Source organism: Anastrepha ludens, chromosome X (assembly GCF_028408465.1).
Source record: "Anastrepha ludens isolate Willacy chromosome X, idAnaLude1.1, whole genome shotgun sequence".
Lineage (NCBI taxonomy): Eukaryota > Metazoa > Arthropoda > Insecta > Diptera > Tephritidae > Anastrepha > Anastrepha ludens.
In genome coordinates, this window is record NC_071503.1 from 95,648,881 (window position 1) to 95,720,969 (window position 72,089).

Sequence of the window (72,089 nt, forward strand, 5' to 3'; positions counted from 1 at the left end):
TATTTCATCAAATCCAAATTATATTGATGGGAAAATATCATTCTAATATCCGTCCAGAAAGCCAAACGCGCAAACACACATACATATGCATATAATTACGCATACAAACTTTCAACTAACGCAGAATATGTGCATATAAAACTGCGAATCGAATAAATGAGTGATTTAGAAAAGTTCGTTAGTGATTATAGATTAGCACAATCGTGAAAGACGTGTTGTGAGTGCGGTACATCGTCTCAAGATTGACTCAGGTTCAAATCCTGTACGCGGTTTTTTGTTCGATATTTCATTTTTTATATTTGGTTTAATTAGAATTGATTTAAAATAGTGTATTCAGGTTTTTCTAATACCTGTTATTTAGAAATTTATTTTCTATAAAACATTATTCATACTTCTTTTGAATTAATTTATATGTAAAACAGCCATAAAGGCAATCATATGAATATGCATTCCTATATTTAATCTCTTCAGTCAAATCTGAACTACTTACATACACATATAGATGAGAAAATATTCTAATATCCATGGATGCATCCAGAAAGCCAAACGCGCATACACGCATATGTATACAAATATATACAAACCTTCAACGAACGCAAAATGTATGCATATAAAAAACAGCAACTGCGACCGTCTTCTTGTCCGTCAGTGAAAAGATGGGATATGTATACCGTATGAGCAAAAAGAACCGGGAAGGTGATGTTGACTGTTTCCTTCGATTGCCAAGGCATAGTCCACCTTGAGTACTTTCCATCGGGCCAGACAGTCAATATAGAATATTATTTATCCGTTTTGAAACCTTAGAGAGATGCTGTGTGTTGGAAACCCCCTTAAATGTGAGCAAACAATTCTCAGATTTTGCATGATGATAACGCGCCATCGCACTGATCAAAGAGAATACAAATCGGCCTGCCGGGGGTGTTTGGAGGACTGGGTTAAACGTTGGCACATGTGTGTTGCTTCAGACGGGTCAAATTTTGAAGGAGATAATATAAATTTGCCTTAAATTTAACTCTGTTTTGTTTAATTTAAACATTCCCGGTACTTTCTGATCATAAGGTACATATATGCGGCTTTGCGGGCAGAAATGTGTGATTCGCTGGAAGTCGCATTAACTCGCGACTGTCGCACAGTTAGAAGACATATTTACATACATATAAGGGTGCATACATACATACGGAGGAGCGGCCACTCGACATGACAAAAATTTAAGATTTATCAAATATTGGCAAATAATTCCACGCGAAATATTCCAATATTGACTATTTTCGAATGGTCGCGAAAATTGGCATATGGCGGGTCGTTTTATGAATGAAATTGAAATATGAGCTCGAACTTATGAATGAACTTTTTGTTTTTGTTCTAAATTGTTCAGCGCCGTCGCTGATAGAATCATGGCCGCTGCGACTGCGTCTACGAATGTATTTTGTTTTTGTAGTCGCTAGGCTTAGATTTTAGCTTTGGGCGACATGCGCATGTGAGGTATGTGTTTTTGTTGTGTTCTAGAACATTTTAGAATGTGTGGTGGCAAAGCGGCCATCGCGTTGTGCTTGCTGTTGCTTTTGCGTCTATCAAAGTATTGTGTTTTTGTAAGTACAATATTAGGAATATCGACTGGTGAAAGACAAAAGTACACGGAAGCAAGAAGGGAGCACTGTGCTCGCGCATATGCATATGTATGCTTGAATGTATGAACGTGCATGGATGTAGTAACATATGAATACAATTATTTTGTAGGAAGTTTAGAAGGCAAGTAGGTATATATGTATGTATGTATATATGCTAGGACATAAAGTCGGTATATATGCATACATAGAGCAGAATTGTTTTTGCACTTGTTAGGAAGAAACTCGTTCACTAGTGCGCATGTGTATTTGATTTCTTGTAAGAATGTGATGTGGTATGACATGTGTACATACATAAGTCAAGGTTATTTGGGCATACTTGCATATGTGATATGATGTTCTTGCGCTTGTGCATTATTGTTTTTCATATACAAATGTACATACATACATATGTATGTAAATGCTGTCGAATACATAAACTATGAATTGACATACAATATAAAATAAGTGTTGATTTATCTTAAACCGTTCTTTTTTTCTGAATGCAAATACCTCCTATTGACATGTACATACATATTATGTACTTATGTATATTTCATATACCATCATTTATTTACATATAAAGTATACGTTCATTTATGTACATATGTGTGTAATGAAAAACTCCATGAATTACTTTCAGAACTTTATTAAAATTTATTCGCGTCGCGCGCATGCACAAAACCTTTTGTTCACAACGCATGCGCAGAAATAAACGCTCTGCGTATTTATCCTCCCCACGTGACTCGCCATCAATTCTCGGCACAAATTTTTTTTTTCGTTTTAAAATTTTTTTTTTTTTAATGTAATCGTAAAAAAATTTGTAATACATTTTATGTATCCGCTTATCATTTCAAAAGTAACAAAATGGTCAAAAAATGAGCAGTCGAAGAAATAAACGCACCGCCTATTTTTCCTCGCCACATGTTAGACTCGAGTTCAATTCCCGGCGCAAACTTTTTTTTATAAATTTTTTTTTTAAATCGTTTTTTTTTTAATGTAATTGAAAAAAAAAAAAATTATGTAATAAATTTTACGTATTCGCTTATTATTTCAAAAATACGAAAAGAGTAAAAATTTGATTGGTTTAATGTCGAGGTGAGAAATGTGTTGTGTGTTGAGGTGAAAGATGTGTGGTGTTTCTAATTTTTGTGTGGGCAAAAGTCAGTGAGGTGTCTATAAACTCGGTGTGCTAAATGACCTTATTACAAATCTTTCAAATCTCAATTGTACTAAAAAAAGCTCACAGTAACATTTGCACCTTCTCATTGCATTAACATTCTCTGGTACTACTACGATAAAGGCAAAAAGGCATCTCATGCTGCCAATAAAATTTGTGCAGTTTATGGACCCGATACAGTTTCCATTTCCACCGCACAACGATGGTTTCAACGTTTTCGTTCTGGTGCAGAGGTGATCGAAGATGCGCCACGGTCCGGAAGGCCTGTCGTCGAAAATTGCGATAAAATCGCTGAATTGATCGAAAGAGACCGGCATAGTAGCAGCCGTAAAATCGGCCAAGAGCTGGGCATGAGTCATCAAACCGTTATAAACCATTTGAAGAAGCTTGGATTCAAAAAGAAGCTCGATGTATGGGTGCCACACGACTTGACACAAAAAAACATTTTTGCCCGTATGGATGCATGCGAATCGCTTCTGAATCGCAACAAAATCGACCCGTTTTTGAAGCGGATGGTGACTGGCGATGAAAAGTGGGTCACTTACGACAACGTGAAGCGCAAACGGTCGTGGTCGAAAAGCGGTGAAGCTGCCCAGACGGTGGCCAAGCCTGGCTTGACGGCCAGGAAGGTTCTTCTGTGTGTTTGGTGGGATTGACAGGGAATCATCCACTATGAGCTGCTCCCCTATGGCCAAACGCTCAATTCGGACCTGTACTGCCAACAACTGGACCGCTTGAATGCAGCACTCATGCAGAAGAGGCCATCTTTGATCAACAGAGGCCGAATTGTCTTCCATCAGGACAACGCCATGCCATACACATCTTTGGTGACGCGCTAGAAGCTCCGGGAGCTCGGAGGTTCTTTTGCATCCACCGTATAGTCCGGATCTTACACCAAGTGATCACCACCTATTTCTGTCCATGCCGAACGAGCTTGGTAGTCGGAAGTTGTCCATAAGAGAGTCCTGTGAAAATTGGCTCTCCGAGTTTTTTGACAATAGGGAAGCGAGCTTCTATAAGAGGGGCATTATGAAGTTGGCGTCTCGTTGGGAACTCGTCATTGAACAAAACGGCGCATATTTGACTTAAATCGCATTATTATAACCAATTTTATGAACAATTGAAAATTCAGTGAAAATACCGCAAGACTTTTTGGCCAACCTTATATAAAAAAGAAATTATTTTTTTTTACTTCTTTTTTTTTTTTTTTTAGTATTTTCATTGCAACTAGTATAACATTACATATATATACTAACGAGCAATTTTTGTGGACTTTTGTTGCAACAAATAATTTGAGTGAATGCTCAGCAAAATACAATTCATACTTTTAACTGATTTTTATTTATTTATTAGTTTAAATCTAGAGGTTTTTTACGTTTGAGCCTTCGTTTCCATTTTGTAAATATTATCGTTAAGAATCAAGGCTTCATTGTTCACATGCTTGCTTAGTCGCTCTACGTGCGACTTTGCAAATTTCTTTATGGTTGCCGTAACCGAATCAATATTGAGGTCACGTTCTAGATCTTGCGTCCTAATATACCATGGAGCACAAACTGCATGCTTGAGTGCCTTAGTCTGAAATCTTTGTATATGCGCAGTGTTACTATAGCTGGTGCATCCCCATAGCTGGATCCCATAGGTCCAGATAGGTTTGAGAATTTGTTTGTAAAGCAGTATCTTGTTGTGTGCGAATAACGCTGATTGCTTACCCATTAGCCAATGCATATTTTGGCATTTTAGGTCCAGTTCTTCTCTTTTCTTTTTTACGTGCGCACTCCACCTAAATTTCGTGTCGAGCGTCATACCTATGTAGATACTTTGCTGTATTAGAGTATGGTACTTTAATGCTGTTTATGTATATTGGCAGGTAGTTGGTCTTTTTGTTTGTAAAGTTGATGTGTACAGACTTTGTTTCGTTCAGTTTAATGTGCCATTTATCTGTCCAATTGTATATTTTATTGATAGCAAGCTGCAGTTGTGTAGTAGACTCTATTTCTGTCTTTCCGACGGTTAGTATTGCAGTGTCATCAGCAAATGTTGCTATAAAGCAATTTCTGCTGTTTGGCAGGTCGTGAGTAAAAAGTAGATAGAGAAGGGGACCAAGCACACTTCCTTGTGGCACACCAACTTTTATCTATTTCAGTTCAGAGAACTCATCTTCGTATCTGACGCGAAAATAGCGCTCAGACAGGTAGGTTTTTAAGATATTAAAATATTTTGTTGGCAGTACATTCTTTATTTTCCACAGCAGGCCAGCACGACATACTTTATCGAAAGCTTTAGAGACATCGATAAATACAGCCGAACAGACATTTTTTTCTTCAAAGGTGTTCTCGATGATACGAGTTAATCTGTGAATTTGGTCAATAGTTGAGTGGCGCGCGCGAAATCCAAATTGGTGTGTTGGTATTATTTGTTTATTTTCTATGATATTGCTCAGGCGCTTTATCAAAAATTTTTCCAACAGTTTTGATAAGATGGGCAACAGTGAAATTGGTCGATATGATGCTACATCGTTTGGAGGCTTTCCTGGTTTTCGAATCATAATGACATCAGCTATTTTCCAATAGATTGGAAAGTATTGCAGCTTAAAGCAAGCATTCATTATGTTTGTTAGCTTAATAATGATGTTTCGTGGAACTTGTTTGAGGACTTCGGCAGTTATTAAATCAAACCCTGGAGACTTCTTCGACTTCAACTTTTGTATCTCGGCGCACACCTCATCTTCAGTAATGGGTACTATATCGCCATAATTATCATTGGCTATGCCATCAATATTTAGTATTGGTGATGTGTCGCTATTGGGTGTAAAGATTTTTGCTAGATAATCTGAAAATATGTTTGCTTTTTCTATGTTGGTTTTCGCCCATCCATTATTGTCTACTTTGATTGGTGGATTATGGTTAGCTGGCTGTTTAAGCTTTTTGGTGCATTTCCATAGTGAGTAGTTTGTGTCTCTTTTATTATTTAATTGCTGTGCGTAGTTTGTAAATGATTGATTTTTGTATTCTTTAATTTTATGACTGAGATCTTTCGCTGCTTTGGTCAAAGCTGCTTTATCAACAGGTGATCTTGTTTGATGCCACCTACGTCGCATTTTTCGCTTCTTTATATCTTTTGTGTATTTGTGGCCAGGTGAAATTTTCATTTTCATGCTCGACCAAACAGAGAGTTGTATTTTTCTCGTCAGTTTTAAAACTTTGTCATCTATCTTTGTTGTTGATTCCATTGGAAACGCATTGTCTTCAGATTCTTCTAACATTTTGCGGAAATAATCTCAGTCGGTAAATTGACTAGTTAATTTGAGAACTGGATCACGTAACACTACCATTTCGCTGAGAGTTAGATAGATTGGCGAGTGATCTGAATTCATGTCAAGCCCATTTTCAATATTAAGATATGCACTGGAGACTTTTCTGGTGATGAAGAAATCGATAAGATCCGAATTTTTTTGTGGATCAGATGGCCAATACGTTGGCATCCATGAAGATGCAGTGTTACAGTTTGTTTGTTGAAGCGCTTTGAAGAGCTCCCTTCCTTTAGTGGTTGTTAGCCTAGATCCCCAATGAATATGTTTAGCATTAAAATCACCGCCCATAATGAATTTTGTTTTATGACGCTCAGTAAAATGGACATATTGATCGTATTTGATTTGGTGCCTTGGAGGACTATAAACAGCTGTCAATGCTAGATCACCTCCAGCATTAATTGTAATGGTGGTGGCTTGGAATTCATTGATGAAGACTTTTTCTTGTTCGTAGTGCTTAATATTGCTTCTAATAATTACGGCACTTCCGCCTTGTGCATTGTTGCTTGGCTGAATAGTGTGGTAAGTTTCAAAGTTTTTGATCTTGAAAAACGTTTGATTAGTGAAATGCGTCTCAGCAATTAAACAAATGTCGATTTTTTCTGAATTGAGAATCATTTCCAATTATTGCTGGTGCTTTGGGAGACCGTTGGCGTTCCATAACATTATTTTTAAAAAATTAGGCATGTGTAATTGACTGATAAGTTTTAAATTCAAGATTTTGCAACCTTTGCTCGAGTGATTTGTTAAATTCTTGTTGTTCTGTTAGTTTTTGCAATATTTTTGAAAGTATATTTTCTTCATGTGTAGTGACATTTTCGTTAGTTTTTGCCACTTGTGAGTAGGTTGGTAGATTGCTTGGTGCTGGAATTGGTATTGGTTTATGCGATATTGATTTTGTACTAGCTTCATCTTTATTTTTCTCTCTTCCTTTAGTTTGGCTTGCAGTCTCAGTGTTATTTTTCCGCTGTCCGATTTTTTTGTAGTTCTTTGGCTACTATGCAGCCTCTATAGCTAGCAGGGTGTGCTTCTCCACAGTTGCAGTATTTTGGCAGCTGCTCCTTTGATTTTGTGCAGTCGATTGTTTTGTGCTTCTGCGCACATTTGACACAGCGTGGCTGCTTGCCGCAATAATTTTGAGTGTGTCCGTAGCACTGACATGACTAACATTGAGGAAGTAATGTTGTTTGTTTAATCGCTTCAATTTTGACAACCGCATGCAAGATTGTTTTTATTTCAAATATCTTTTAAATATCTTCAATTGATTCGAATGTGAGTAGAAACATATCTAGTGGCTCCTTTGTTTTCCATTTTAGCTTTTTAACTGCATTAGTGATTTTTAGGCCTTGTTTTTTAAGATCTTGTATGATATCGCACGAATGATGAAGATTTTTTGACAGTGCTTTCGCTCACAACAACGATAGAAGCTGAATTTGAAAATTTAAATTTGAAAAGGTTGAGCCAAGGAGCACCAGGAGATTTGGTGGCTCCTTAAACACTCAGGCTAAAGAGCCCATTGTATTTAAAGCTCTGGAAAGGGGGTAGATAGTCAAGGAGGGAAGGGATCGGAAAGAATAGAGACAGAGATAGAGATAGTTAGTCGTGTGAGAATTTTCCAGATTCTTTGGCAAATCTGTAAATATCCTCCAGTTTTAGAGAACGAATATTACTCATTCTCATGACATCGGAACCCAATACTCGTAACCTTGCTCTAGCAAAGGCAGGACACTTACAGGCTATCCGCCTCCTCCAAGCATGACAGGCATACCGGGTTCTCGATGATTCCAATGGTGGTCATATGCTGACCCCATGGGTTGTGTCCTGTAATGATGCCGACCATCAACCGAATATCTTTCCTTCCAAGTTTTAGTAGAAAGTTTGACAGTTTTCTGTTCGGACTTGTAACAAAACACTTTGCAATTCTGCAGCGCTCCAGACCGGACCATCGCTCTTTATGTAGATTGCCTACATAATTGCTGATCCAATTCTTGATTCCTGCGGGACTGATTCCGATTATTGGCTCTGGCCCCTGTGGGGGCACCGGTGATCGACGGTTGGCCAATTCGTCGGGAATTTCGTTTCCTTGAACACCGGAGTGTCCCGGAATCCATATAAGTACAAGCCTGTTTTGTCTTGCAAAAGAATTAAGCTTCTTCTTACACTCTAGATCAATCTTTGAGGTTTGATTCGCGTTCTTCAGGCCTTCAATGCAGCCAGACTGCCAATGAAAACTCCAATCTGTCCCGCTCCATCTCCTCTCGATTATCAATTCGGCTACTTTTAGGATGGCAAAAACTTCTGTTTGGAAAACAGTTGCCATTCCCCCATAGCATAGTGATACATATTACTATCGTTTAAGTACCAACCGGCTCCAGACCCTAATTCATTCTTGGGCCTATCGGCAAAGAAAATATCCGTCAAACCTCCCTGCATGCATTCTGGATTGCTCCATTGCTCAAATCAAATTTCCTTCCAAATGAAACTGTGAGTATCGGGTCATCTTTAGGTGCCAAAAACAGTGGATACTGCTCCGACAGCAACTTAAAGATTTCTCTGTGTTCCATAGTTCCATCTTCGTGCCAGAAACCATATTTATGGAGTCTACACATTGCTTTTATTGCTTCCTGTTGTATCTTAATATCCAGGGGGAGCAAATCAAGCATAGCAGTTAGGGCATCACCAGAGGTTGTACTCATGGCACCCGTGATGCATAAACATACACTTCTTTGCAGCCTGTATAGTTCCCGGATTCTGGGCTAAACCACAAAAGACTACAGAGGCGTAAGTGATGATTGGTCTGATAAGTGCTGTGTATATCCATAGGACCGCAGCAGGTTTCAGACCCAAGGTTTTGCGAAAGGCTCTACGGCATTGCTGAAAAATATTCAATGCACGATTCACCCTCAGTGAAACGTGTGTCTCCCAAGTCAGCTCTTATCCAAGATTACTCTTAGATATTTAACTTCGTTGGGAAAACCTAGTGTCACACCTTTCAGTGTTGGAAGACTGAGTCCATCCATGCACTTTCGTGCAAAACCTCCTTAAGGATTTATCCGAGTTCCTGCATCTCCACTAATAGAGAGTCTACGACGATGCACCACAGCAGCGGAGAAAGAACACCCCCTTGGGGACATCCTTGCTTGGCCCTGACTGTGATTTGTTCGTCACTGCTCCCACCAGCGGTTAACAGCCTCTCAGAGAGCATGGAATATATCCATTTTATAATGGCTTGATTAACTCCGTGTCGTTCGGCGGAAGAACATATCGAGCTGAAGGAGGCATTATCAAAAGCCCGCTCAATGTCCGCCCATTGTGTATTCGTCAGCTTCCAGCCCAGCTTTAATCTTGCTAACAAGATCGTGTTAGGCTGTTTTACATGATTTTCCACTCTGATAAGCGTGTTGATTTCTACTAAGTGGACTTCTCGGCAATACCCCCACTCGAATATATTTCTCCACCACTCGTTCCAGACTTTTCAACATGAACGATTTCAAACTGATTGGTCTAAAACTTTTTGCTAGGGAATAGTCATCTTTTCCTGGTTTCGGAATAAATACTACTCTTACGCGTCGCCATTGGGATGGTATATAACCAAATGCAAGACAGGCTGTGAAGATCCTTTTCAGGGCCTCAATCAGCCGGTCTCCTTCTTTTTTAAGCATTGCTGGATATATTCCGTCAGGTCCAGGGCGCTTAAAGTTCTCAAAGGAAGACAAGGAAAACCGTATCGATTCCCTTGTCACTATCCTACTAGCAATATACCAGCTGTACCAAGAGGTTCCACCATTGCTACCGTTATTGTTCGTGCCACTCGCTACTTCAGAGAGAGTTCTTCTACCCGGAAAATGGGTTTCGAGTAGAGCATTAAACGTTTCCGATTTGGAAATGGTGTATGAACCATCAGGTTTTCGAACGGAATCCAGCCTTACTGAGCGGTCTAAATGAAGGACCTTACAAAGTCTCGCTGTTTCCCTCATTTCTTCGACGTTACTGCAGAAATTTCTATTGGATTCAAGTTTGGCTTTCCGTACTTTTTTCTTATATTCTCTCTGTGTAAGTCGATGATTAGCCCAGTCCTCTTCTGTTTGGGTCTTCAAGGGCTTATTAAGAAGTTTCCTGGACCGTAAACGAAGCTTCGACAGTTCAGGGTTCCACCAAGGAACCGCTTTCCCCTGTCTGCTTTGCCTGAGTGGGCACAGTTCCTCAAAGCAATTGATAAAAGTACCTTCTAATTTCTTAGTAGCATCTTCAATCATATCTGCTGATTTGAGTTTTTTCTGGTTTGGTAATCGCTCTGTTACAAGCTCACCATACCTGTTCCAGTCCACATTTCGATGATTCCTACCGGAAGGTATTGATATTGTGTCAATTCCCAGTCGGAATTCCATAAGACGATGATCAGAAAGAGAGTCCTCTTCCAGAACTCGCCATCGGTTGACTTGATTTCCAACTGACCTATTGGTAAGTGTTAAATCAATCACCTCTTGTCTCCTTCTGGTCACAAAAGTTGGTTTGTTAGCAGTGTTTTGAGTGACCAAATCGGATGACAGTAACTTGAGACCTCTGGGGTTGCATTTGGTGCTTCCCCTCACAATGTTCTGTGGACTTGCATCACAGCCCACTATTAGCCCCATATTATTGGATTCTGCATACTTGACCACTTCTCTTAGCTCCTTCGAGGAGGTGGCTGTAAAGAGTCGTAGGGTAGGTAGGCCGAAACTATGATAGCTTCGACACTGTTCCCACTTTTCAAGTACCTTTTTTTTGCAGCAACGATATTTCCGGAGCATAGCTCTTTTAACATCGTGTGTTCGATCAACCTCGGCATGATAATACATGCTCGCGGTCTCACATTCCCTTCACAATGAAGTATTTGTCCCCACGACATAGCACCTAGACCACAGATACGCTTGTGACATACCCATGGTTCTTGTATAGTATTATGTGTGGGTTTGTTTACAGTTTTGCATGCCTACGGCACAAAAGAGCCGTAGACGCTTTGCTATGCTGCATATTTATCTGTGTAAATATTACTTCAGTCATGAGACTGAGTATATTTACGCTTTGTCCTCCACCTTATCCTGGACAAGGAAATGGATTCGCCCCAGATGTAGGGGAGGACGGCATCCGTACTTCGACTTAAGGATGTTTAGGGATCCAAGATCGATACCTAGTAACAGGTGGGAACCCGCCTGCGAAGTGGTAGCGGATTTCTGCCTGGTGCACGAGTATACTCTCCAGGGAGTCGAGTCAGGATGTTTGTTCTGAACACGGATGGGTGTAAGGAGTTCTGCTGAACTATAGGAAGGACCCGGAAGCCAGACACTCGCTCGTACCAGCCTTTCTTTGCTACTCTCAACTAGAATTAACTTGCTGTTTTCGCAGGCTGGAATTTTTGCTATCGCTTTTTCCAGCCATTCTCGGGAAAAAGCATTGGAACAGCGCACCTTTACGATGCCGTCCACCACGCTTTTACCCTCGAAAGTCGGCGCGTCTTTCGACTCACCGACAGCTTTCCAAAGATAGCTGTGAAGATAGTCTTGTTGCCCTTTGGACAGTAGACCGTCGTGTTTGTCGATATGTATCTCCACCGTCATTGTTTTTGCTGCCATTCTCGCGAATGATTCGCCAGACGTTGACGGAAGAGTGTCATTCGACATTTGAGGTCCCTTAGCCTTTGCCTTGTCAGACAAAGGTTTGTCTGCCTTGGATTGGGTCGAGGGTTCAGGCATTTCCGAGTTCCGTCTCTCGACTTTTCTCTTCTTTGCCTTTCTCCTCTTCCCGGTCGTTGGCACAGACCCCGTTTCGTTTCCGGAAGAGCGCAGCGCTACAGAGGAATCGTGTGTTCTGCCACGCTTTCCCGTTTCCATTACAGGTGTCGAAGTTGACGGAGCTTGAGTACTTGCCTTAGCTAGTGCTTCGGCTTGCCTCGCCTTCTGTCTTTTTCGTTTGATCTACCTTGCGGTAGGACCAACACCTGCGTTCGACTCTCCAATAACTTCAGTCTTTTTACCGGTACTTACCTGATTCGCACCAGGTTTAACCGTGTTCAAAGACTTACTCGGTACTCAGTTCTGGTCATAGGAGAGTGTGGGGTTCGGGCCTGCACATCCGATGCCCGAGCCGTCGATTGCTCGACGGGAGGATTTCCCGAAAGTGGGTTACCTCGTGCAGAGAGATCCTTTGTTAGCCTCCACATTGTGGTAAAACGCATTTTATACCTCCTGCCAGGTTGTCGGTACTGTACTCTCCACATAGTACTTGGGTGGCCACCAATTCCGCCGTTCCGCGGATGAGTGGATACCCAATTCCTATATGGAGGTGCCCCCTTAGTTCATGGTAAGTTAATCTCCATAGCATGGGGTTAACTCACCACTTAAGCCTCATCCCCGCGGCAATTAGACCGACATGACAAGGACGATATAAGCTACAATTAGGACAAAGACAGAAGATCCTATTTGGACTAAACAGTATCCATATCCATATGCAGATAATGATTTTATAAATAAAGAGATTGATAAAATGTTGAAAGCAAGAATTATGTAACCGAGTAGGAGTCCTTATAGCTCACCCACATGGACGATACCCAAAAAAGGACAAGATGAATTACGCAAACCGAAAAGAAAAATGGTAATAGATTTTCAAAAATTAAATAACGAAACCATAAGAGATCGATATCCAATTCCTGATGTAAACATGACAATTCAAAATTCAGGGAAAGCAAAAGTATTTACTACATTATATTTAGGATTACATCAGATTAAAATAAAGCAATTGAAACAATAAAAGAAGCCTTACAAGAACAAGTAGAATTATTCCAACCAGATTTTAATAAACCCTTTGATTTGACTACTGATGCAAGTAACTTTGCAGTAGAAGCTGTACTTTCACAAAATAAAAAACCAATATGCTTTATATCACGAATATTAAGTAAAACTGAATAGAAAAAGAATTATTAGCCATAGCTTGTGCTTTATAGAAATTAAGAAATTACTTGTATATTTGCTATACAAGTATTCAAACTTAAATGCTATTAGAAAGACTACAAATAACGCATATCACCACACCACCATATCATTCGACAACCAACGGTCAAGTAGAACGGTTGCATTGCACCATCGCGGAAATAACAAATTCACTAGCTAAACAACATAAATTAAAAAAAGAGGATATAATATTCGAGGCGATTATCACATTCCATAGAAGTTAAGTAGTAGAAAGAGATAACAATGAGGCGATAAGTTAATCCTTGATAAAGTATCACATTCATTTTTACGAAGTCACTATAAATAGATCTATTCTTTTAGAAATCGACAGTCGGCGTACAGCCGCTGTGTAGAATACCTATAACTCAATGTACACTTTTGATACGAATAAAAAATATATTTTTGTTAATGCATTAAAGGTACATATTTAATTGGGGGCTCAACCGGGATGCCTTTCAAAAAATTAAGCATCCTGAGTAAAAATAAGTCTTAAGTGTTTTAATCCTGATACAAAGGATAGTGCAAAAAATCCTAGATAAAAAGGATATAATTTAAAGGAATAAAAAACTCTATAAAAATTATTCCACGGGTTTTGAAAAAGTGAACCCTAGAGGAACAAATTCCAATCTAGACAAGAACAGGAACAAGAGAAATTCGGTTTCCGATCTCCAGAGGTTATTGAAACCAAATATGCAGCAACAAATTGATACACTTACTCAGACCCTAAGACAACTAGCCGCTGAAATCCGGCAGTCAAGTTATCCTAGGGGAGTACACATTGAACAATATCAACCAGTACCTTTTGTAAATTCCAAAGAATATTATAATATGCTTTTTTTAATATAATATACAAAAATAAAACGATCTGCGCTATGTTTATTAAAAAATCATAACACTCCATTAAATCTCAACGCAATATTAAAACGACTCGAATACACTTATGCAGATTCCAAGAGTTACATTAGCATAATGGAAGAAATGAAAAAATTTGGACAAGGAAAAACATCCTTATCCGAATTTCACAGCAGAATTCGTCAACTAATGAATTAAGCTTTAACTAAGTGTGAGATTAATTATCCAAATAGCTATGAAGGAAAATACTAAAGAAATTGCGAGAACATGCTTCAAAAACGGATTACGAGACAAATTGACCCAACATACCCTCTACCAATACAGATCTACAGACCTAGAAACAGCATATGCTATTGCCGCAGACATCGACATCAAATATCAAAATAAAAATAATGAAGAAGAAACACCAATGTATAACCAACGTGTAGAAAGAAGAGAATATAATATCATACATATAAATCAGCAGTCCAATACGCCAGAAAAAATGTAGGAGGCAGTCCACCAGAACCTATGGATGTGGACAGATCTTATAGGCATTACAGTTATGAAAATACTAATCACAGCAACTACAATAATCACCAGAAAAATACCGGTAATCAACAACGAAATTATAGAAATAATTTTGATCTACAAAGAGCAGGACTACAACCAATGAACGTCCAGAGAGGAGAACCAACCAAGAGGGATCATCAACCCTCATCGAGGAACTTCAATCCTAATAAAATTCATAGAATAAATCAGGTGACGGACAATAATGACCAGGACTCATTAGAGGTAAACTTAGATGGTAAACAAGATGAATTACAGGGAACTTTTTTAGAAGAATAAATAGCTTACCGTGTCTTCAAGTTATTTTGAATAAAATTACATACAGTGTTTTAATAGACACAGGTGCAACACAAAATTATATAAATATAGAAATTAGAGAAGGAAAAAGATTTTTTGTTAAACCGTTTGAAAGTAGAACTCTGAATGGTTTGAATCAAATAAAAAATGCAAACAAGATTTTATTGCTAGGATATGAATTATTATTCTATGAAATATTGTATTAAAAGAGTTTGATATGATTTTAGGAGAGGAGTCCTTAAGAACAATGAAAGCTATAATAGATTTCTCTGAATATAAATTAACATATGTTGATAAATCAAGGAATACAAAGAACCAATTTAATTATACAATCAACAACTTAAAATATAAAATAGAAATTGAAGAAGTAATGAAAATCAACGAAGAAACTAATCCAGTACTTCCATTCACTGCAATGACTGAAGCTACAATTAGGAGAAGAACAGAAGATCCTATTTGCACTAAACAAAAAACTTATACAACCAAGTAAGAGTCCTTATAATTCACGCATATGGACGGTACCCAAGAAAGGACATGAAGAAGAATGGTAGTAGATTTTCAAAAATCAAATAATGAAACGATAATTGATAGATATCCAATTCCTGATGTAAGTATGACAATTCAAAATTTAGGAAAGGCTAAAGTATTCACTACGTTAGCTTTAGAATCGGGTTTCCACCAGATTAAGATAAAGGAAGGTGATTGAGAAAAAACAGCATTCAGTATAAATGGTGGAAAATATGAATTTTTAAGAATGCCATTCGGATTAAAAAATGCACCTTCAATATTCCAACGATGCGTTGACGATATCCTTCGTCCCTATATAGAAAAATTCGCATATGTTTATATTGATGATGTACTCATATTTTCCCTCATACCCGAGCAGCATATAGAGCATATCCGCATTATAATCACTGCACTCAGAAACTCTAATATGAAAATATCAAATAAAAAGTCTCATTTCTTTAAGGAAAGTATAGAATATTTAGGACATATAATAACACATGAAAGACGAAGAACACATGAAAGAATTGGAACCTTCAAAAAACGGAACTATAAAGAATTGCCCTAATCCTACAAATTTGAAAAAACTTCGATCTTTTCTAGGATTACCAGGTTATTATACGAAATTTATTGGAAATTACCCTCAAATCACAAAGCCCCTAAGTTTTTCTTAGAGGAGAAAACGGAACTGTTAATAAATAAAAAACAGCCATCAAATTAGAAGAAAACGCTCTTAACCCTAGAGCACACACCCGGGTACAAATGCATCCACTTCAACTTTGAAGTGTTGTAACTTTTGAACCGCTATACCCCTATACCGCTAACTTCGGATCTAGGAAGATTATTTAGTTTTGAGTTCAAATTCGAAATTTGAACCAGATCGGACCATTGGTTCAGGAGCTACAGCCTTCCAAACACATTATATACGTAAACACACACCCGGGATACGTTTGTACCCCAATAGTAAAAATCCTCATAATAATCAAAAAAAAACATTTTTTATATTATTTTTTTATTTGAAAAATTAAATATATTCATTTCACACATTATATTATTGACTTTTATTATAAAAATTATAAAAATGCATCTTATATCTAAGGAAAATCATGGCAAATAGAGCAATTTGTTGATGTGTTCGAATGTTCAAGACACATTGGCTTCTTACATTTGGCGCACAGCTTTCTGGTTTTTCTACGGCGTTTTTCCTCTTGTGCGTAACATAAATAGCAAGATCCGGACACAGGTTTTGGCGTGCGCGCTGCGGCAGATGTTGATGCTGCTGTTGACACCATTGATTCCAGCGGTCGGTTGAAATATGCTTCAATAGCAATTTTAGTCGAAAAATTTCGCGTCACTTGACGATTTATGGCTCTGGCTTCAATAATGGGCATACACAATGCTTCAGCCAAGCTGCGCAGGATCTGCTTACGCTTGTTGTTTGTTCTCCAAGGCAACATAGGGTTATTCAAATCGTAGACAATGTAGGCTGCAAGAGCTGTAATGTCCAACATGTTGAAGAACATCGCTAGTGGCCATCGTTTTGATTGTCTTTGTGTTGGATATTCCGCAAACATTTGGTCCATTCGATCAACACCACCTTTGGTACGATTACCATATAATATTTAATTATTTCAGGTTTCCCACTGTCAGCTATTTCAGCATCATTATGCATGGTCGAAAGCAAAATTACTGCTTTATTTTTTTGGGAACATAAGAGCACATTGTCACATTATTTTCGAAGCCAAATGTCGTTGAACCAATTGTCCTGTTTTTGTTCTGCTTCATTTCTTGAGAAATATATGATTGGTTTTTGCGCAAAGTTCCAACGATCGTGAGTTTCCAGGTGCGAAGCAGTTCTGCAACTGGCAAGGTCGTAAAAAAATGGTCCATTGTAATGTTTCGGCCACTTCCTTGGTATTTGGCAGACAAATCCTTCACCACTCGTTCGCCTTGGTTCGTTTCCCTACCAGTTTCTGCTTGGCCAGTATATATTTGTCCATGCAGTGGATATGCATTTGTGGCATCGCAAATCCACCAAACCTTGACACCATATTTAGCAGGTTTTGACGGTATGTACTGCGTAAACCGTGTGCGTCCACGGTAAGGAAATAATTGTTCATCAATCGTCAAGCATGAGCTGGGCTTGTATGTGCAGCAAGATTATTGTTCATCATCGTCCACAACTCACTGATCGGTGCTGCTTTATCACTTAGTAAGCGTGTTGCACGAGTGTTTTTATCGTCAAATCTTAGGAACCGCAATATCGAACAGAAACGGTTGACTCCCATTGTGGCGCGATATAAAGGATAGTTTTTGACGCTCCATAAATCTCGAACATGTTCTCCATTGCTATGGTTCGCACCAGTCATAATAACTATGCCAAAAAATGCATACAGCTCTGTTATTGACACAGGCGTCCATGACTTAGGAGTTGTGTTTGAATGCGCATTGTTGTAAGCATTATAAGTTTCTTTTGCTAACTTATTTGTGTGGCGCATAATTATATCAGCCATTTCAACGTTCATGAAACATTTGAATGTTTGCTCTATTGACAACATTTCAGTGCATCTAGCTGGTCCAGAACGTTCTCTTATAATATTTTGTCTGAGTACCTGACGACTTACATTTGGTTCTTTCATCCACTCAGTACCATCACGTGCAACAAATTTTTCGCCACTAGCAGGTAATTCATTATTTTCTTCTACTTCTTCTTCTTCATCGTCTTCTTCATCATCCTCATAGTCCGCATAATCAGGTAATACTTCTGCGGCACTTTGCGAAACTTCAGCATCGTCATCAGCAATTTCAATGTCATTGAATTGAATTTCTTCTTCATCTTCTGAGTCAAAGTCATAGGGAGCGTCATCGTCACAAATTTCATCAAATAAAGATTATATATATGATTCTCGCTGTTCCTCAGTTAGCCTGCATAATAAAAAAAATTTGCATATGTTTACATTGTTGCTTATTTTACATTTTTTACCTTCTATATGCTGCACTTGATAAATATTCGTTTCTTCTTGAAGTCATTTCGTATCCAGTTATTTATAGTTTCAGTTATATTTATTTTCACTTCTTACACTTTTGAGCACCAAAACAATAATGAAAATATCAACAGGCAGCATTTATAACAACACCTCGTGTGAAAACAACCCTTGCAGCTGCATATAAAATACAAAAACCAGTTATACCAGTGTATTTGCTACCTACGTACCCATACCTTGCGCGACCTTTTTGCACATATCTTTTGAACCAGGTAGAATATTTCAATGAAATAAAAACCAAAATGTGTATTCGTTGTTACTCTACAAGTATATTATTATAAATTATATTATTTTGGTTTGCATTTATCAGGACAACAACGAAAACAAAAATCCACTGTTGCATGTCCTGACTTTATTTGCCCATATCGCTGGAACCAGTAGGAATATTCGAATGAAACAAAAGACAAAATACTTGTTGTATATTAAAATATACATTTAAAAAAAAATCATAGAAATCGGTTGAATAAGCATTAAAAAAACCGCAAAATAAGGTCCCGGGTACAAACCTATCCCGGGTGTGTGTTTACGTGGTGTTTTCTGGGAGTGTGTTCTAGGGTTAAAGCGATATAATTAGTAAAAGAAACTCTACAAGAACAAGTAGAATTATTTCTATCAGATTTTTATAAACCATTCGACTTAACTACGGATGCAAGCAATTTTGCAATAGGAGCTGTCCTGTCGCAAAATAAAAAAACAACATATTTTATATCACGAACATTAAGCGAAACAGAGCAAAAATACTCTACGAATGAAAAATAATTTTTAGCCATTTAGTATGGGCAGTAAAAAAACTAGGAAATTATTTATATGGAATGGCTGATTTAACAATACGTACTGATCACCAATCTCTAATATTTTCTATATCAGAGAAAAACCCAAATAATATACTCTAAAGATAGAAAAATTTAATAGAAGAATATGGAGCCTAAGATAATTTAGGTTAGGTTAGGTAGTGATGGTTGCCCAGAGAGTAGGGCCCACTTGGACGAAATAGTTTGGTTTATCCTTTGTGATACCATTGCAAGAGGGTGAAGGAAAAAGGAGAGAAAGGGAAGGGATGGGGAGTGGTGAGTGTTTGTGGACTACGAACGGTGACTAATCTGCGGTTGTGTTAATCTCATTATACTGCTGATGAAGTTCATCAGATTTTTGTTATCAACACCTGCTATATCAGCAGGCGCAGAAAAGAAGTGAGAACCAAGATACTTGAATCTTAGTCCCGCGAGAGCTGGGCAGCTGAGATGATTCCACCTCATCCTCCATACAGCTGACGCAAAAAGGACTCGAAGTAGTTCCGAGTCTCACGGCATGTGTACCTCGCGGACAGTGCCCCGTGAGGATGCCCACGAAATTTGAGAGATGACATTTTGTCATCCCCAGAATATCCCTCGAGGCGGCGTTCAAAACGTGGACAGAAGGACTTCGCGACCCTACACGTTCGTGTACTTGCCCAGCGTTCGCTGAGTTGGTGCAGAGCCCATCCTTCCAGGAGTAGAGCGCAGGTTGTCAAGGGGATCCCAACCCTCTCTTTTCGCGGGCACATTGCCTCACAGGTCCCTTGTCTGGCCAGCTCGTCTAAGATAATTTACAAATCGGGTACCCAAAATGTGGTAGCTGACGCTCTAAGTCGTCGTTAAATTAATCAATTATCCACTGAAAATGATTCGATATATTCACAAAACAGTTCTCCACATGAGCAAATAAAAAGAATAAATAAATCAGTAAGCCATTTTAGTAATGAAATAATAATCAAACCAGGAGGAAATAATCCGATACAGATACATACTAAACAAATATTTGATAATTTACGGCACACCACATAATCTAAAAGAGGTCTTCACGGCAGCGGAAATATTATTCTTAATAGAAAAACCGATATTAAAAGAATATCCCGCCGGAAAATTCATTATAACGAACTCACTAGTCGAAGATATATCAGATACTAATAGACGTACTATGTAGTATTGTAGTAATACTATGTAGTATTGTGTAATACATAACCGAGCGCATAGAAACTTTAAAAATAATACAAGAGAAATAAATGATAAATATTATTGGCCTAATTTAGTAGAAATGGCTAAAGCTCAAGCAAAAATATGCGAGATATGTAAAACCTGTAAATACGACAGACATCCAAATAAAATACCTTTTGGAAAAGCACCAATACCAAATAAAGAAGGAACTCATGTACACATAGATATATTCTACATGAATAGATTAATGTATATATGTACAATTTATAAATACTCAAAATACTGTTTCCGGAGACAAATACAAACAAAAAAAGATATATATAGACAACTAGACGAAATACTGACAAATTCTTCCAAACGCTAAAACATTAGTCAGCGATAACCAAGCTTGCTATACTACATAGTATTAAACGAAAATGCTATCAGAAAGACTACAAATAACACATATCCTACACCACCATATCACTCGACAACTAACGGTCAAGTAGAATGGTTTCATAGCACCATTGCAGATATAAAAAATTCATTAGCAAAACAACACAAATTAAAACAAGAGAATATAATATTTGAAGCTGTAAAACAATATAATACAACTATACATTCAACCACAGGCTATAAACCCGAGGACTTGTTTTTAATCAACAGGGGTATCCTGATATACATAGAAGAAAAATTAAAAATTAAAAAGGACAAAATTTTCAATTCACAACAAGGAAACTTTAAAGACATTACTTATCAAGAAAGAGACGTCATATACACTAATACCCACTGTAAGGATAAATCAAAGAATAAGTTTCATAAAACTATTGTGAAAAGTGACAACGGAAGAACTATTTCGACAATTAGGAATAAAATAGTACATAAAGATAATATACGAATAACTTAAAAATGAAAACCTTTACAATCATGTTTTTAATAATAAAAATATATGCATCAATTACATATAACATAATTAATTTAGAAAACAAGGATTATGTATTTATTGAATCATTGGATTCAACATATATACATATTTACTAAATGCGATTATTTACACCACATATCAAATAAAACTCGAATACCAGAACCATATGAGAACATAATAAAGAATGGATACAATTTAGAACAGAATCTTCAAATAATGATATTAATGAACAAAATTGAAACCCTTGAAAGCCAAATTATAACTAGAATTATTTAATAAAAGATTATTCGATTTTTGAGGCACAGGAGTAAAATGGATGATAGGAACGCCAGACCATGACGATATGATAGAAGTACAAACTCGAATTAATCAACTATTGGAAAACAATAACAAACAGAGAATAATAAATAATCAATTAGAGAAAACATTAGAGGAACTTAATATAAAAGAACTATCTGAAATTACAGTAATAACAGAAGTTTATAATGAACTAAATAATATAATTACCTCAATTAATTTGGCAAAACATAACAATTTTTTATCTAACTCACTAAACCTAAAGATGAAAGAAGTATTATACAGCACGAAAAAACAGATGTAACTCCAATAAATATTTTAAAATATTCAGATATACATGTCATTCAATATGAAAATAACATAATTCTCACGTATAAATACCCAATAAGAGATAAGAAATGTACAGAATATGAAATAGCTACTCTATCTTCATATAAAAGAAAAATATTAATGGACAAAAGAATCGCAAAATGTAAAACTAAGTTTATTAGAATAAAAAATTGAAAAAAATTAATCTCTCAAATAATATGTGAACAAAGTTCAGAAGATTCTTGCACTACTCAAATATTGGATAAAAGAAATGCTGAATGTAAATTTATAAAGGAAAATTATGTACCGATACAGATATTTGAAAACGGAAATATTCTAGTAACGGCAAAACATATAGCAGAAGGCAATGAAATAAAAGGTATACAACTTTTCAGTTTAACGAAAATATAACAATAGATAATATAATTTACAAAAATCAAGCCCAAATCCTGTCTAGAATTATACATGAACGACATGAAGAAAAACTAACTGTATTAGAATTGTTAGAATCAGAATCAATATACAAATTTAATAATATAGAAGAATTATCTACAACATTTATACCTATTGAACAGCATCCTGTAAAATATACATTAATAATTACTATAATAACTATCACTTGTATAGGATTAGTATTCCTAACACTAAAAGTAATCAAGATCAGGAACGAAATGGAAAGAACAAGAGTAACCGAAAGAAAACAAATAAGTTATGAAGCAGAACTTTTAAGATTACAAAAATTGTGAATCGAGGGTGATACATTTTCAAGAAGGTGGGGAGTTAATAGTAAACACTGTCTTTATCCATGATAACGCATCGCATTCCATGGAAATTAAGTAGTAAACAGAAATAACAATGAGGCGGTAAGTTAATGCTTGATAAAGTATCATATTCATTGTTACGAAGCCATCACAAAGAAACCAAACCTGAAGCGATAACAATAATTTAAGTAGTAAACTCCGTGTGGAGTTGCCTGATCTCCCATCGGGCGCGTCCCAGGTGGTGGATAGGGAGCCATGGCATCACAAGAGTGGCCTTCCCTGATGGGGTGGGTTCAACACTCGTGTGATGACTCAAAGTTGGCATAGAATCAGGGTGCCATCCGCGAACCAAACTGGCTAGGGAGGAGTCCCGAAAAAAACCAAAAGGTAATGGAAAACAATGGTTCTATTACTCCAGGTGGAATCCACACAAGTGGCAATCCACCCGCTTCGGCGGCAGGGGCATGGATTCTGGAGGCCCCAACCATTACCCAAGTCTCTCAGCTCTACGAGCGAGAGCGCATCCTGGAGGAGACGGGGGTTGCTATCGCAATCTCCTCTCCTTCAGAGTCTGAAAAACGTTTCCCTGCTTCTGAGGGCCTGAGTTGTGAGGTCTCTTCGGTGGCTGCACGACCTCCCAAAGAAGCAGGGAAATCGAAGAGCGCGGCAAGGAGGAAGAGAAGAAAGCGGCGGGCAAGGCTCATGCGGGAGAAATCCTCATGTGGCTCTGCCGGCCCTTCTGCGTCTGTGTCTTCCAAACGACCTCGGTCAGCGGAAGTGACACCCACGGAAGCTACCGAATCTACGGTGGGCACAGGCACTCCCAAGTTGTCTCGCTCTCGAGGCAAGCGGAGAAAGACGGTGGCTGAAAGCAGCACACCTCCCTGCCCTGCGGTTGCCGCCAATGGCCGAGCCACGACCCCCGAAGGTACGAGCGCGGTCTTGGCGCCAGTCAATGTGACGGGAAAAGGTTCTGCTGAGCCACGTCTCTATCGGCGCCTCGACAAAATGTCCAGCACAGCTGTCTGCCCGGCGACATCTTCGTCAGTGGAGGATCGGGAGCTGGACCTTCGCCCAAGCACATCCAAGGGTGCGGCCAAGCCATCCTATAGCGAGAAGGCTGCTGGCCCACGACCTGTGGCTGTGATTGGAAAACTGGGGCCTGACCATCAGCTGACGGATGCAGAAATCAAATACTGCAAAAGCCAACTGATGCGTCGGGTTATTGCCTCCGGTCCGGAAGCCAACGCGAAGGGCTATGAGACAAAGGACGGCACCATAAAGGTGACGTGCGCGTCTCTGGCCAACTTCGAGTGGATCAGGACCGTGGTCAATAACGTGCCCCCCATGGGGACCACTCGCTTCGCAGTATACAGCGAGGAGAGTGTACCCCTCAGGAAGGCCATCTGATGGATTCCGGATCCAGACCTGTCTACGGCGGATGTCTTATCCTGCCTACGTGCCCAGAATCCGGGCATCAACACGAGGCTTTGGCGAGTCGTCTCGTACACCAAGAGTAAAAACCGGGACGGGAAGGAAGGGGCTAGTCCTGTGGTGCGAGTGGACGAGGCCAGTGTTGATGTCATGGGCTCACGGTACGGGAACCGTCTGAGTCTCTTCTTTGGGACGGCCAGCTTCCATGTCTTTCCCAAATGATTGACTCGGACGATTCCTGTAGCTACCGTCCCTTGACGGTGACGCAAATCAACTTGCAGCATTCCAAAGCCGCTCCTGCACTACTAAGTAGAAGGCTTTCCCAGCTGCACACATTACCCCACATAACAGCAGTGCAAGAGCCCTGGGTCTTTAGGGGCCGTCTCTGTGGCTTAAGTGCGCTGAAAGGGGCCACGTTATTATATGACAGGAGTTCTAGCAGACCTAGGACCGGTCTTATAGTATCATCCCATCTCACTGTGACGGGTCTTGAGCAATTCTGTTGCCAAGACCTGGTAGCGGCTGAGGTGTGTTATAGAGGTAGACGCGGATGGTCGAAGTTTGTGATTGCATCTGCTTAATTTCCTTATGATGCTCTGGAAGGGCCACCACCCGGGAAGGCCACTAGTCTCGTGAGGTTACGTGAGCGGCGCAGTCTGGGCCTCATCCTATGTTGCGATGCTAATGCCCAGCATACAATCTGGGGCAGCAGCAAGTGCAATGGACGGGGCTCTCGACTATTCGAATTTATCGCGGCCTCCTGCCTAGACATACAAAACAAGGGCTCACAGCCAACGTTTGTAACGGCTAGAAGACAGGAGGTGATTGATCTAACCCTATCAAACTCAAAACATGGGTGGTCAATCAAGAACTGGAGAGTCCTTGCCGAAGATTCGTGCTCGGACCACAGGTACATTGAGTTTCAGTGTGGCGAGGAGGCACAAATGCCATTGCCCTCTAGAAACCCAATAAAAACAGACTGGCAGAAGTTTAGGGAGGCGTTGCGGGACCTTGACGTTGCGCCACCAAGACTTCGAAAAGAACAGGCCATTGAGGCGGCTGTTGAGAAACTCAACGCTGCCCTAACCGACTGTTTTGAGTCAGCCTGTCCAATTCGACCTCTCCCGAGCCGGACTCCCGTTCCGTGGTGGAATCGAGAGCTCCAGATGTTGAGGGAATTCTGCAGCGGTATTGAATCTCTGAGTGACACGGCGAAATTGGTTAGGGTCCTGAAAAGGGACCCAACGACAAGCTGGGGAAATCTGATGGCTCCTTCACGGAGCGGAAAAGTGAGACACTCAGCTTGCTGATGGAGTCTCACTTTCCTGGTAATCAGATAAGCATCAGCCGGCAACAGCCCTTATTGATAGAGGCAGTTGTCAGAGCTGCTACACCTTCTCGGCATGATTGGTTCGTTGCCAGATCTGTGGTGAATGAGGCCGCCATTCGATTTGCCATCAAATTTTTTGGCGACAACAAGTCGCCCGGACCAGATGGCATATTTCCTGCCATGCTGAAGGAGGGTGCAGAGTTCGTGACAACAGCCCTGAAGAAAATCTTCTCGGCATGCCTGGCACTGGCTTACATACCACGCTCTTGGAGGATGGTGAGGGTCGCTTTCATCCCAAAGGTTGGAAAAGACGACTACACCAGCCCCAAAAGCTTTCGACCAATCAGCATGACCTCTTTCTTGCTGAAAAGTCTCGAACGACTGGTGGAACTGCGCATACGTCAGAAGTCGCTGAAGGCTCACCCTCTGTCTCTATTTCAGCATGCCTATCAGAGTGGAAAATCCTGCTAGTCGGCACTGCAAAACCTTGTTGCTAGGGTAGAGCTGGCCATCGACAGGAGGGACTACGCTATGGGTATCTTTTTAGACATAGAGGGGGCGTTTGATAATGCCACTTTTGATAGTATGTGTAACTCTGCTAGTAGGCACGGCGTAGACCGGGTGCTAGTAAATTGGATTCGTTCGATGCTGGCCCAAAGAATCGTTTCGGTGCGAGCAGAGGAAGATCTGCTGGTGTCATCTGGGGTTAACAGAGGCTGCCCCCAAGGCGGTGTGCTGTCTCCATTACTCTGGTGCATGGTAATCGATCCTCTACTCACCACCTCAAACGATTCGGGAGTCTACGCACAAGCATATGCGGACGATGTTGCTTGTTTGGTAACAGGCTCTTCGCTTATGAACATCTGCAGGAAAGTGCAGAAAACTCTGGATCGGATTGACACTTGGTGCTGTGCGAACGGGCTGTCGGCAAATCCCGCCAAGACTGGTATTGTCCTCTTTACCAGAAGGAGGAAGCTTGACGGACTCGTTCTGCCAAGGCTAAAAGGAGTCACAATCCAGCAATCCAAGGAAATTAAATATCTAGGAGTAATCCACGATAGTAAGCTCCTATGGAAATCAGACGTTGAGACAAAGGCATCCAAAGCGCTGACAGCTTTCTGGCAGTGCAATGGTGTCTTTGGGAAAACGTGGGGTCTCTCTCCTAGCAAGGTCCTATGGATCTACACGGCTATGATAAGACCCATTATCACCTATGCATCAGTGGTCTGGATGAGTAGACTATCCCTAGTGGGAGTCAGGAGGACCTTATCGAGACTACAACGCACTGTGGCCATCTGTTGCACCGGAGCTTTTCCGACTACTTCAGGCCCGGCACTAGATGCTCTGATTGGTTTACCACCACTTGATCCGAGGAGAGGCCCTGAAGGCCATCTGCAGACTGAAACACAGTGGGAACTGGTACGGCCCTTGTCCGGCATTGGAACACACAGAAGGCATGGACATCGATCCAACGATTCTCTCCATGCCCCTTGACTCAACGCCATCAAGAGTCGTACTTGAAAAGAGATACAGTGTAGTGCTACCAGAGGCTCAGTTGTGGGGAGACTCAGAAAATGAGCCCGGCAAACACTGTTTTCGCATTTTTTCGGATGGCTCCAGGACCGAGCATGGCTCCGGCTCTGGGGTCTACGTCGAATCCAGCGGGACAAAACTGCACTTTGCTCTTGGAATGCATGCATCTGTGTTTCAAGCGGAGGTGTATGCAGTTCAAGAAGCGATGAACTTTGTTGTGGAAAAACGATGGAGAGGCAGATCTATATGTGTCTGCAGCGACAGCCAAGCAGCGCTTATGGCCTTAGACAGCCCTCAAACCACATCAGGGGTAGTGAAGTCCTGTAAATCCAGGCTGAACTATGTCGGCAGACATAATAGCCTGATGCTAACATGGGTCCCGGGACACGTGGGTATCGCGGGTAACGAGACCTCTGACTCCTTAGCTAAGATGGGCTCTGAAGGTAACTTCTTTGGCCCAGAGCCCGCTTTGCCACTCCCCTCTGCGGCCATCACGGCCACGGTTAGCAAATGGGTAACTACTACCCACAAGCGAGCTTGGCAGGCTGAGAGAGGCTGCAGATGGACAAAACTGATGTTACCTGTCATGTCCGATCGACTGTCGCAAACCCTTCTGTCATTAAGCAGAGGGGAGTGCAGACGGCTGGTTGTACTGATGACGGGCCACTTTCTGTGGGCAAAGCACATGGAAAGGTTGGGCATCTCAGACAGTGTACTCTGCCCAGCTTGTGAAGAGGAGGATGAGACGGCGGACCACTTCCTGTGTGTCTGCCCCGCCTTCGCCCGAATCAGGTTTGAGGTCTTTGGCACTGATGTGTTAAGAAGTGACCATCTTGGCTCCTTGGCACCACAAGATCTACTCAGATTTCTTCGGAGATCGGGTAGATTTAAAGAAAATTAAAAGGGAATCCAAGTGTAGTACAATGGACTCAATTAATGTCTGAGTGCTGCACTTGCTAGTTGTCCCGACAAAAAAACAAAAAAAACAAAAAAAAAAAAACAAACAGAAATAACATTGAGGCGATAAGTTAATCCTTGATTACATTCATTGTTATGAAGCCATCACAAAGAAACCAAGCCTGAAGCGATAACAATAATTTAAGTAGTAAACAGAAATAACAATGAGGCGATAAGTTAATCCTTGATAACGTATCACATTCATTGGCATGAAGTCATTATAAATAGGTATATTCTTTAAGAAATCGACAGTCGGGATACAACCGCTGTGTAGAATATAACTCAATGTACACTTTTGATACGAATAAAAATTAAATTTTTATTAATGCATTAAAGGTACATATTTAATTATCATATATTCAATCACGGGATACAAACCCGCGGACGTGTTTTTTAATCAACAGGGGTATCTTGATATCGAAGAAAAATTAAAAAATGAACAGGACAAAATCTTTAATTCACGATAAGAAAATTGTAAGGATATTACTTATTAACAAGGTAACGTTATATACTACAGAGATAAAGCAAAAAATAAATTTCGTAAAAATATAGTAAAAACTGACAACCGAAGGACTATTACAACAAATAAAAATAAAATCATACATAAAGATAACATACGAATAACTTTAAAATGAAAAACTTCATAATTATAATATTATTACATATTTCCAATATTTATTTATTATCCAATATAACTCGAATTTTAGAACGCTATGAAAAGATAACTAAGAATGGATATAATTTAGAACAAAATCTTGATTTTAAACTATTAATGAATGAAATTTTTTTTTTTTTTTTTGTCGTTTATTTGCAATCTATTTTTAAAATAATAAGCAAATTATCTAACTATTAACAATTTGACTTATATTATTGAGCTCCATTGAGGTCAATAATGATATATATGTATACTACGATTAATGCACACTTATATTCAGACTTATGTGTTAGATTTTAATACATTTTAATATTAGATTTATCTATTAGGTTCTGAATGGAATGTCTAATACATGATGTCTTTTAAGTCTATTAATTTCATTAGTTTCATCAAGTAATGCAATTGCTAGCGGGTTATCGTGATAACTTAATCTCTGTAAATATTTTGTGGTAATTTTTTTAATTTCATCTTTTATAAAGGGAATTTTTAGATCAGTATGTATGGCTTTATTTGTGACGAACCAGGGTGCACTTGTGATAAGCCTTAAAGTTTTTGACTGATATCTTTGCAGAATTTCTATGTTAGAATTGCAAGCAGTTCCCCACAGTTGTACTGCGTAGGTCCATACTGGCTTTAGTATAGCCTTATATATTAATATTTTGTTATTTAGATTAAGTGTTGATTTTGGTCCTAGTAGCCAGTAAAGTTTGTTTGTTTTTATCTTTAACTGGGTTTTTTTTTGCTTGAATATGGCATTTCCAGGTTAGCCGTTTGTCCAAATGTATGCCAAGGTATTTGACCGTATCATGTTTGGGAATTATATTACCATTTAGATAGAGTGAAGGGCATTCTTTCCGTCTCAATGAAAACAAAACATGCACAGATTTGTTTGTGTTAACTTTTAATTTCCATCGGTCCAGCCACGTCTGTATCTCGTTTAGTTCTATCTGAACTAGATTGGTTGCATCAATTGGGGACGGACTTGAAGCTAGTATAGCGGTGTCATCAGCGTATGTAGCCATTAGGACATTTTCGGTTTCGGGTATGTCAGATGTAAAAGTCGTATAAAGTATAGGACCGAGTACGCTACCCTGTGGTACTCCAGCTTTTATGTATCTAATATCAGTTATTTCATCATTTAGCTCCTCAGCTGCCCAGCTCTCGCGGGACTAAGATTCAAACATCTTGATTCTCACTTCTTGTATGCGCCTGCTGATATAGCAGGTATTGGAAACAAAAATCTGATGAACATCATCAGCAGCATAAAGAGGTTAACACAACCGCAGACTAGTCACCGATCGTAGTTACCAATCTTTTAACGAACTTTTAGAAAGATTGGTCAAGGAGTATAATCACTCAGTTTACTCCACTACCAGAATAAAACCAACCGAAACATTTTTGGGAGGAGAGCCAATAATGGCCCCCTATTATTAGATAAACGATCCGAGGACCCAACATCGACAACATTACCTTGTTGCAGTCAAACTGCGCATCCGCCTCTGTGCAGCAAAAAACGTGCATCTACCTACGCAAAGAATGTTCCACATCGAAATGCTGCAATCACAACAGACTCGACTCTCACTCCTGCTCTCAGAGACCACTGCCAACAAACCGGCACGCACGAGCAATGGAGCAACATTTCTCGTTCCCTACGCATCGCCGCCGTAGAATAAATCGGATACCGGCGAGCCCGAAAAAACAGTTGGTACGACGAGGAAGGTCATGCTGCCGCTAAAAGAAAGGATGCCACCTATAGAGCCACGCTGCGATCGGGCGCAACGCGAGCCATGTGGGATCGCTACGTAGAGCTAAAAAAGGAAGAGAGACGTATTATCCGAAAGAAGAAAGAAGAGGCCGAAATACGTGAGTGCGAAGAGCTTGAGATGCTGGCCAACAGGAACAACGCCCGAAAATTCTACCAGAAAGTTCAGAAGGTTTTAAGACCGGGGCGTTTTCCTGTAAGAACAAAGACGGCGAGCAGGTAACTGACGTATAGAGCAATATTAAATTATGGAGGGAACACTTTTCGAACCTGTTAAACAGTGATAGCTGCGCATTTCATAGAGAATGCGAAGATCCCGATACCCCAATCGTTAACGACGGAATTGTCGATCCGCTAGCCGACCGTGCCGAGGTGAGAATAGCGATAACGCGGCTAAAGAACAACAAAGCCTCAGGCGCCGACGGACTGCCGGCTGAGCTACTCAAACATGTTGGCGAGGAGCTGGTAAGGTGCATGCATCAGCTCCTATGCAAAATATGGTCGGATGAAAGCATGCCTGCCGATTGGAATTTAAGTGTGCTCTGCCCAATCCATAAGAAGGGGGATCCTGCAATCTGCGCCAATTACCGTGGGATTAGTCTTCTAAATATCGCCTATAAGGTTTTAGCGAGCGTATTGTGCGAAAGGCTGAAGCCCACCGTCAACCAACCGATTGGACCTTATCAGTGTGGCTTTAGACCTGGAAAGTCTACCATCGACCAAATTTTTACAATACGCCGAATCTTGGAAAAGACCCACGAAAGGAGAATCGACACACACCATCTTTTCGTCGATTTCAAAGCTACATTCAACAGTACGAAATTGGTATCCCCACAAAACTAACACGTCTTTGCAAGATGACGTTGCTCAACATAAGCAGCGCCGTCAGAATTGGGAAGAACCCCTCCGAGCCGTTTGATACCAAACGAGGTTTCAGACAAGGTGACTCCCTGTCGTGTGACTTCTTTAACCTGATGTTGGAGAGCATCGTACGAGCCGCAGAACTTAATCGCTCAGGCACAATATTTTATAAGAGCGTACGATTGCTGGTGTGTGCCCATGATATTGACATAATCGGCCTTAAAACCCGCGTTGTTAGTTCTGCCTTCTCCAAACTGGATAAAGAGGCACAGCGACTGGGTTTGGTGGTGAACGAGGACAAAATGAAGTACCTCCTGTCTTCAAACAAACAGTCGGCGCACTCGCGTATCGGCACCCACGTCACTGTAGACAGTTATAATTTCGAAGTTATAAAAGACTTCGTGTTATTTAGGAACCAGCATTAAAACCAATAACAATGTCAGCCTTGAAATCCAACGTAGAATCTCTCTTGCCAACAAGTGCTACTTTGAACTAAGTAGGCAACTGAGCAGTAAAGTCCTCTCTCGACGAACAAAACTAATACTCTACAAGACTCTCATCATGCCCGTCCTAACGTATGGCGCAGAAGCTTGGACGATGACAACATCCGATGAAGCGACGCTTGGAGTGTTCGAGAGAAAGATTTTGCGTAAGATTTTTGGACCTTTGCACGTTGGCAATGGCGAATATCGCAGACGATGGAACCATGAGCTGTATGAGCTTTGCGACGACATAGACATAGCAGCGAATAAAGATCCAGCGGCTACGCTCGCTGGGTCATTTCGTCCGAATCGATACAAACACTCCGGCTTTGAAAGTATTGGATGCGGTACCAGCTGGTGGTAGCAGAGGAAGAGGAAGGCCTCCTCTGCATTGAAAAGATCAGGTGGAGAAGGACTTGGCTTCACTTGGTGTCTCCAATTGGCGCCGGCTAGCACGAGAAAGAAACGACTGGGGCGCTTTGTTAAACTCGGCCAAAATCACCTTAGCGATTATCGCGCCAAGTAAGAAGAAGAAAAAGATTATTATATAAATATAGGGTAGAAACAACAAAGAAACTTAAAAAAAAAAAACGATAACCGATGTTGCTTACCATAATAAGAATAAAAGAGCATTAAGATAGTGTGATCATTGTTAAGGTAAATAGAAAATTAGAAAATAAACTGGTATAGAGATATAAAAAAAGATAGCAGCTCAGAACTACAACACTGCAATTAAGACACAATCAGAAAGAACAGTACATAAAAATAGTATAGAACAGAGTTGAATCTTTTTAGCTTTTATCTCCGGGAAGAATTTAAGCACAATAACCAAAATAAAGACGGGCATAGTCATCCAACTCCTTCTGACGTTATCAACGAACTTGACATGTACGACAGCGTACAGGTGCCAAAATTATAAGAACTTTACTACTACCCAAATTCTCCTCTAACATTCTATCTAAAGTAATTAGATAAAATAATAATATAACGATATAATTAGTATTAGAGCAATATGAAAGTTTAAGCAGAAATTAAACAGAAAAATAAATGTAAAAGATAACCGAGACATTACAAATTGAAATTATTTTTCAAACTAACTGTTAAAGAAGCCTTGCCAGGAACTTTAAAATTTAAAAATTTTAACTTAAGCATATCACACAATGGTTAAAAAAAACATATGTAAACAAAACGGAACCTTCTTAATTAAATTTGTGTGAAATAATATACAATATATATGTACATATATATATATATATATATATATATATATATATATATGCCTGCTGAGGGCCGACCACTATTAGAAACAACTTTTTCTTCATTTTGGTCTTTCACCGAGATTCGAACATACGTGCTATTCGGCTACGGCGGCCGCTCAATTTGCGTGAAATAATAACAGCAAATAAAACTGAATTACCAAAATTAAAGAAAATTTAAATTTCACAGCAGCAGAATTAAAATTAGAAACTTTTTATGTAAATCAGTTAAAACATATGTATCGAATTAACCTCAAAACAAAAGCAAAAGGTTCATTTAATAAATTTAAGCTCAAAATGTGTTATCACTATTATAATTTTGATTGTAATTGTTATTAATAAATATGTGTAAAAGAAAATTATATATATCGCATGAACTGCAATCAGCACAAAATACCATACTGCAAAAGCAACATCTGGGCCGTTTCTGCTTATAAGAATAACATAGCTTCTTTCCTGCCCCAGCAATAACGATTGATGGCAATCGACTTAAGAGGAGAAGAGTTAACTTAAGATAAGACAACACCACCTAAGTGCTTGCGGCTTCTTTTAGATCTTCACACATGTGCATAAATATCACTCGAGACCTACCAAAAATTACCAAATTGACCCATATCCAGAGTCAACCCAAGAGACTTATGCTAGGGCATATTCCATAATAGGAGGAAGGGTGAAGATGATTTTTATCCTCACAGCTGGTAGACACGGTTATGTCACAGCGAAAAATTTCAGACCCATCAGTTTATCCTCCTTTATTCTCAAAACTCTCAAGCGATTGTTGGATGTATATCTCAACATGCCTACCTCAAAGAAAAATCTACAGAGACAGCTCCTCATGAGGTTGTTAGTACGATTGAGAGTAGTATAGAATACAAATAATACTCACTAGTCGCTTTTCTCGACATAGAGAAAAGATCCATAATTGTGTCTCTTAATATGTTAGGCGACCGCCGTACCCGAATGAGTTGGTGCGTGATTACCATTCAGAATTCACAGAGAGAACGTTGGTTCGAATCTCGGTGAAACACCAAATTAAGAAAAACATTTTTATAAAAGCGGTCACCCCTCGGCAGGCAATGGCAAACCTCCGAGTGTATTTCTGCCATGAAAAAGCTCCTCATAAAAAATATCTGCCGTTCGGAGTCGGCTTGAAACTGTAGGTCCCTCCATTTGCGGAACAACATCAAGACGCTCACCACAAATAGGAGGAGGAGCTCGGCCAAACACCCAAAAAAGGGTGTACGTGCCAATTATATATATATATATATATATATATAATGTTAGGCACAGACATAGGTCTCAACGAATGGATAGAGAACATGCTTAAAACTAAAATAATCATCGGTGAGGTAGGCAATAGAACTGTAAAACGCTCTTTCAACAGATGGACCCCTCAGGTAGGGGTCTTTTCCCCTTTGCTGTGGTTATTAGTTATCAACAATATCCTTAAAATTCAACCAAAAGCGAATTAAAGCAGTGGCGTATGCGGATGTCATAGTGCTTATGGTTTCAGTAATGTTTCCAACCATAATCAGTGAGATTATGGAAGGAGATCTGGGATTACTCAGCAATTGCGCCACAGATTATGGTTTCGGAGTTAACCCGAGGAAAACTGAACCGATGCTAGTCACTAAGAGAACTGAGGTAGTAAACTTTAATCTCCCAAAATTTAACGACGTTAGTCTTTTGCTAAACCAGCAGGCAAAATACTTAACTGTAATTTTAGATCCCGAACTCAACTGCAGGTCCAACATAAAGCACAGGGTAAAGAAAGCGAATATAGCACTTCACACGTGCAAGAGAATGTTCAGTAAAAAATGGGGTATCCAACCAAAGCTATCCCATTGGTCCGCACTAGAAAAGAAATACTACCAAACCAAGCTGACAAGATACAAAGAACAGCAAGATCTTCTTACAGGAACCCTCACCGCTCAAAAACAAATCAGACTACACAGTCTCCGACCTTAACTTCAAGACTTTAAGGTATGTTTTTCACCGAGAGCCGAATGGAGGAAAGGAAAAGTGAATGGTGCATTCGAGATTGAAATCTACGCTAAAGGTTCTAAGATGAACTGGGGTGTTGGGGCTGACCTCTATTCAGAGCCGCTCAACATATCCAAATCAATTCGACCTCCTGACTATGCCAGCGTGTTCCAGGCAGAACTACTAGCAATCAGAGAAGCATGCAAATCACTAAACTATTGTACTACAAAGGAATTGGCGCAAGAGTAGCTATCTTTTCAGACAGTAAAGCAGATATTAAAGCCTTAGATTCCAATTCCATTTCATCCAAGTTTGCCTTACAGTGCAGAAAGGAACTAGAGCTGCTTGGTCATTGGCTTCAAATTACTCTGATATGGGTTCCCATTCATAGGGCCATAGAGGGTTATGATGAGCTAGCAAGAAAAGGTTCGACACTAGACATAACAGAGGCGGTGGCGTTTGCTACCCCTTTTAACACAATAAAAACATCCACTGTTTCGCACTACTATACATACTTTGGCCTAAAGAAGGTAAAAGCAAATTAATACGTGTAGTACTACAAGAAAGACATGGTCATCGTACATTGTCCAGAGGATTACCTGTTAGGATGCTCTCGGCCAAACATTTCACGTATAACTGCAACCCTTACAGGTTACTGGAAGGTAGGGGATCACGCAGCCAGACTTAACCTACATTTCAATCCCATCTGCAGAAGATATGAAGCGGAAGGGGTGAAAGAAAGTATCTTTCATTATTTATGCGAATGTCAGGGTCTATCTAGCGCAAGACTTCGCTTCTTCGGCAAGCCCTTCTTACAGCAAATTAATGAAATCTCAGGCATAGAAATAAAAAGTTTGCTGTTCTACGTAGATCTAGCGAAATAGATCTGACCTAAACAAAACAAAAAAAAAAGACATCTGACGCGAACAGTGGTAGTAAAACGGCGCTAGTCGCTAATTAGGAATATTTCAGCAGGAATACTCATCCACTACAACAACAACCCAAGAGAAGCCAATATCGTACACATTGCTGGAAATACCATTGCAACAGCGCATATGACGATCGAGATATAATTGTCCATCATAATCCAACAACCCACAGCAAAACGCTTTCTCAAAGTGGTACGAAATTACGTATATGGCCATCAACTAGCAGAAAACCGGATCAGAACAATCGCACCTGACGTCGACATTTAATTCCGTAAACACAAGAGCCACTTGAAACTAGGCCACCGACTGGCTGAAGACCGGCTCAGCACATTCGCACCCAACGACACACGCAATTTCATAAACGTATTGTCGCAGAATGGAAAAAGGCCACAACAATAAAATACACTTGCAGCACAGGCGCAGTTTTACTATAAATATTGTAGAAATTGTGAAATCTTTGGTCAATCTTTATTTGTTTCTGAATAAAGGCGGTTGCTGTCGTTGATACATCTTTCTGCCCAAAATTAAACTTTGTAATTTAGTAATTTACGTACACAGTCTCTGTCTAGCCTCGCTCTCAGTACATTTGTTTCGTGCGGTACTCATTTCATTTTTTTCACGTAGTTTTTTTTGTGCATGTGTTTCCTAAGTAAATCGCGATGTTTTTACTTACATGTTTTTTTAATTTTTTTGAAACCTAAATTTATTACAATTAGCGCCACCGATACAAACAAGCCCATTACAAAATATTCTTGCTTCGCCGTACATAAAAAGTTATTAGCAAAGAAATAATTTCAATTTCCGAAGAACCATCAAATTCCAACCAAAATGTTACCAGCGTTTGGGAAATTGAGGTAAAATATAATGAAATACTCATAAGCCTGAAAGGAAAAATATACGCACCCTGTTTAAATAATGTTTCTGATAAAGAGATAATCGAAAACGTGAGTAAACAAAATATGGTCGGAGTATACAAATTTGCAACAATGCTCCCGTATGTGAGTCATGCAATTTTCCAACCCACTCTGCTCCATGCTGTTACATATTTGGTGCAAGCTGCTCAGGTGATCACCCGAGGGATACATGTATTAAAAATAAAATGCCAAAATAAATGCTCCCTGCGCGAAGCACTAAAACTCTATAAAGCTCAAACACCATCAGTACTGAACGTCCCTTTCGCCGAGGTAGCCAAAAAAGCACCAAAACCAAGCCAACTCAACCAATCTCCGTGCCTTCGTGCCCCAATTGTCCCATTAAATAAAACACCGATTAATCCTTCATTTGATATTCCATCTAGTAACTCACTTCAAATTATTTTTGCTCTACCCTCAAATTCACAGCAAAGCAACAGTAATACAATACTGAGCCTACTTCTTCACCACCTATTACCAAAGAATGTTAATGGAATGAGAAGGCGCAAATGTTACTGTTAAGAATTTTTAGTACAGTTGAGATTTGAAAGATTTGTACGAATAGTAAGGGATTTTAGAACACCGACTTTATAGACACCACGCTGAGTTTTTCCCACACAAAAATTGAAAACACCACACATCTTTCACCTCAACACATAACACATCTCTCACCTCGACATTAAACCAATTACATTTTTACTATTTACTTATTTTTGAAATAATAAGCGAATACACCTAAAATTTATTAAACAACTTTTTTCGATTATATTAAAAAAAAACATTAATTAAAAAAGTAATAAGAAAAATTGGCGCCGGGAATTGATATCGAGTCTAGCATGTTCCTTGTCATGTCGGCCTCCTTGCCGCGGGGATGAGGCTTAAGTGGTGAGTTAACCCCATGCTATGGAGATTAACTTACCACGAACTAAGAGGGCAGCTCCATATAGGAATTGGGTATCCACTCATCCGCGAAACGGCGGATTTGGTGGCCACCCAAGTGTTATGTGGAGAGTACCGTACCAAGGACCTGGCAGGGGGTATAAAATGCATTTTATTACAATGTGGAGGCTAACAATGGATCTCTCTGCACGAGGTAACCCACTTTCGGGAAATCCTCCTGTCGAGCAATCGACGGCTCGGGCATCGGATGTGCAGGCCCGAACCCCACACTCCCCTATGACCGGAACTGACACCCAGGGTTCCGGAGGAAGCGCACTACTAGTGGCTATGCCAATGGAGAGCCGAGTGAGTGTGAGCGATATACCGTCGTCGAAACGATCTGAAGCAACTGAACGAGCTACGAGTTGTGGAGGATGTGGAGATGGCGGACAATCAGATCAAACGAAGAAGACAGAAGGCGAGGCAAGCCGAAGCACTAGCTAAGGCAAGTACTCAAGCTCCGTCAACTTCGACACCTGTAATGGAAACGGGAAAGCGAGGCAGAACAGAGGATTCCTCTCTAGCGCTGCGCTCTTCCGGAAACGAAACGGGGTCTGTGCCAACGACCGGGAAGAGGAGAACGGCAACGAAGAGGAAAGTCGAGAGACGGAACTCGGAAATGCCTGAACCCTCGACCCAATCCAAGGCAGACAAACCCTTGCCTGACAAAGCAAAGGCTAAGGGACCTCTAATGTCGAATGACACTCTTCCGTCAACGTCTGGCGAATCATTCGCGAGAATGGCAGGAAAAGCAATGACAGTGGAGATACATATCGACAAACAAGACGGTCTACTGTCCAAAGGGCAAAAAGACTATTTTGACAGCTATCTTTGGAAAGCTATCGGTGAGTCGAAAGACGCGCCGACTTTCGAGGGTAAAAGCGTGGTGGACGGCATCGTAAAGGTGCACTGTTCCAATGCTTTTCCCGAGAATGGCTGGAAAAAGTGATAGCAAAAATTCCAGCCGGCGAAAACAGCAAGTTAATTCTAGTTGAGAGTAGCAAAGAAAGGCTGGTACGAGCGAGTGTCTGGCTTCCGGGTCCTTCCTATAGTTCAGCAGAACTCCTCAAACGCATCCGTGTTCAGAATAAGGATCTTGACACAACTCTCTGGAGAGTATACTCGTGCATCAGACAGAAATACGCTACCACTTCGGAGGCGGGTTCCCACCTGTTACTGGGTATCGATCTTGGATCCCTCAAGATCCTTAAGTCGAAGTACGGGTGCCATCCTCCCCTACATCTAGGGCGAATCCATTTCCCTATCCAAGATAAGGTGGAGGACAAAGCGTAAATATACTCAGTCTCATGACTGAAGTAATATTTACACAGATAAATATGCAGCATAGCAAAGCGTCTACGGCTCTCTTGTCCCGTACGCATGCAAAACTGTAAACAAACCCACACATAATACTAATACAAGAACCATGGGTATGTCACAAGCGTATCTGTGGTCTAGGTGCTATGTCGTGGGGACAAATACTTCATTGTGAAGGGAATGTGAGACCGCGAGCATGTATTATCATGCCGAAGTTGATCGAACACACGATGTTAAAAGAGTTTTGGCGATGGCGAGTTTTGGAAGAGGACTCTCTTTCTGATCATCGTCTTATGGAATTCCGACTGGGAATTGACACAATATCAATACCTTCCGGTAGGAGCCATCGAAATGTGGACTGGAACAGTTATGGTGAGCTTGTAACAGAGCGATTACCAAACCTGAAAAAACTCAAATCAGCAGAAATGATTGAAGATGCTACTAAGAAATTAGAAGGTACTTTAATCAATTGCTTTGAGGAACTGTGCCCACTCAGGCAAAGCAGACAGGGGAAAGCGGTTCCTTGGTGAAACCCTGAACTGTCGGAGCTTCGTTTACGGTCCAGGAAACTTCTTAATAAGGCCTTGAAGACCCAAACAGAAGAGGACTGAACTAATCATCGACTTACACAGAGAGAATATAAAAAAAACTACGGAAAGCCAAACTTGAATCCTATAGAAATTTCTGCAGTAACGTCGAAGAAATGAGGGAAACAGCGAGACTTTGTAAGGTCCTTCATTTAGACCGCTCAGTAAGGCTGGATTCCGTTCGAAAACCTGATGGTTCATACACCATTTCCAAATCGGAAACGTTTAATGCTCTACTCGAAACCCATTTTCCGGGTAGAAGAACTCTCTCTGAAGTAGCGAGTGGCATGAACAATAACGGTAGCGACGATGGAACCTCTTGGTACAGCTGGTATATTGCTAGTACGATAGAGACAAGGAAATCGATACGGGTTTCCTTGTCTTAAGTTAGGTTAGGTGAGGTTAGGTTAGGTTAGGTTGAAGCGGTTGCCCGGTGGGACACACTCAGGCTCATAGCCCATTGTGATGCCGCGTGGGGAGCTTGTCCCTATCTCTCCTAAAACCAGTGTGTGTTTATCAAAAATTTTAAAATATCTCTGATTTCTATAGTACTGAGATCTTCTAGCTCATGAAAAAATTGTCTACCCAGAATAGTAAACCTGCGTGTGGATAGAGCAGGGCAGTGGCACAGTAGGTGCGAGATTGTCTCTTCCTCGTCCTCATCTAGACAACTTCTAAAGAAGTCATGTGTTTGCACATCCATCCTTTGGGCGTGTCTGCCTATTAGGCAGTGCCCCGTTATGACTGAGATCAATGTGCTAAGACTGTGTTTATTTTGGCTTAGCAGAGATTCTGTGCGTTTAGCATTTAGAGTCGGCCAAAGTTGACGGGCGATTTTGCAGGTTGCTTCATTTCGCCATATTTCGTTTGCTTTCTTTACAATTTCTTCAAGGATGTGGACTGGAACAGTTTACATGTTTGTAAGGGTATCCCTATGTCATTATCTATGTGCTCGTCAGACAATTTAGTGCCGAGTCTTGCTAGTTCATCGGCTCTACAGTTACTCTCAATGTCGCGATGGCCAGGAACCCATGTTACCTTTAGGTGAAATGACTCAGCCATCTCGTTAAGAGATGTGCGGCATTTCATGGCTACCTTGGAGGTTGTCGACTGTTTTGTGAGGGATTTTATCGCCGCTTGGATATCAGTGAAAATGTAGATATCATTTCCGGATATCGCATCACACTGTATCAGTGTCGCGGCTTTTATTATTGCCATCAGTTCAGCCTGAAAGACACTACAGTAGTCGGGGAGCCGAAAACTGAAGGAGATCCCCAGATGTTCAGAATATACACCTCCGCCCACCCTGCCCTCGAGCTTTGAGCCATCTGTGTAAACATGGATGGACTCGCCCTGTTTCACGTCGTCCCGTTCCCACTCTTCCCTTGAAGGTAGGAGGGTTGTAAACGATGTAATGGCAAGTATAGGCGGGAGTGCATAGTCCACCAGTCCGGGAAGCCCCAAAGTGCCAGCCAGGATTTTACCGTGGCCATAATCCGTGTTTGACCACTTGTTTAGAGTGTTCAGCCTTATTGCCGCACTGCGTGCGTTATATATTGCCTGCAGATCTACCGGAAGGAGGTTTAGTGTCGCATATAATGCTTCCGATGGTGTGGTTGACATGGCGCCGGTTATCAGAACAGATGCTAGTCTTTGCACCTTGTCAAGTTTCTTGATGTTCACACCCTTCTGAAGGGAATCCCACCATATTACTATACCGTAGTAGAGAATTGGCCTAACCACTGCTGTATAGAGCCAATGTATCATTCTGGGTTCCAGTCCCCATTTCTTCCAAATAAGCCTTCCGCAGGAGTACATTGCGGTCATAGCTTTTCGTGCTCTGTCTGCGACTGTGAGCCCCCAATTTAGGTTCCTATCTAGTATAAGTCCTAGATATTTTGCCCTTTCTATTACTCTAAGTGGTTTCCCTCCGAGGAATATTTGTTGAAGAGTAGGTGTTTTACGTTTCCTACTAAAAAGTATCAGATCCGTTTTTTCCGGATTTACCTTTAGTCCTCGACTTTTACACCAAAGTGATAGTCTGTTGAGAGATCTTTGTTGGAGGTCACATAATGTTGGAAGGTGTTTCCCCGATATTGCTATTACAATATCATCGGCATATGATATTATTTTACCTCCAATTTTTTCCAGTTCTTGTAGAGGATTGTTGACAGTTAGGTTCCACAGAAGTGGAGAAATTACGCCACCTTGGGGTGTACCCCTGATCGGAAATTTTTTAACAAATGTGTCACCCAAATTTGCGTTTATCGTTCGCCCAGTTAGCATTCGTTCTATAAACGAGACTATTGCATTGCTTACTCCCATTTCCGTTAGCTAAGTGGTAATTGCTTCCGGATATATGTTATTGAAAGCACCCTCGATGTCTAGAAAGGCAGCGAGGGTAAATTCTTTGTAGTGAAGTGATTTCTCGACTGTGTGAACTAGCTCATGGAGCGCTGTTTCCACTGATTTGCCTTTGCTGTATGCATGTTGGGAAGGTGATAGTTTGTCGCTAATCCTTCCTTTGATATGCACATCTAGCAACCGCTCTAAAGATTTTAACAAAAAGGATGATAGGCTAATTGGCCTGAAGTCCTTCGGTTTTGTATGTGTGGTTTTCCCTCCTTTGGGAATGAATACCACTTTACTTCTGCCCATTTCTTGGCGATATAGTTAAGACCTATCGCTGCCTCAAAAATTAAGGCTAGTGTAGGTGCAATCATATCTTTCGTGTGTTGCAAATCAGCGGGAATGATTCCATCAGGTCCCGGTGATTTGTAAGGTTTGAAGCTGCCAATGGCAAATTTTATGTTGTCCTCCGTTATGATATCTGTTGGGGGATTCTCGTAGTGAACTATAGGGTGGGTTCTACTGTCTTCGTTGCAGAGACAACCTGGAAAGTGCGTCTGTATTAGTAATTCTAGTGTTTCTTTACTGCTGGTTGTCCAGTTGCCATTCTCTTTTATGAGGTAGCTAGGGTTACTGGGACTTGTTGATACTACTTTACGGAGTCTACTGGTCTCCGAAACGCTTTCTATCTTTTGACAGAAGTCTCTCCAAGACGCCATTTTGCTGCCCTTATGGCATACTTAAATCTACACTGGCATTCTTTGTATCTGTCCCACGAGTTAGTTCGCCTCGCTTCGTTATACATAGTTCTGCATTCCCTTCTGAGGTTTGCTATATCAGTGGACCACCATGGAGGTTTCGGTTTTCCTCTTCTTGTTCTCTGAGGACATGCTGCTTTCGCAGCTTGTTAAAATGCTGAAGTCAGCTCATCAACCACTGAGTCGATCTGTGGCTCGGAGATAATTGTGTATGTCGCTGCTGGGAGATTGCTGGATAACGTGGTTTCAAACATCCCCCAGTTTGTGCGTCTGCGGTTTATAACCGGCTTGAACCGTTTAGTTGTCAATGAAATGGTGTACGTTAAGTACCTATGATCTGAGAGGGAATTGTCTGTAGACAATCCTTTAAAATTTGGGACCCTCGTTCATTGACACACGTGATGTCTAGAACTTCACTTCTCGTAGTTGTTACAAAAGTAGGGGTATCACCTATATTACTAATATAAAGATTGTTACACATAATTTTTTTTTTTCGAACTCCATTTATTCCATACAATCTGTCATAACAATAACAATAAGTACTATTTTTACCTACAATTTAAATAAGAATAGCTTAGAGTAAGAATTCCCAGTGGAATTCGTTACTTAATAATGAGCAACATATAACATATACATATATTATACAATTTTACAACTTTTGCATTTACGTATATTACGGTTTAAATCTTTGCATTAAATCGTTAGGCTGACATTTTTTTAATCTTGAGGAGTAGCTTATCTTGGAAAGGTTATTTGCTCGATTATTCGGATGAGTGGCAAGTCGGTTGTTGTATCTCTGGCTGAGGTTGTTTATTTCTTCGAAAACTGTCGTAACTTTTAGGTCACGGTGCAATATCTCGTTTCGTACAAACCATGGCGCATTGGCACACATGCGGAGCACCTTTGACTGAAATCTTTGCATGATTTCTAGATTTGATTTTGCTGCTGAGCCCCATAATTGAACGCCATACGTCCATATCGGTTTCAGAATAGCTTTGTAGATAAGCACCTTATTGTCTAGTGTAAGTGCTGAATTGTAGCCGATTAACCAGTGTAGTGATCGCAATTTCAGTCCAAGTTGCTTTCGCTTTAAAAATATATGCGATCGCCAAGTAAGACGCCGGTCTAATAGAATACCTAAATATTTGGCATTATCTGTTTGTGGTATTGGAACGCTGTTAAGAGATACGGCAGGACATGAGCCATTTCGAAGAGTGAATGTTATCTGCGTCGATTTGCTTTCGTTAGCTTTTATGCGCCATTTTTTCATCCAGCCGCTAACACTGTTAAGGTTTTCTTGTAGGTAATCAGAAGCAATTGAGGGAAGGGTACTCCTGGCCATGACGACTGTATCATCTGCATACGTGGCTGTATATGTGTTCTTTGATAGTGGAAGATCTGCCGTGAACAAAGTGTACAAGACGGGGCCTAGAACACTTCCTTGTGGTACACCTGCTCTGATTGCGTGAAGGTTAGTGGTTTCGTTGTTTACTTTAACAAGAAAATGTCTATTTTGCAAATACGATTTTATGAGCATATAACAGTTGTGCGGTAAGCCCTGCTTAAGCTTGTATAGCAGGCCTTCATGCCAGACTTTATCGAAGGCTTGCGTTATATCTAAAAATGCCGCTGTACAGAATTGCCGCCTCTCAAGTGCTTGTCTAGCGAAATCATACACACAATTAACTTGCTCTATGGTGGAGTGATACTTACGAAAACCAAATTGGTGGGCTGGAATGAGATTTCTTTGCGCAATTATTGGATTTATCCTTTTTAAAAGCAGCTTTTCGAAGAGCTTGGAGGCAACAGGCAATAGACTTATTGGCCTGTAATTGGATACCACGCTCGGGGTCTTCCCTGGCTTTTGTATAAGGATGATTTCAGCAACTTTCCATTGAGTTGAGAAATACTCTTGTTTTATCATCGCGTTAAATATAATGGTGAGGAATTTGTATCCACATTTGGGCAGTTCTTTTAAAACCTTACTAGTTATTAGATCGTAACCTGGCGCCTTTTTGGTTTTGAGAGTTTTGGTTGCTGCGTATCTAACTTCTTTCCAGGTAAATCGTACAGTCGGAAAATCCATTTGAAACGGAGCTGAGAGAAATTCGTTAACTTCTGAGTCTACCTCCACACTTTGACTCGGAAATGGTTGGAAAACATTTGATAGGTGTTTGGCAAACTCTATTGCTTTTTGTTTATCAGTTTTTGCCCAATCTCCACTACACGTTTTTATCGCTGCGTTGTGAGGCGTTGGTTGTGAGATCTTTTTCGTTGCCTTCCAGAGTGAGTAGTCAGTAGCTTCCGTAGGTGACAAGTTGGATAAGTATTCATGCAGTTCTGAGTTTTTTGCGTCTCTTATAGTGTTTTTTAATTGTTTTGTGAGCTTATTTAGTTTTTTTTTGTCGTTCCTGTTTCTGGTGCTTTGCCATATGCGCCGAAGCTTGCGTTTTTCTGATATTAAAATTTTGACGTGATCGTTAATGTGCGCTTCAGCGTGAGTGTGCTTAATTTCCGGCGTAGCGGTCCACGCAGCTCTTTGAATGCAGTTGTTGAAAATCTCAACGGCCGTGTCCAGATCAGAGTTGGATTTTAGTGGAATATTTAGGCACAGTGTATCCTCGACTAGTTCTTTAAAGTATTCCCAGTTTGTAATTTTATTGTGTAGCTTTGGTGTCATTTCCTTTTTTTGAAAACAAGAGTTTATTGTTAACAGCAAAGGTGAGTGGTCTGATGAGAGATCTAGACATGTGTCTATGGAGACCTGATTTTTGGATACACCTTTGCATATGCAAAAATCTATAAGATCCGGTGTTTTATTTGGGTCACTAGGCCAGTAAGTGGGTTGTCCTGTTGAGACGTGGAATAATTTATTGACCTGCATTGCTTTGAGGAGTTCGCGCCCTCTTGGAGTTATTAAGCGTGAGCCCCATTGCGGATGTTTCGCATTGTAGTCGCCACCTGCTATAAATCTAGGTCCCAACGATTTGAAATACCTTTGGTATTCAACGCTTTTTATTGATTGATTTGGAGTGCAGTACACAGAAGCAATCACAAGAGAGCTCTTTCCATCTGTGACTGTTATAGCAGTCGACTGTAGATTGTAATTTTTAGTGTTTCCATGAACCATATGCGCAATATTATTTTTGATTAAGATGGCTGTTCCTCCTCTTGCTGTACCAGCAGGATGATTTGTGTGGTATAAATCATATTTTGGAATTTTTACGTAACATTTGTCTGTCAAGTGTGTTTCAGATATTAACATTATGTCAATATTTTTATCTGCTAGAAATACTTTCACTTCATAGCGGTGTTGGATGAGCCCATTGGCATTCCAAATTGCAAGCAGCAGCGGCCCATTCATTTTGGAACATTCGGAAGCATGGCTGTAAGCAGATTGAGTACAGTACCCATCTGTTCGACTAGAGTTCTGACCATTCTTTTCAGTTCTTCTATTTCATTATTAGTTTCTTTCTGAACAGTACCTTTTTCAGTAGTTGGTTGTGGTTTTTCTTGTGCTCCATTATTGATTTTCAGAGCTTCCGCGTAGGACAGCGTGTTTTTTGTTATTGCGGGTTGCGAGATTTCGGAGTTAGGCACAACATTTGGCAGCTCTTTTTTTCGCAGCGTTGGGTACGTTCTTCGTTGCAGGTCTTTGTAAATAGTGCAACCCTTGTAATTAGCGGAATGGTTACCATCACATAGCACGCATTTAACTTCCTTTGAAATACCCCTTTTTGGACAGTCAATGGTTAAGTGATTACCAACGCATTTAACGCATCTTGGACTACGATTGCAAAAGTGCTTTGTATGCCCGTAGCGTTGACATCTTGTGCATTGTGGAATTTCGCGCCGTTTTCTTGGTGCTTCAAATTTAATTTTTGTATAAAGCAGATTATCGCATGCATATAACTCTTTATTTTTGTTGCCTACTTTGAGGCTAATGTAGAACATTGGAAGCGGTTTTTTTGTTTTCCATTGACGCATATTGCAAATATTTACCACTTGGTGGCCGAGGTTTTCTATTGCTTCACGAATGTCGTCTGTGGGTGTCGATGAATGCATACCTTTAAGGACTATATTAAAGTTACGTTCTTGTTTTAATTTATATGTATGGAACTCAGTTTTCTTTTCCGCTAGGGCCGCAGTTATTGCAGTGTATTGCTTTGCTGACTGCGGTTGGATTTTAACCTCGCTTCCTCCAGTAACTTTTAATACGAAGCCATCTACGGCAACATTTAAGAGTAGGTCTTGAAGTGGCTGGATGTTGCTCACTCCAGATACAAATATCGGTGGGGGCCTAGGTTCCTTGCGCGTTTGAGGTGGAGGGGTACTACGATTGATTTCCTCTTGGTCGAGTACTGCGAATCGATTTGAGTTGCTTGCAGATGGCGTTGCTAGCCAGTAGTTATCAAGCTTTGATTGTTTTGTTTTATTAGGTGTAAATTTACCTGGACTAGATCTCCCGCGCTTTGCAGGCGTAGCACCTTTATTCATGTTTTTCAAGTTATTTGTGATACCTTTCGGAGAGGTCGATTTATCTTTGGTTGTTGGTGACTCACACTGAGAGCTCCAAGATTTTTTTTGTCTGCATGTTTGATCGCTTGTTTGCGCAAACTTTTGTTTGATTGGCGACTGAGCTGCGTACATGCCTTTATAAGTTTAATGTAGTGTGTAAAGTAAATTTACGTTTTACAACACTGTATTCGAATGTCAGCTGCTTTTCAGCAACGTGAAACAGCTGTAGTGTTAAATTTGTTTGTGAGTTCACTTTCTCTTTTAGTTTTTTGAGTGTTTTTTGTTATAATAAAACGAACAAAAAAGTTTATTATTTCAATCAAAATTTGACAAATTTGCCTTCACAGCGCTATGGAGATAGCTGGTTTTTGCGACCCGATAGCAGCTACGAGAGCTGCTATTTTTTGTGGCGTTTTTCGCTTTTGGCGCGCCCGCACTGCGTGACTCGTTTAGATTCTTCCCGGAGCCACTTCACACACGTCCGCTCGGTAAGAAAGATAACAACTCATTACACATAATGAATTCAAAGATGTACTCACCACGTGCGTTTGTGTCTGAACTGCCCCAGACATGATGATGTGCAGTAGCATCTGCTCCCAATATGAATGGGGTGTCACATCTCGATGCTTCATGAACTGCGTCTCTTATGAGTTGTGATGGAGATGGTTGCTCCGCGTCGTGTGCCATATAAGATGAGGCAAGCCATATCGTCCTTCCGCAGGACTCCACTGCCGTGATTACGTTATCCGCATCGCTAAATTGTATTAGTAAATATACATTAATACATTTCTTTGCTAGTATGCACGACCTGGGTTTACCTTTGTCAGTGACATAAACCAATTTGTACTCTCTGCTGCTCAAACCGCAAACCCGATTTTTTACGACCCACGGTTCTTGGATGAGCACGATATCCTCTTCTCTTTCTGCGAGACGGAGGATGAGTGCGGCTGAGGCCGCCTTACAGTGGTGGAGATTGATTTGTACAATCTTCACCATCGCTATTGTAGGTTATTGAAGGGCAGCCAACCACGGTTTGGTCTGCGTTCTCTTCATCGGATATAGGGGGGAGAGACTCCTCATCCTCCATAGCAGAGAGATCGGAGTATTCCCCCTCCATGTCCTCTAAGGAAACCCTTTCGAAGAGTTCGCCTACCATGCCGGAGTTGGAAGCCACCTCATCGTCGTCTGTGACAACCTCGTTCGCTTCCGCAGATGAAGTTATATTTTCTGCGGAGGTGCTCTTGCTAGCTACATCCTGTCTGTAGACATGGAGAGTCAGCGTTTGGAAGCCGTAATTGATCTTCCATTTCCTGTTGACAAGTGGGTCCAAAGATTCCTCATTGAGGATTATCACCTCAAGTCTCCTCTTGCCGTCCACTTCGCCAATCTTTGCTACCTTCCAGTCGCTGGTAGGTAGTTCGGGGTTGCCTAGCTTTATTAGATCCAGAACTTCCTCTGGATCGGAATGGAAGTCTGGTATCCAGGCTCTAGATCTTGGCCGGTTCGGTATGTCTTCTCGGCGGACCACATCAAGGCGGGCCCCCGGCCAAGGTTCCTCTATGCGATTAATCGCTAGGGTGTATAGGTCCACGGAACGTTGTTCAGCGCACCTTATTAATTTGACGCGGGATTGAAACCATCCCGCATCCGAGCAGCTGGGTGGAGGTCCTGGATTTTCTTTCAGGATGTCCCTATAAACCTTCCAGAGGCTCCTATTGATTAAGTCCCAGTTTGCTTGAGAGATCGCACCATCATGGGAACTGCGATCAATCACTGCCCGTACATGGCTTCCTTTCGCTACTTCCGCGAAAGACCTCTTCGACGTGACTTTAGTCATTTGAGTGGCGGACACCTTGGTTTGTTTGGCTTCAGCCGATGTCTCTTCACTCGATCTCTTCCGCTTGCCTTGTGCGGAGTCCATTTTGGCCTTCTCCCGGTGTTCGGTAATGAAGGCTTCAGCCCACGCCTTGGAGTCTGACTGTTCCTCCATCAGATCCTCTTCTCTAGTGTCCTACAGTCTCTCCAGAATTCTGAAGGCCGATCGCCTGGTACGATAGTACCTTTCTGACGCACTTATTTGCTTCCGGGGGTGGGTACTCCCCGGGGCAGTGATAGTGCCAGAAGGGCAGACATCGGAAGCCATTGGCTTAGCCATGTGGTCCGATGCTGCCGACGTTTATGGGGGTGTTTCTCCTTTCGGAGTTCCCGTGCCACCTGGAGTGACAGGGACAGCAAGGTCTGCTTGTCTTTTGACAGGGCAGCTCTTGCTTCTCAAGGATTTTGTGTCGAGGTGGGGTCTATTGCTGGCACCAGACGTAGATGGAGTGTCATCCTCAACTTGTCTTAGGACAGGGTTGGGATTGTTGCCAGTGAGAGGTCTCGCTGCCGTAGAGGCAGTCCCTGAAGGGACGGAGCGGGAGTTAGGCCCTGGCTTGGCCACAGGCTTCACTCCGCTTACATTAGTGGTTTTCCTTATTGAAAGACCTGACCTTCCTGAGGGATTTGGTCTTGATTTGTGGGTGCCTTGGTTGTCCGAGGCTAGGTTTTTTTTGGTGTTCATTTTCATTCCATAATCGCCCGCACTGCTCGACGTGACGAACGTGGCGGGCTAGGATTTTTTAGGGAGGAGAGGGGATATGTCGACCATGGCAGTCCCCTCTACCATGGCAAGGTCATTCTACCTCCTGAGGTGACCCAGTTTCAGAAGGGCGCCGTTAAAATACAGCAGATACCCCTGGCTGCAAACCGTCCATTGGGCACGGTGACGCGTAACACCCTGGATTAGGGGGGTACAGGAGAGGAGATGATAGGATACCAGGTTAGGGATAGCAGTGGGGTATTCGTCGCTACGGTACTCTCCGCATGGTGATTGACTGGCCTCCGCCGTTTTCCGGATGGTTGGCCAGCTAATACCCATGTGGAGCTTCCCTCTTAGTTCGTGGACCTGACGAAATATATCCAGCAATGCTTAAAAAAGGAGGAGACAGGCTGATTGAGGCCCTGAAAAGGATATTCACAGCCTGTCTTGCATTTGGTTATATACCATCCCAATGGAGACGCGTAAGAGTAGTATTTATTCCGAAACCAGGAAATGATGACTATTCACTAGCAAAAAGTTTTAGACCAATCAGTTTGACATCGTTCATGTTGAAAAGTCTGGAATGAGTGGTGGAGAAACATATTCGAGTGGGGGTATTGCCGAGAAGTCCACTTAGTAGAAATCAACACGCTTATCAGAGTGGAAAATCATGTAAAACAGCCTTACACGATCTTGTTAGCAAGATTGAAGCCGGGCTGGAAGCTGACGAATACACAATGGGCGTGTTCGTGGACATTGAGGGGGTTTTTGATAATGCCTCCTTCGGCTCGTTATGTTCTTCTGCCGAACGACACGGAGTTAATCAAGCCAATATAAAATGGATATATTCCATGCTCTCTGAGAGGCTGTTAACCGCTGGTGGGAGCAGTGACGAACAAATCACAGTCAGGGCCAAGCAAGGATGTCCCCAAGGGGGTGTTCTTTCTCCGCTGCTGTGGTGCTTCGTCGTAGACTCTCTATTAGTGGAGATGCAGGAACTCGGTTTTAACGTCCAAGCATATGCGGACGACGTCTGTGCGCTAACATCGGATAAATCCTTAAGGAGGTTTTGCACGAAAGTGCATGGATGGACTCAGTCTTCCAACACTGAAAGGTGTGACACTAGGTTTTTCCAATGAAGTTAAATATCCAGGAGTAATCTTGGATAAGAAGCTGACTTGGGAGACACACGTTTCACTGAGGGTGAATCGTGCATTGAAGATTTTTCAGCAATGCCGTAGAGCCTTTGGCAAAACCTGGGGTCTGAAACCTGCTGTGGTCCTATGGATATACACAGAACTTATCAGACCAATCATCACTTACGCCTCTGTAGTCTGGTGGCGACGGAGCATGGTTAAGTCCACAATCCGGGAACTATACAGGCTGCAAAGAAGTGTATGTTTATGCATCACGGGTGCCATGAGTACAACCTCTGGTGATGCCCTAAATGCTATGCTTGATTTGCTGCCCCTGGATCTTAAGATACGACAGGAAGCAATAAAAGCAATGTGTAGACTCCATAAATATGGTTTCTGGCACGAAGATGGAACTGTGGGACACAGAGAAATCTTTAAGTTGCTGTCGGAGCAGTATCCACTGTTTTTGGCACCTAAAGATGACCTGATACCCACAGTTTCATTTGGAAGGAAATTTGATGTGAGCAATGGAGCAATCCAGAATGCATGCAGAGAGGTTTGACGGATATTTTCTTTACCGATGGGCCCAAGAATGCAGAACTGCAAAGTGTTTTGTGACAAGTCCGAAAAGAAAACTGTCAAACTTTCTATTAAAACTTAGAAGGTCAGCATATGACCGCCATTGGAATCATCGAGAACCCGGTATGCCTGTCATGCTTGGAGGAGGCGGATAGCCTGTGAGTGTCCTGCCGTTGCTAGAGTAGGGCTACGAGTATTGGGTTCCGATGTCATGAGAATGAGTAATATTCGTTCTCTAAAACTGGAGGATATTTACAGATTTGCCAAAGAGTCTGGAAAATTCTCACAGGACTAACTATCTCACACCTTGATTTGGGTCCCGGGACACCGGAACATAGAAGGTAACGAAAAACCTGATGAACTGGCAAGAGGGGGATCTGCCATGAATAGCGCTCTTGCAGTACCAGTATTCACTCCACTAGGTGCGGTCAAGAATGCAATTTCCCTAAAATACCTTCGAATTGCAGATTGTAGATGGAAAGACCAAACGAAATGCAAAATCAGCAGAACGTTATGGCCCACCTACAACCTCAAGCAATCGTTGACATTAATAAACATGAAACGACGGGACACCTGCAGACTTACGGCAGTCATAACTGGCTTCTGGTCCATCGGAGAACAAGCCGCCAAAATGGGCAGCCCTCACAACACATACTGTCATAGTTGTAAACAACCGCAGAAAAAGGAAACAATCTTCCATTTCCTCTGTGAATGCCCTGCCCTATGGAAGGACAGAATGTTAACCCTGGGCAAACCGCTGTTCGAGAGTCTCGAGCAACTGTCTGGCGTAGACGTCAACAACCTAATAAGGTTCCTAAACCGCACAGACTGGATATAGTCCTGCTGCAAATAACTGTTAAACAATTTGGTAACGAGGATGTGGCAACAAAATGGTGCGGAAGCGCTAGTTGGATTCTGGATGAATCACCACTCTAACCAACCAACCAACTATCTCAATCTCTGTCTCTATTCAGATACTTTCTCTGATACTTTTCTCCGTCCCTCCCTTCCAGAGCTTTAAATACAATGGGCTCTTTAGCCTGAGTGTTTAAGGAGCCACCAAATTTCCTGATGCTCCTTGGCTCGACCTTTTCAAATTTCAATTTCAGCATGTGGCTCGGAAAAATACGCGGTGCCTTTATTTCTGCGACTGCTTATTTTTTTACCATTTTGTTACTTTTGAAATGATAAGCGCATACATTAAATTTCCTACACAAGTGGCTTGTGCTATAAGCTCAATCTCACATATGGGCACTCAAGCATCCTTAGAGACTCTGAGTTCATGTCCTCGTCGACGGATCAGTGTGTGCCCTCGCTTAGTCCAGGCGGAATTTTCTCCACCCACATTCCACCAAGAGAGGAGTGGGCCGGGGGCAACACTTGGGGACAGGGCCTAGTTAGCCTGTTCACGGATAGCTTGCAGCTGGACGGTAGGGTTGGAGGAAGAGTATTCTGCAAAGTACTCCCCATCAAACTCAAATTCAGGCTACCGGATCACTGGATCATTTCCAAGCAGAGATGGTCGCAATTAAAGAAGCACCTGACTGGCTACTAACCTGTTCACGGATGACTTGCAGCTGGACGGTAGGGTTGGAGGAAGAGTATTCTGCAAAGAACTCCCCATCAAACTCAAATTCAGGCTACCGGATCACTGGATCATTTCCAAGCAGAGGTGGCCGCAATTAAAAAAGCAGCTACTCACTTGCGTAATAACTGTTAAGAAGGTAAATATTTACTCCTATAGCCAAGCGGCAATTAGGGCCCTAGGCTCTATGATGGTGCATTCGAAACTGGTCAGGGAGTGCCTGACTTCTCTCTCGATTGCATCAGAATTCTTCGGTATAAAGATAATTTGGGTACCTGGTCACAGTGATATTACTGGAAACTGCGAAGCAGACGAGCTGGCCAGACAAGGGACCTGCGAGGCCCGCAGTGTGCCCGCGAAAGAAGAGGATCGGAATCCCCTTGACAACTTGCGCTATACTCCTTGAAGGATGGGCTTTGCACCAACTCAGCGAGCGTTGGGCAAGTACACGAACGTGTAAGGTCGCGAAGTCCTTCTGGCCACGTTTGGATAGGATGCGTTCGAGGGATATTCTGAGGATGACAAAATGTCATCTCTCAAATTTCGTAGGCATCCTCACAGGGCATTATCCGCGGGGTACACATGCCGTGAGACTCGGAATTACTTCGAGTCCCTTTTGCGTCAGCTGTATGGAGGATGGGGTGGAATCATCCCAGCACCTGCTCCTCAGCTGCCCAGCTCTCGCTGGACTAAGATTCAAGCATCTTGATTCTCACTTCTTTTATGCGCCTGCTGATACAGCAGGTATTGAAAACCAAAATCTGATGAACTTCATCACCAGCATAAAGAGGTTAACAAAACCACAGACTAGTCACCGTTTGTAGTCCACAAACACTCAACCTTCCACATCCCTTTCCCTTTCGTACTCTTTTTTTCCTTCGCCTCTTTTCCCCCTCTTGCAATGGTATCACAAATGATGGACCAAACTTCTTCGTACAAATGGGCCCACTCTCTGGGCATCCATCACTACTTAACCTTACTGACGACACTCTTAGGGGGTGAAAACGGGACAATCTCAAAGTGCAAATCTGCCACTATATATCAGGTCAGTCCAAAAGTTCGTGCGTATTTTACCCATAATTTCACTTTTGTAGGATTTTTGCATACAAAAGATTATTCGCGGAATATAACTGAACTATTTATATTTTCTTTGATATATTGTGCATTCAACAAGTGATTTTAATCGCGGATAGAAGAACGTGTTGTTAAAAAATAAAATGGAATCGAAAGCGTATACCTGTAAGAGGCATATTTTGTATTTTTTTTATAAAAGTGGTAAAAATGCAACAACTGCTGCTGCAGAAATAAACACTGTTCACGGAGAGGATACCATGTGTGTAAGGACTGCGCAAAAGTGGTTTTCAAAATTCCCAAGTGGTAACTGCAACGTGGAGGATGCCCCGCGCGCAGGTCGTCCTGCAGTCTTTAACTCCGACATCTTGCTCGAACTCGTGACTGAGCCAAATTTGACAGTCGATATGATAGCTCAGAGGTTAAATTCATCGCATGGAACTGTTTACCGGCGCCTGGTACAGTTGGGAAAGGTTTCAAAGCTGGGAAAATGGGTTCCGCATAGACTTTCCGTCGCCAACCTTCAGCAGAGAATGAATGTGTGTTCTCAGCTGCTGCAAAGGCTTGAAAATGAAAGTTTTTTTGCACCGTATCGTTACTGGTGATGAAAAATGGGTGAGATGGCCTTCACCCCAAAAAGATGTTCCTGTCTATTTGGTGGGATATGGCCGGTATTGTTTATTATGAACTTCTGGAACCAAACCAGACGATAATTGCTGATTATTATTCCCATCAGCTATCAAACCTGAATGAGGCACTTAAAAAAAAATCGAACGTCATTAGTAAATAGACGCAAAGTTTTGTTTCACCACGACAACGCAAGACCTCATACCGCAAGGCAAATATTAGGCAAGCTGAATGAGCTCGGATGGGAGCTAATGCCGCATCCACCATACTCTCCGGATATTGAACCTTGTGATGATCAGCTTTTCCGTGGACTTCAATCCCATATGAGTAACAAGGACTACTCCTCAACAGAAGCTATAATATGGGTTATCGAGGCGTATTTAGGCTCCAAGGACAATCAATTTTTTGAGCAGGGAATTAAAAATTTTAAATTAATAAATACTTTAAAAATCTTTTTTATTAATTTAAAAACCACCTTTAAAAAACGCATGAACTCATGGACTGACCTGATAGATTTCTTTAAGTAGAGAATCAGTTAGGAAAATTAAGAATTTTTTAATTTCTGACGACACTATACCTACTCGCTAATTCAGATCCTAACAAAGAATATGAATTGGCAACGCTTAACACTTTGCAATAGGCGCAATATTATCACAAAGTGATAGACCGACGCAAAATAATTGTTTAATAGTCAAAATTTATTCTGTCGCCTTCAAAATAGCCTCCATTCGAAGCAATGCACATATGCCAAAGACTATTCGCGTTTGAAGAAATCTTCTTCACTTCCTGTTCAGTTCTATCGGCTCAAAGCGATACTGTTGTGAAAGGTTTTTCTTCATAGAAACTATTTCGGTGATTTTGGTTTGTTTACTTATTATTAACGATATGAAGAAAATACAAGGAGAAGGATTAGCTAATTTAATTGCGCAATTGGCTGTTAATAATAAGCAGTTGGAGGAAATCCGCAAACGACGTTTACTGAGGTTTCAAAAAATTATGGCAGCTATGTAATAAGAGGACACACGTTTATGGACACACGCTTTTTTTTCTGTTATATGAATGCAAACAAACAAACATTTATTAGAATAATGTCTACAAACCTAGTTTCCGTGCCAGCATGCATTTTATTTAGTTTTTACCTAGACGATTTTCTTTACACGTGGAAAAATATTGATCTATTACACAGAAATCACAGGGTTATACGAGGTGTGTTCAAAAAGTATCGCCAATTTTGTGTTTGTTTCAAAAAATGTTTATTTATTCATTAATATCTATTTTGTCCGCTTCAAAGTAATCCCCATGAGATATTATGCACTTGTGCCAACGTTTTTTCTAATCTTCGAAGCACTTGAAAAAAACATTTTTTTTATCTTGTTCAGCTCCTCCTTCGATGGCGTCTTTATCTCGTCAATCGTAGCGTAGCGTCGTCCTTTTTTGGGCCTCTTCAGTTTCGGGAACAAGAAAAAGTCACAGGGGCCAGATCTGGGGAATACGGTGGCTGTGGCATCATTAGTGTGTTGTTTTCGGTCAAAAAGTCGCGCACAAGCAGCGATGTGTGAGCAGGGGCGTTATCGTGACGCAAGAGCCAATTTTTGTTCTTTCACAAATACGGGCGTTTCTGGCAATTTGCTGCGCGCAAATTGCGCTTAACATGAAGATAATATTCCTTATTGACCGTTTTTCCCTGTGGCAAGAACTCATGATGCACAACGTTAATGCAGTCGAGGAAAACGGTAAGCAAAACTTTTACTTTCGACCGAACTTGGCTCGTTTTTTTCGGTCTTGGTTCGTGTGGTAGCTTCCATCGAGATGATTTAGCTTTGGTTTCCAAGTCATAACCATAAGCCCACGATTCGTCACCAGTTATGACCCTTTGGAGTGAATTTGGGTAGTCACGCGCAGAGTCCAACTTCTCATCAGCAATGTTCATGCCATGCTGCTTTTGGTCGAAATTGAGCAGTTTTGGTACGAATTTTGCGGCAACCCGTCTCTTGCCCAAATCATTGAAAGAAATCGAATTGCACGAGCCAATCGATACGTCTAGATCCTCAGCAACTTCTCTAACGGTGATTACCTATTGGCCAATTCCATTTTCTTGACTTCACAATTTTTTCGTCGTTCACATCTTCTCGGCCTTTTGAGAACATTTTGTACCACCGATAAACGTTGCTTTGGCCCAAAGTCGCTTCTCGTATGACACAGTCAACATTCGGAATGCATCCGCGCACTTAATTTCGTTTTTCACACAAAATTTGATACAGGGTCTTTGATCCATTTTTTTTATAGGTAAAAATCGAAGACGAGCCGAAACACGTGCAAGCAAAGCAGCTGTCAACAATTAACTGAACATTCAAAATGGCCGAACTCATCGGCACGAGTGAAAGGCATGAGTACCAAGATATCGCCACAAAAAAATCGAAATTCTACGAAAATTCAAAATTCGCCATACTTTTTGAACACACCTCGTGTGTCAATAAGTATGGTTATTATCTAGGATTAGAATCTCAGATTTTGGGAGAGAAAATTTGTATAGGAAATCTCGCTTTTTAATTAGGGATTGGGAGTTAAGCACTTTTAGCAATAATATTAGCATTGAATGCCTTCAGAAATTATATAATATTATATATATGGTTCCAACAAATTACAATTACAACCGGCCATCAACCAATAACTTATGCACTAAGTAATAAAAATAATAACAATAAAATGAAAGGATGGAAGTCAATTCTAGAAGAATATGACCATGAATTAATATATAAGTCCGGCAAAGCAAACGTTGTAGCCGATGCTTTATCAAGAATTCCACCTCAATCACAAGTAAATACTTTATCGACGGTAACGAATTCAGATGAAAGCCCATCTCACAATCTAATATACAGAGTCGAAAGCTCAATAAATGTATTCAAAAATCAGAATTTTTTAAATAATGACGTACGAATTTAAAATAGTACCTATCTATCCTACTTATCATCGCCTTTTTATAACGGAACCAACTTACTCACAACAAAATTTAATTCAGATCCTGAAAAAATATTTAAATATAAAATGCATAAAAAAAAGAAATCAAGCGATGCCTCCAATGTGAAAAAACTTACCAATCTATTAACAAACTTTTAGAAAGATTGATCAAGGAGTATTATCACTCAGTTCACTCCACTATTATAACCAATCGAAACATTTTTGGGAGGAGAGTAAATAATGGCCCTCTATTATTAGATAAATATAGGGTAGAAACAACAAAGAAACTTAGAAAAAAACAGATCTCCGATCTTGCTTACCATAATAAGAATAAAAGAACATTAAGATGGTGTGATCAGGGAGAAGTTATCTTTGTTAAGATAAATAGAAGGTAAGAAAATAAACTGGCATCGAGATATAAAAAAAACTAGTAGCATAGAACTACAACACTGCAATTAAGACACAATCAGAAAGAACAGTACATAAAAATAGTATAGAACAAAGTTGAATCTTTTTAGCTTTTATCTCCGGGAAGAATGCGGTTTTTTTTTAAAGATAGATTGATTGAAGAGGAAGGTTTATCACTACATATTATAAAACAAAGTCGCTTTTTCTGTCCCTATGTCCCCGTATACGCTTAAATCTTTAAAACTACGCAACGGATTTTGATGCGGTTTTTTTTTAAAGATAGATTGATTGAAGAGGAAGGTTTATATCTATATAATGTGAAGAAATATATAAAGGGGGCGTGACAATCGGTCAAAACGTGGCAAAAAAACATAATTTTTTTGTTTTCAAGGCCATAAATCATAAACGAATCAACCAATTAAAATGAAACTTTCTTAGAGTTTAACTTTGAAATATTTACTTTCGTTCTGCATCAAAAAAAAAATTGATATACATATTTGTTATTTAACCAAAATTGTTTAAACAAAAGCAGCTCTTTTTCCAAAAAAAGCTGTTTGTGTGTGTGTTCGCTGTCAACCGAATGAAGCAACAGGCGTTAAGCGATAATCTCACCACACCTCATTAATGTTGAATTACATCGTATGGTGACGTATGTATGTATGTATGTATTTACGAATCGCTCGCATTATTTCATTTCGGACGTATGTACATATGTATCTATGTATGTACTGAATTCCATGTAATTATATGCACATACAATTTTACAGCGAAATAAAACGCTATTTTCACGTTCTATATTAGTAAATCCCACATAATCAACACGTTCCCTGTCCGCTGAGCCACATATGGTTCAGGAAACGTGCGCCTGATAAGCACTGATACGTTCCTGAGCCATATGTGCGTCAGGGGGTATATAAACCACATATGTTTCATGAACGTGCAGAAGCAAAAATGTCCCTCTACGCTCATGGACCATATGTGTTTCAGGTAGAAATACCCTACATCCGTTTTTTTTAATTATTATCTATACTAATATTATAAAGAGGAAAACTTTGTTTGTTTGTTTGTTTGTTTGTAATGAATAGGCTCAAAAACTACTGGACCGATTTTAAAAATTCTTTCACCATTCGAAAGCTACATCATCCACGAGTAACATGGATAATATTTTATTTTGGAAATAGGGCTCGAGATATAGGTCAAAACGTGGACCCGGGTAACCTTCGGATGTGTAGGTACAATATGGGTATCAAATGGAAGCTGCTGGTGAATGCTTTAGTCCTGAGTATTTTTCAAGCCGCTCCGTGACAAGGGTCTCGAGATAGAGACCAAAACGTGGACCCTAGAATGTGTTTGTACAATATGGATATCAAATTGAAGCTGTTGGTGAATGCTTTAGTACAGAGTATTTTTCATGCCGCTCCGTGACTGGGGTCTCGAGATATAGGTCAAAACGTGGACCCGGGTAACCTTTGGTTGTGTATGTACAATATGGGTATCAAATGGAAGCTGTTGGTGAATTCTTTAGTTCAGAGTATTTCCATCCGCTCCGTGACTAGGGTCTCGAGATAGAGACCAAAACGTGGACCCTAGAATGTGTTTGTACAATATGGATATCAAATTGAAGCTGTTGGTGAATGCTTTAGTACAGAGTATTTTTCATGCCGCTCCGTGACTAGGGTCTGGAAATATATGCCAAAACGTGGACCCGCCGTGTCTTTGCACCGAATTAAACCCAACTTACACACATTGTTAAGGAGGTATTGAAGATGGTTTCCGTATAGTTTGGATACCTATTGGTAGATAGGGTCTCGAGATAAAGGTCATAACGTGGACAAATGGAAGCTGTTGGTGAATGCTATAGTTCAGAGTATTTCCATCCGCTCCGTGACTAGGGTCTCGAGATAGAGACCAAAACGTGGACCCTAGAATGTGTTTGTACAATATGGATATCAAATGGAAGGTGTTGATAAGTGCTTTAATACGGGGTAATTTTCATACCTATTGATGACTAGGGTCTCGAAATATATGCCAAAACGAGGACCCGCCGTGTCTTTGAACCGAATTAAACCAAACTTACACACATTGTTAAGTAGGTATTGAAGATGATTTCCGTATAGTTTGAATACCTATTGGTAGATAGGGTCTCGAGATATAGGTCAAAACGTGGACTCGGGTAACCTTCGGACGTGTATGTACAATATGGGTATCAAATGGAAGCTGTTGGTGAATGCTTTATAACAGAGTATTTTTCATGCCGCTCCGTGACTGGGGTCTCGAGATATAGGTCAAAACGTGGACCCGGGTAACCTTTGGTTGTGTATGTACAATATGGGTATCAAATGAAAGCTGTTGATAAGTGCTTTAATACGGGGTAATTTTCATACCTATTGATGACTAGGGTCTCGAAATATATGCCAAAACGTGGACCCGCCGTGTCTTTGCACCGAATTAAACCAAACTTACGCACATTGTTAAGTAAGTATTGAAAATGGGTTTCGTAAAGTTTGGTTGCAATTCGGAGCAGTGGCAACGGGTACAGCGTTCTTTTGAACCAGCCATAATGTCGCTTACTTTTTTAACGCTTGGGGCGGAACTGAACTGTCAAATTGACAGTGTGAGTTACAATGTGTCAATATTTCTTTCTGATTTGGATGCCATAAGGAAAAAACGTAAGTGCAACATGTAAAAATTGTTTGTGAATTTTTTTGGAGTGGATTTTGGAACAGTGAATAATTTCTTACGAAATTTGAGAATTTAATGTGAAATCCGAATGAAATTATGTGTTCGTGGAAAAAAAATTTTTTTATGGTTAAAAAAGCTCCAATGCTTAATAAAACATATAAATTGAAACGAAAAATTCATGGATGATCAGGAAAAAAGACGATTGTTTATTCATATGCGATGATTTGAAATTTAAAAACAATCTTCTTTTTTCCTGATTTTCAATTTATATTTTATATTTACTCAAAAACCAATAGAAAAACAAAAAATATTGTTTATGCCAAAGCGCTTGAATAAAGAATAAAGAAATAAATAATATGAAAATCATATATTTTCTGTTCTAAACCATATCTGTTCTATTTTAGTGTGCCCAGCGAAGGGGGCCGGGTTTGCTAGTATATATATATATATATATATATATATATATATATATGCCGGCTGAGGGCCAACCACTATTAGAAACAACTTTTTCTTCATTTTGGTCTTTCACCGAGATTCGAACATACGTGCTATTCGGCTACGGCGGCCGCTCAATTTGCGTGAAATAATAACAGCAAATAAAACTGAATTACCAAAATTAAAGAAAATTTAAATTTCACAGCAGCAGAATTAAAATTAGAAACTTTTTATGTAAATCAGTTAAAACATATGTATCGAATTAACCTCAAAACAAAAGCAAAAGGTTCATTTAATAAATTTAAGCTCAAAATGTGTTATCACTATTATAATTTTGATTGTAATTGTTATTAATAAATATATGTAAAAGAAAATTATTTATATCGCATGAACTGCAATTAGCACAAAATACCATACTGCAAAAGCAACATCTGGGCCGTTTCTGCTTATAAGAATAACATAGCTTCTTTCCTGCCCCAACAATAACGATTGATGGCAATCGACTTAAGAGGAGAAGAGTTAACTTAAGATAAGACAACACCACCTAAGTGCTTGCGGCTTCTTTTAGATCTTCACACATGTGCATAAATATCACCAGAGACCTACCAAAAATTACCAAATTGACCCATAGGGCATATTCCAAAAAGCTGGAGGAGGGTGAAGATGATTTTTATCCTCACAGCTGGTAGACACGGTTATGTCACAGCGAAAAATTTCAGACCCATCAGTTTATCCTCCTTTATACTCAAAACTCTCAAGCGATTGTTGGATGTATATCTCAGAGAGAAGATTACAAACACAACAATTTCATTATCCCAACATGCCTACCTCAAAGAAAAATCTACAGAGACAGCTCCTCATGAGGTTGTTAGTACGATTGAGAGGAGTCCGATTGTCTTTACGTGGGTCCCCACCGGCGACGGCCCGACACCACGGTGCTCAAAAGCATAACGGATCAAAACAATGCGTTGATCAGCGCCCCAAAATTGCCGAAGCATTTGAGGATACCAATTGGTAGTGTGGAATGGACACACTAGCCACCTTGGTAGGGTTCGAGGTCTATCTAACCCTCTGCCGTTCTATGGGTTCCGGCACCCAGTTGCAATGCAACTCCACATCGAGCCAAAAGGTTCTTTCCGTATTTAGGTGTTAACCACAGCCACCACGATACTCCCCGAAGGGCCTACCTCAAGAACAGGTCGGAGCAAGCTCCGAGGGCCCCTGTTCCCCGTGGTACCAAATTTAAGTCTGCGGTCAGACCTCGTAGCCGAGACTACTACCAGTTGAGCTTCCATACAGCTCTGGACTGGTGGCCATTCCCCACACCTAAACCCCAATCCCACAACAGAACACACAGACAAGAATGGCTAAAAACTAATCAACTGAACGCCTTAAATTACGTCGCCGCCTAAAAACCTCACGCGCATATTGCCCTAACATTTCGACATTCCGACGGTTGGCAATCACACCACTCACATCATACCGTCCATCAGTCCAACTAATCCCCACACCCGCAAGATTTCTAATGTCTGAGTACATCGGGCATTCACGGAGGACGTGCACCCAGTCCTCTCTTGCCGACCCACAAACACATTCCTCACTTGTGGACAAGCGCCTCTCATGCAAATATGCATTAAGAGGCCCACGTCCTGTAAGGAGGAATGCTAGGCTGAGGAAAAATCCGAAATCAGGATTTTCCCCGACAAAGGAAACATCCCGAATGTACTCGTATGTCACGCGACCTTTGGAACTATTGTCCCAACGGTTTTGCCACCCACGAAGCATACATTCATTCAACAACCTTTTACACTCTAAAAACCCCCTTCCTACATCACCGTCGGATAACCATCCATCTAGCAGCGGCATACAAAGCCTCCTTCTCAACCTGAAGGCAACCGCCCGTTGCACGACTAACAGGTCAAGAGGAGGCGCACCCAACAACACCTGCAACGCATCCGTACTCACTGTACGGCATACAGGAATGCAGGCAAGCAACATAATGCGCTGGCACGCCATCAGATGACGTTTGCCAACCGACCTTAAAGCCGATTCGTACCATATAGCGGCACCATAAGTGGCACAGGCCACAAATAGTCCCCGGTATACGGTACGAACCGCGCGTCGGCTAAGACCCCAGTCAAATCTGACCACGCGACGAACCTGCCCAACAATTGCCTGCAGCCGTTCCCTCAACAACACTAAGTGAGGAGTAAAACACATCCTTTCACTCATAGTTAACCCCAGGTATTTGACTTGCGTCACATACCTAATCCCTACCCCATTCAAACGGACAATCGGTGGACGACTCGGGGACAATCTGCCCTTAAGCAGCATTGTCACCGTTTTGTCCATCGATATATCCACTCCCACATCTACCCCCCAATTGTGGGTCAATGTAAGGAGCTGCCCCCCCACTCGCTCCAGTTCCTCACGCGAACGACCCTCAACCAAAATGAGAAGGTCGTCCGCATACGCACAGTGTTTACAGAGTGGCTCTAACTGCCGAAGCAGGGAGTCCATCATGAGGTTCCAAATGAAGGGACCACAGATGGATCTCTGCGGACAGCCTCGCGCCACCCCAATCTCCACACTCTCGCCCACCTACCTACACTCTGAACATACATCCACGCATCTTCTACACTACGTCCTTTACTAAAATCATACTGCCTATCCGACCTAACGCCCAGAGTTAGCTCCTGAAGTCGCTCAACCATAACCCTTTCCAGCACTTTTCCAAGCACCGGAAGGAGGCTGATACCACGATAAGATCGAGGATCGCTCGTGATCTTATCGGGCGACTTCAAGAGTACAACGACCCTAGTAACTTTCCACTCGCGTGGAAAATATCCCTCCCATATGCATTTATCATAAATGGCCTCCAAATATTCCGGAATGAACTTCCACAAGCATTTGCACATCTCTCCGTTCAAACCATCGAAACCTGGAGACCTTTTAGACCTGACCAGGCCAAACGCATAATCCAACTCCCCAACGTCTAGTGGAGGGACAGGCACCTCTTGTGCAGGAGGAACCTGAACCTCAGCCCTGCGAAAGAACTCGCCTAACAAAACATTGGCGCACTCTCTCCACGTCGATAATACCGTGTCACCTACGCGAAGAGAGCTAGCCATCTCATTTCGACGACCCCGACAGATCCTAAAGACCTGTCCCCAAGGGTCGTCCCTATTTTCCCCCACAAATCTCCTCCACTCTTCCTCCTTAATTCTCACAAGTATCTTCTTATATTCTTTCATCCCTACACTAAATTGATACTTGAGCTGAGACAGATTCTCCGAATTGGTCCGCCTGGCGCGTTGAAACAACCGCCTCAAGCGTCGGACAGACCTCCTCTTTGAATTTAACTCACTCGTCCACCATTTCACACCTTTCATTCTCACGGCCCTAGCTTTCCTAAACAATAAGTCATTCACTCCCCAGACACATTCAGATAGACGAGCAATTTGCTCGTCAACCCCCAATTCCTCAAACTCACTAAGCGGTATACCCAATACCGCTTCCCTAACAGTATGTCTATATCGGTTCCAGTCAGTACACGAGGTACGCCATCGCCTCAATGGACTCCCCCCTTCTAACTGCGGGGTACGGGGAGTAACCATAATTTGTATTAAATTATGGTCACTAATTTCCCAACCCCCCCTAACGCTCCATTTACACTCGAACCTGCTCGCTGCTGCCTCATTCATGAGCGTCACGTCAATGTCCCTCACACCTCTAGGCCCCTCAAACGTATACCATACGCTTGGCTCGTTTGCTATGAGGAGGTTATTCGCCACAACCCATTCGCTCATAACCTCACCCCGATCTTGGCTCTGATATCCAGCAGTATGCCTGGATACCTTGCTGAACCACATCGGGGAGGTAGCGTTCGCATCAAGACACACGATGGCAGGAATGCTACTCTCACGTAGTAGCACCGCATCTATGTATCTTAAATAGGGCTCTAGAGGCTCGTCAAACTTGCAGTACAAGCTGACGACATTCATTCTGCCGAATTCCCCCTCGACACACACACATACTCCCCACTGTGATGAGTCAACTACTACACAAGAGTAGCTTGGCTCACACACAGCTACTGCGGCATTGACTCCAAGGTCCGTAAAGATCCTGAAGCCCCCAGGAAGACCTCTCACCACCCCATTGGTGGAGTATGGTTCCTGGAGCAAAGCAATGCCGCAGCCCCCCTCCAACATACACGCCCCCAATTCACACATCACGGCATAAGCCCCCTGACAGTTCAGTTGATATAGTTCAACCATCAATGTCAAACGAGCGCACGGGCAACAATGGCACAGTACACCGGGCAGACAGTGGACATCATCAAATGTCCGGCTGGCTTGCCCTTAAATGCACAGTTGCGACAATGCGGGGCATTGCCACAACCTGCACTCCTGTGTCCTTCTTGCCCGCACCTTCGGCAGACATCCTTCTTGGCTCTGCATCCTCACGTCCTTCTCAAGGCACCCAGGGCTAAATTCCTTGAGGTTCAAACGGATCAACTCCCCCATGAACTCATCAGGGGAGATCTCCGTGTGGACCCCCTGGACCACAACCCTAGGCCCCAGCTTCCGACGTATGCTCACATCGAGCCCCACTTCGGAAAACTTGGCATTTTTCGCCAAGTTATCCCTCTCAGCAACTGATGGGGTGCGAATAATCGCACCTCCATCCTTCAGCGGGCGCACCTCATGCAGCCTTACCCCCATGGAAGGCCCTACCTCCTTTACCACTTTTTTAATGACCTCCTTGGATGTAGTGGGGGTTTTACCCCTCACTACGACCGACCAGGTCTCAACTGGCTTGGGCACCAGCAACGCAGGCAACACAGGCGCAGGCGCCTGAGGTGCCGGCATCATCGCTGCACCAGCCAGCGCAGCTCCAGCCGTCCTCCGAGGTGCTTCCTCCCTAGTAATCTTTGTGGCTTCCAACAGCCCACGAAGATGGGCGATCTCCGCCACCATCTCAACAAAAAGCTCCTCAAACTCCAAGGAGTATCCAAGGAGGTCCTTCGCTGTACTCTTCGGGACGCCGTCCATGTCTATGACGGCTCCCCTGAAGGCAGTCACAATGGACTTAAAGCGCCCCATAAACTGCCCCCCAACTTTCTTGCGTTCGGCATCCCCACCAAACGCTCCCAAACCTTCCAGAGAAGCACCCAAACTCTTACGGAAGTCCGCTTCCCAGCTGGACCTAATTTAGCCCCTGTTTTCTGCCCCTTTTTCACATTCCCAATTTTTCCACTTTCGGAAGCGCCCTCGCTTCCACTGACCCCCGACTTACTCGAAGGTACCTTTTCAGATACCTTTAAAACCGCCTTACCCAACTTCTCCACCGGGACCGCTGCACCCCCAGCGGTCTTCTTCTTGATGCGAGGAGGGGACCGCAGAATCACCTCCTCCTCCCCGGACGTCGTTTCGTCTATTGCCGACGATGGCACCGCCGAACCGCTTGGAAGAGGGGTGTTCGACCTCTTCCTCAAACCTTCTAATTTGGGCATTGCCCAACGCTCCACCACTAAGGTTGCCGAATTCGCCGGATAAATGCCTCCCGAACAACAACAAAAATTGGGTCCCTTTTGGGCGAAGGCAACTACTGCACGGCAGGAATGAACCCCGCACAGGCACGCACACAGCGGGTGCACCTATCGGCGAGCCAAAGCAAAGCGCGAGGGCGTAGCCCACAGCGCCAACCAAAGCTCTGGCAAAGGTCACCACCAATGCCTTGCCGGACGGAACACTGTTCCCTGAACAAGGACGGGTCGACCAAGGTGGAGCTAACGCCGAGCTCGACCGCAGGCACAAACGCAGCACGCTCTGTTCGCAGCACCTGCACAAGGTATTCAACCTTGGCGCAGTACTGTACCCACGCCCAAAAGGGGACGTCCTTTTTACCGTTGCCAAATATGGCAATATAGCGGCACGACAACCTAGTGTACGCCCGCACTGTACACCCACGCCGAAATGTAACGGCACGCGCACACGAAAAGGACGCCGAAAATTAACGGCACGCGCCAAAAACCACGCCAGAAATTAGCGGCACACAAAAGTTGTAAACAACTTGGTATAGCGGCACTCGCTTGAGCGTCCCACAATATACCAACGGCACTCGCTTGAGTACAACAAAAGTACACTTGTACACAATTGTACAGCCACGCGAACAGTGGCGTCACTTTCACAACGGCACTCACTAGTGCAATTACTCGTAAACACTGTACCGCTATGGTACAGCCACGACAAAAATTAGCGTCACTCGCACAACTGTAATACTACCGGTTATCACACGCCGATATAGCACACAGGCACACAGCGAAATCGCAAAAAATAGCACACAGCACACGGCACGTCCGTTCAGCTCAGCAGTCACACTGAGAATGATTGAGAGGAGTATAGAACAGTGATGGTAAATGGTTTTTTGAAAAATCCCTACACAACCCAAAAAAATTCCCTACTTTTCCCTACGCTTACAACAAATTTTCCCTACGAAATTCCCTACATTTTTTTCTCCTGTGTTTACACTATAATAAGGCAATTGCAAAGTCAAAATTGAATTGTTTGCTTAAGATTTTTTAAAAATTCCGTACAGAGCTTTGCAGTGCATTCAGTTCTTATTGGAACTAGATCCAGCAGCTTAACCACAAGCCGCTCGCTTTCCTCGCCGAAAAATCTCACCATGAGACACATAAGCTTATTGAGTCCGATGTCTGTGCTCTCATCGATCATTATGGAAAATTTGTTTACTTTTAATTTTTTAACTAAATTGTCTTTTTCTTCTTTTGCCAATTCATTTTTTATTATGCTGGTGCACTTCTTTCTTCCGAGCTCAGAGTTTTTTATTATTTCAAAATCAGGCACGATTTATTTTAAGAGTGGGATTAAATGGTCCACCACTTGCAGCGCAACATTATGCTCAGCGAAGAACATGCTAAGTCTTATTTCGAAATTTCTGGAACCATTTGGTTTACTCGCCTTTTCTAAAAAATGCTGTCTATTTTAGATGTCTTTTTAATTGCCTTCATATTTTTTGGTGCATTTTTGTTTCGGCGTGCTTCTGTTAATCAGACTTGCTCGTTAGCCACAGCTTCAAACTAGCCACTAAAATTTCGTCGTCAAGCCACTTGTTATTGAACTTTTGTTTCCGATACTTGCATTGTTTTTCCTGGTGTTCCTCCGGAGAGTCAGTCGAAGACGAGGAGCTCATTTCTGTAAAATATGTGCATTTTAAATATAAAAAAAGCCAAAACTAAAATAATTGTAAGCTTACTTCAAAAGTGAAAAGTACCAGAAAACGTGGGACAACTAACAATTTCCGCGCAAAGAAAAAATCGTGCTAGCGTTAAAGAAGAAAAAAACGGCAATGTTGGCATATTAACGCTTTTTAAAGTATGCTGCCATAAGGAAAAGAAGTCTGGCATGAAATCTTACTGCGGATTTTTATTTTAAATGAACTTTTTTAATTTTACCCCGCTATTTAAAAATTGTTTCTGTCCTTCTTGAAAATTCCCTACATTTACAGAATTTAAAAAAATCTGTCCTTCTTTTCCCTACACCCACATTTTTCGACAAAAATCCCTACATGTAGGGAATTTTCCCTACATTTACCATCACTGGTATAGAATACAAATAATACTCACTAGTCGCTTTTCTCGACATAGAGAAAAGATCCATAATTGTGTCTCTTAATATGTTAGGCGACCGCCGTACCCGAATGAGTTGGTGCGTGATTACCATTCAGAATTCACAGAGAGAACGTTGGTTCGAATCTCGGTGAAACACCAAATTAAGAAAAACATTTTTATAAAAGCGGTCGCCCCTCGGCAGGCAATGGCAAACCTCCGAGTGTATTTCTGCCATGAAAAAGCTCCTCATAAAAAATATCTGCCGTTCGGAGTCGGCTTGAAACTGTAGGTCCCTCCATTTGCGGAACAACATCAAGACGCTCACCACAAATAGGAGGAGGAGCTCGGCCAAACACCCAAAAAAGGGTGTACGTGCCAATTATATATATATATATATATATATATAATGTTAGGCACAGACATAGGTCTCAACGAATGGATAGAGAACATGCTTAAAACTAAAATAATCATCGGTGAGGTAGGCAATAGAACTGTAAAACGCTCTTTCAACAGATGGACCCCTCAGGTAGGGGTCTTTTCCCCTTTGCTGTGGTTATTAGTTATCAACAATATCCTTAAAATTCAACCAAAAGCGAATTAAAGCAGTGGCGTATGCGGATGTCATAGTGCTTATGGTTTCAGTAATGTTTCCAACCATAATCAGTGAGATTATGGAAGGAGATCTGGGATTACTCAGCAATTGCGCCACAGACTATGGTTTAGGAGAGAAGCATGCAAATCACTAAACTATTGTACTACAAAGGAATTGGCGCAAGAGTAGCTATCTTTTCAGACAGTAAAGCTGATATTAAAGCCTTAGATTCCAATTCCATTTCATCCAAGTTTGCCTTACAGTGCAGAAAGGAACTAGAGCTGCTTGGTCATTGGCTTCAAATTTCTCTGATATGGGTTCCCGGTCATAGGGCCATAGAGGGTAATGATGAGCTAGCAAGAAAAGGTTCGACACTAGACATAATAGAGGCGGTGGCGTTTGATACCCCTTTTAACACAATAAAAACATCCACTGTTTCGCACTACTATACATACTTTGGCCTAAAGAAGGTAAAAGCGAATAAATACGTGTAGTACTACAAGAAAGAACATGGTCATCGTACAATGTCCAGAGGATTACCTGTTAGGATGCTCTCGGCCTAACATTTCACGTATAACTGCAACCCTTACAGGTTACTGGAAGGTAGGGGATCACGCAGCCAGACTTAACCTCCATTTCAATCCCATCTGCAGAAGATATGAAGCGGAAGGGGGGAAAGAAAGTATCTTTCATTATTTATGCGAATGTCAGGGTCTATCTAGCGCAAGACTTCGCTTCTTCGGCAAGCCCTTCTTACAGCAAATTAATGAAATCTCAGGCATAGAAATAAAAAGTTTGCTGTTCTACGTAGATCTAGCAAAATAGAGATGACCTAAACAAAACAAAAAAAAAAGACATCTGACGCGAACAGTGGTAGTAAAACGGCACTAGTCGCTAATTAGGAATATTTCAGCAGGAATACTCATCCACTGCAACAACAACCCAAGAGAAGCCAATATCGTACACATTGCTGGAAATACGATTGCAACAGCGCATATGACGATCGAGATATAATTGTCCGTCATAATCCAACAACCCACAGCAAAACGCTTTCTCAAAGTGGTACGAAATTACGTATATGGCCATCAACTAGCAGAAAACCGGATCAGAACAATCGCACCTAACGTCGACATTTAATTCCGTAAACACAAGAGCCACTTGAAACTAGGCCACCGACTGGCTGAAGACCGGCTCAGCACATTCGCACCCAACGACACACGCAATTTCGTAAACGTATTGTCGCAGAATGGAAAAAGGCCACAACAATAAAATACACTTGCAGCACAGGCGCAGTTTTACTATAAATATTGTAGAAATTGTGAAATCTTTGGTCAATCTTTATTTGTTTCTGAATAAAGGCGGTTGCTGTCGTTGATACATCTTTCTGCCCAAAATTAAACTTTGTAATTTAGTAATTTACATACACAGCAGTGATGGTAAATGTAGGGAAAATTCCCTACATGTAGGGATTTTTGTCGAAAAATGTGGGTGTAGGGAAAAGAAGGACAGATTTTTTTAAATTCTGTAAATGTAGGGAATTTTCAAGAAGGACAGAAACAATTTTTAAATAGCGGGGTAAAATTAAAAAAGTTCATTTAAAATAAAAATCCGCAGTAAGATTTCATGCCAGACTTCTTTTCCTTATGGCAGCATACTTTAAAAAGCGTTAATATGCCAACATTGCCGTTTTTTTCTTCTTTAACGCTAGCACGATTTTTTCTTTGCGCGGAAATTGTTAGTTGTCCCACGTTTTCTGGTACTTTTCACTTTTGAAGTAAGCTTACAATTATTTTAGTTTTGGCTTTTTTTATATTTAAAATGCACATATTTTACAGAAATGAGCTCCTCGTCTTCGACTGACTCTCCGGAGGAACACCAGGAAAAACAATGCAAGTATCGGAAACAAAAGTTCAATAACAAGTGGCTTGACGACGAAATTTTAGTGGCTAGTTTGAAGCTGTGGCTAACGAGCAAGTCTGATTAACAGAAGCACGCCGAAACAAAAATGCACCAAAAAATATGAAGGCAATTAAAAAGACATCTAAAATAGACAGCATTTTTTAGAAAAGGCGAGTAAACCAAATGGTTCCAGAAATTTCGAAATAAGACTTAGCATGTTCTTCGCTGAGCATAATGTTGCGCTGCAAGTGGTGGACCATTTAATCCCACTCTTAAAATAAATCGTGCCTGATTTTGAAATAATAAAAAACTCTGAGCTCGGAAGAAAGAAGTGCACCAGCATAATAAAAAATGAATTGGCAAAAGAAGAAAAAGACAATTTAGTTAAAAAATTAAAAGTAAACAAATTTTCCATAATGATCGATGAGAGCACAGACATCGGACTCAATAAGCTTATGTGTCTCATGGTGAGATTTTTCGGCGAGGAAAGCGAGCGGCTTGTGGTTAAGCTGCTGGATCTAGTTCCAATAAGAACTGAATGCACTGCAAAGCTCTGTACGGAATTTTTAAAAAATCTTAAGCAAACAATTCAATTTTGACTTTGCAATTGCCTTATTATAGTGTAAACACAGGAGAAAAAAATGTAGGGAATTTCGTAGGGAAAATTTGTTGTAAGCGTAGGGAAAAGTAGGGAATTTTTTTGGGTTGTGTAGGGATTTTTCAAAAAACCATTTACCATCACTGATACACAGTCTCTGTCTAGCCTCGCTCTCAGTAC